This window comes from Protopterus annectens, chromosome 6.part0, assembly GCF_019279795.1.
Source record: "Protopterus annectens isolate FY-2018-M chromosome 6.part0, PAN1.0, whole genome shotgun sequence".
Classification (NCBI taxonomy): domain Eukaryota; kingdom Metazoa; phylum Chordata; order Ceratodontiformes; family Protopteridae; genus Protopterus; species Protopterus annectens.
In genome coordinates, this window is record NC_056737.1 from 1,309,750,214 (window position 1) to 1,309,822,302 (window position 72,089).

Below are 72,089 nucleotides of genomic sequence, written 5' to 3' on the forward strand. Positions count from 1 at the left end.
AGGACCAGATAACATCCCGGCAGAGGCCCTTAAAGCAGACTTGAATACATCAGTGGAGATGTTGTACCCACTCTTTGAAAGAATCTGGGCAGAGGAAACTGTTCCTTCAGAATGGAAAGAGAGCCATCTCATTAAGCTTCCCAAGAAAGGGGACCTTAGCAAATGCGACAACTACAGAGGCATCAATCTTCTATCAGTTCCAGGAAAAGTTTTCAACCGTATCCTTTTGGAAAGGATAAAGGACACCACTGACAAAAGCTGAGAGAAGAGCAGGCAGGCTTCCGCAAAAATAGATCGTGTACTGATCAAATTGCAATGCTCAGAATAATTGTGGAACAGTCAGTTGAATGGAACTCACCATTGTATATCAACTTTGTTGACTTTGAAAAGGCGTTTGATAGCGTGGACAGAGAGACACTGTGGAGCCTTCTGAAGCACTATGGTATACCAACGAAAATAGTAAATTTGATAAAGAACTCATACAATGGTCTATCATGCAGGGTTATACATGGAGGGCAGCTCTCTGAAAGCTTTCAAGTAAAAACTGGGGTCAGGCAAGGATGTTACTGTCACCATTCCTCTTCCTGTTAGTTATCGATTGGATTATGAAGAAATCTACTGCAGGACAGAAAAATGGGATCCAATGGACCCTATGGAGTCAGCTGGAAGATCTGGACTATGCTGATGACCTCGCCCTCATCTCTCACAGCCAGCAGCAAATGCAAAACAAGACAAATTTGGTGGCAGTTACAGCACTAGAGGTGGGTCTTAACATTAACAATCTGAAGACAAAGATCCTTAAATTAAACTCCACAAATACTAACCCTATCACTCTGCAAGGGAAGCCACTGAAGGAAGTGCAGTCCTTTACCTACCTTGGCAGCATAATTGACAAGCAGGGCGGATCAGAAGCTGATGTCAGGGCAAGGATAGGAAAAGCAAGAGCAGCCTTCATACAGTTAAATATGGTCTGGAAAACAAGAGAACTATCCTTGATCAACACGATAAGGCTGTTTAACTCTAACGTGAAGTCAGTACTGCTGTATGGGGCAGAGACCTGGGGGTTAAACAAGACCACCACTAAAAAACTTCAGACATTTACAAATAGCTGTCTCAGGAAGATTCTACGGATTCGATGGCCAGACACTATTAGTAACGCCACCCTTTTGGAAAGGACCAACCAACTTTCAATTGGGGAAGAAGTTAAGAGGAGGAGGTGGAGATGGATTGGGCATACTCTTCGCAAACCAGCAAACAACATTACAAGACAGGCGTTGCGCTGGAATCCTCAGGGGAAGAGAGGAAGAGGCCACCCACGAAACACCTGGAGGCGAGACTTTGAGGCAGATGCTAAGCTTAGAGGCTACACATGGAACCAAATAGAACAGCTGGCCCAGGACAAGATTCGGTGGAGAGCTGTAGTTGGTGGCCCATACCCTGTCAAGGGTGATGGGCATAAGTAAGTAAGTAATATATATATATATATATATATATATATATATATATATATATATATATATATATATATATATATATATATATATATATATATATATATCCTTGTTTCCCGCCTTTTCTGAGCTAGAATAGTCCTGAGTTAAGGTTTTGCTGAACTTTGGGCTTTAGTGCAAGTTCCTGTGTTGCCCATATCTTTACTTGGATAGGAGGAAGCTTCTCTGTTCACCAGTGAGAGTGGGGAGCTTTGAGCAGCCTATCTGTCCCTGGAGGAGTGGTCTCAGCCCAGAAACTAGTTGTTTATTGGCTGTTTTGGGCTAATTCCTAGCTCTTTCAAGTCCCCTGCTTTAAAACCTGCTTTAGAGCGGTTTTGTGCGATTTTGCGCAGTGTCACGCAAAGTAGCGCAGCACAGCGCCGTTTAAGCAGTTTTAAACAATTCCCAGCTCCACAAAGTCTGCTCTTCAATTTTTCCCTTAGAACTAGTCAAACTCTTAAAGTAAGCACTCAACCTTCATTCTACAGCCCAGCACTTGCTCAAATTTCTCAGTAAGCACTAACAAGTTTTAGCACTACACCCCCTGATACAATCCAGAAGTACAAGGTTCCCTATTCTTCCATTCCAGTCAGTCGCCAAACTGGAGGCCGAGCTCTTTCAATCTAAGACTGGCACACTCAGTCAGGAGGAGAAGGAAACCACTCACACCACAAAACCAGTCTCACATATACCAAACGCACCAGCAAACAAGACACATAAACTCACAAAAATTACTCGGAGGGTCTAAATAAAAATCTGCCAAAGCAGCAGAGACCTCCAAAGCAGACACCCAAGCAACTGCCACCCCACAACAACTTACACGTATCACATACTTCACAAAGTCAGTGTGCCACACAGTCACAGCCCCTAAGGCTAAATAACACACTAAATACACTAGTAATTGGAGACTCTATAGTCAGGCACACTGATGTCCCACTCACCAGACTGAACAAGGAGAAGGTCACTGTAAGCTGCCTGTCAGGAGCCAGGATCCACCACATAACACAGGCACTCAGGTCACTCCACAGCAGGTACAAATATGACTCTGTCATTGTCCATGTTGGTGTGAATGACCTGAGACGTACCTCCCTGGACTACATGAAAAGTGACATAGAGGAGCTCTCTGATCATGTAGCCCAAGCCGGTATGACCCCGACCCTGAGTAGCATATTGCCCTCACCAAGAATGATGCTGCAGTAGAAAGACAAAATGATCAATTTTAACAATTGACTAAGCTATTTGTGTCATTCAAAGGGGATCCAGTGTCTGTCAGCCTGGGGTGACATGCTAGACAAGCCACTTTGGTTCACCAGGGATGGCTTGCACCTGTCACCTTTGGGCTTTCGAATACTGGCTAATGCTCTTGCCACCCCCATAGTGCCTTTTTTAGGCAAAACCCAAAAGACAAACCCACCTCCATTGACAATACCAGAAACAAAAAACTAAGGGTAATGCTACTCAACGCCAGAAGTCTTAACCTCAAGATGTATGCACTCGAGGCACTCCTAAGTATGGAGAAAATTGATATCTGTGCAGTAACAGAAACCTGGTTCAAGGCTCCAGAGAGCACCCCAGCACTACCAGGATTCAACTCATATCATTTTTTTTGGCCCCAGAACTCGTACCACACTACTAAAGGTGGGGGAGTATCCATTTTCATCAAGGATACCCACACCTCCAGGTTAGTGGCATTGCACGAGGCAGCAGAAACCATCCACATGCATTTAACAGTAGGCAAAACTGCTTTTCTGTTCATAGCCTGCTACAGATCACCCACCTTGCCTCAGGAACCCCACTTGGCATTCCTGAGAACACTAGAGAATATTAAGGTCTCACCAAACACAATGATATTGGGGGATTTCAACTACCCAAACATTGACTGGGAAAACTACTCAAGTCCCAACTCTTTTTCCTAACAGTTCCTGGAGTTTATAAACTCAAATGCCATGGAACAACTGGTCACCACTCTCACAAGAGGGGACAACATATTGGACTTGGTCATCACCAACATGGGGGCTCAATGTTCCACACCAGAGGTAAGCCCCTCGTTGGTAAGATCAGACCATAAACTTATCACAATGGACATCCACATCCTGACCCCACCCCCAGAAAAGGAAACCACTGTGAAAATTTTCTCAAAAGCAAACTTCACACTTCTCAAGACAGAGGTGGAAACTTTTAAAGCCCCCGGGCTAATGGAAAATGGTACCTGAACCGCAGAATCCTTTACAAATGCATTCTATGAGCACCTACAGGAATGCATGGATCATGCCATCCCAAGTAAAACAAAGACTCACTCCTCCAAGAACAGGAGGCCAGTCTGGTGTACCCCAGCCATAAACAAGCTATACAACAGAAGGAGGAAGCTATTACATGACAAGGCAAAATCCCATAAAGGGAAGGCATCCTTGATCAGTACCAGTAAGAAACTTCGATCCCTCATAAAATCATCAAAGGCCAGCTTCGAAAGAATGATCGCCAAAGACTCTAAAGGTAATCACAAGGCGTTCTTTAGCTATGACAAAAATCTGGGTGGCAGCTCTCAGATCTGCTCTGAGCTGGTGCATAATGGCACAAAATACACTGAACCAACAGACATTGCCAACATCCTGGCAGACAGGTTCAGTGCAAACCCCCCCCCCCTTCCCCCCCAAAAGGGCCTGTGTCTATCCCAGAAGAATGCAGTCCCCCAGACATCACAGACACACAAGTGAAAGCAGCCCTCTACACAGTAAAAAACACAGCATCAATGGTACCAGATGGTATCCTGGGCTGCGTCTTACACGAGCTCCAAAGCGAACTAAACCCTCACATGAATTCACTGTTCCAACTCAGCCTTACCACAGGTTATGTACCCAATGAATGGCATACAGCAACAGTGATCCCGCTCCACAAAGGTGGCGCCAAAATGGATCCAGGAAACTATCGCCCTATAAGCCTGACTAGCCTGGTCTGCAAGGCTATGGAGCGCATCATCATGGATCTCATTAACAAAGACATTGGGAACCTCCAAACAGTGGACCCTACCCAATTCGGCTTTGTTAAGGGCAGATCTTGCCTCTTAAACCTAGTAGATTTCTTTGAAACAGTTACCAAAGCCTTAGATGAGGGAAAGGTAGTCCACACAGCCTACCTAGACCTCGCTAAGGCCTTCGACACAATACCCCACTCAGGTATCATAAATAAGCTTACCAGCTTAAAAATCAACCCATACATCACAAGATGGGTTGCAAACTGGCTCAGGGATAGAACTCACATGGTCAGAGTTGCGGGTGCCATGTCCGACTCTAAACCAGTCACAAGTGGCATCCCACAGAGATCAGTCCTGGGACCACTCTTGTTAGGTATTTACTTCTCTGAGGTACCGGCAAACATGAGAAGGCCGTGGCTGACCAAGTTCGCAGATGACTGCAAACTTGGAGCCATAATCGACTCTCCAGCTGATACAAGCATCCTCCAGAAAGGCCTTATGGAGATTGATACCTGCTGTCAGAACCATGGCCTCAAGTTAAATGCAAAAAAATGTATAGTCATCCCCTTTGAGAAAAACAAAGAGCCCACAAACTACCATATAGGAGGAAATCCACTAATTATGGAAGAAATAATCATGGATCTGGGGACCCAAGTAGATAGTAACCTCTCCTTTGACAATCATATTGCCAAAGTGGTTAGAAAGACCTTCTATATAGCCCACCTAATCACAAAAGGGTTCACATCTAGATCAAATAAGGTCATTGCGCCCCTCTACTCATCACTTATCAGGCCCATAATTGAGTAGAATGCCCCATTTGTGATGTACTTTACCAGACACCTGCAACAGCTGGAGAGACCTCAAAAATACCTCACCAAGAGGATCATGGGCCTTAAACAGTTGCCCTATGCAGCTCGACTAAAGAAACTCCAGCTCTACTCAGTTGCTTATCGCCTGCTCAGAGGTGATCTCTGCCTGACATACAAGGCCATGTCCAACCCGGAATTGTTCGACATGCTCCACCTCAAGAAAACCAAATCCACTAGAGCTACATGCTCCAGGGATTTAAACCTTAACACAACAATAAATAGGACATGCTGGAGGGATAGATTCATATCCCAAAGGCTTCCCGCACTCTGGAATAGAATCCCAGTCCATATTAGGCAGAGCCCCTCACGGACCCTCTTCAAGAGAAATCTTGACGAGTGGATGGGTAATCGTAAATTTGCTACTGGGATCACTTCTATGGCCCTGCTGGACAGAGGCTCAGGAATCTAGTCTAAAAGGGAGGCGAAAGCAAAAAAATTCTGGCTAGGCTTATAAATGCCCTAGGGCAGATAGCCTAGTACCTACCTATGAACATAAAAAACCTATGAATACACAATCGGCTATATGCCCTTTAAGAAATAGCTCTAACTGAAACTTGTCTGAGCTATCCCCCCACCCCCATGTCTATTGCCCCACTCTCTTGTATAACTATGAATTATCTACAGGTACAGATATAAAACATGTATCACAAGCAGTAGCAGCCAAATTATATTTTTTGTCTACAAGACAATATAATGTTGCCATATGTAAGCCTGCCTAGAATCTCCTCCTGGGACACACACGCAGCCTCCCAGCCTCATTAGCACCAGCATCAATCACATGGTGTGAAGGCTCTCCTGAGCTGTTGGGATTTCTGACAGTGGCCAGGAACTCCTCATTTGGTGTCAGTAGTGGCTCGGTAGCAGGACCACCACATGTAGCCACCTATTTTCAGGCAGCTGTAGCCTCCCTCCTCTGTGCCAGTGAAATCATGTCAGTGGCCCAATGCCGCAACTGATCAAAATTGCAGCCACAACCACCAACTGCATTGACATTGGTGACTACCTGGTTCCACATGTCCTTTCTGGTTGTCATATTTCCCCAGCCTCTCTCAAGTAGGAAGACTCCATGGCACCTCAGTGCTTAGATGATGACCTCATTCTCAGCCTCGCTAAAAGGGAGGGTTTGAGGATTTGCTAACTTGGGTACCATAATCCTATGTGACATAGACAGCGAAGGAAAAAATCCATTAATAGCAGATAACTAATGTAGTTTTTTCCAAAAAACAAATTGTGCTATGTACCCATTGTCAACATAAAGCACTTGACAAACATTTCTCATCTAGTACAACAGAATAGTACGTAGGCCCCTCCACCCTCCCACACAAACAAAAAGGTTTGCACAAATACAGGAACAACACAAAAGTAAGGTTTTATGTTTTGCAACAAATAATCTGAGACTGTGTACCCACAGTCAACATAAAGAACCTTAAACACACTTCTCATTTAGGACAACATAATGGTAGGTTGCAGCCCCCAGCCTCCAACACAAATGTAAAGGTCAGGACAAGCATCCTCATTCTGTCAACATTCTTATACTGATAAAACAGTTATGTCATTGATGACTGGTTGATTAGTAGATGACAGTTAGCATTGGTAAATAATCAAGAATGCAAATTAGGAGTGCCAGTCAGTTTTCAAACTGAGCTCAACACTGCTGTGAATGTTGCCCTAGGACATCTGAAAAGCCGAACATCACTGTTGTCCACATGTACAACCCCTTGCATTGCATAAAAAACATATTACAGATCTCTGCAATCCCAGCTGAAATTGTAAATGCAAATGGGAAGAGCATGTTTGTGTTGTAAGCATAATCTGCATATCTCACAAATATAAAGCCCTGCAGAAACTGCCTATGCCAACAGTGAAGTATAAAAAGTGCATGCAGATCAACCTTCATATTTCTACTGGCTATAGAAATACATTTCTAAAAGGTTACGCTGTAAATGTTCTTGAATAATAGAACCATACCGTAGCAAAATAAGTGCTTCTCTGCAGAGAAATCTATTTCAAAGAAATACAAATTTTCTGTTTTGTCTGAAACAAGTCTCCTCAACTTCATATTCCCCAGCTACCCAATTACTTTTTTATAGTGTAGATTCAACCCTCGGAGCACTGTGAAGATGCTAATGAGGTGTGAATTCATTTGTATTGCTGAAAACAAAACTTTTGATTGACTTCATGTAGCACACATAATCATAGTGCAGCCTTCACACCATTGTTAGGTGCCAGTGGCTTGCAACTGTGAATGATTAGTATGAATGAAGGAAAATACAACAGCAGTTCAAATACCCTTCCCTGCAGTGGGTATGTCAGTGAGGATACAGTTACAAAGTGTGGAACTAACTTTTGTGAGCTTTTAAATAATATCAAACTCCACACATGTATAATTTTTTTGGCCACAATACCACAAGTGTCCTGCCTTTGCTGAAAACTGTTGTTCACTGTTACATATTTCTATTACACCTTGAAAGGGAAATAATAGGGAATGCACTAGAGATTGCATGCCTGATATTACAACAAAGAAAATGGAAGAATGACCAGAGTACAAAGAGAAGCCAGAGCTGCATTTTAGCAAACATAAATAAATGTGTGATGACACACTGTTTATAATGGATATGAAATGTGAATTGCTTGTATGCAAATGAATGGATTGGTGTTGCAAATCTGTTTCTAAGGCAAAGAGAGGTAACCCACTGCAACTGTGCTATGTAAGTGCAATAGTCTGATGGTTCAAATCCAGAGCTGTCTAATTGTTTAACCTTTGTTTTATTTTTTCTTTCCTTTATTTGTTTTACAAATTTTCCATGTATGCAGGATGTGGTATAGCACAAACATGGCTAATTGCTTAAAAAACTGAAAATTTAATTTCAGTCACCTTACAGAGTGCAAGCACACTTAATGGCATTGTTTGGTGGTCAGCATCATGAATGGTAATGACTGCAGGGATGGCACCTATTAGCCGACTGTCTCTGTGGCACAAGGTGTAAATATGTTGAGCTAAAAAAGACAGAATAGAAGTAAAGCAGGATTTGAGTCCCACTGTAGATATTTTTAGTGAGGAGGCATCACAATGAGTACTTACACAAGTAATATGTGTTCACTATTACCTTTTACATTTGCACATTGCCTACCTATGTGCAAACATGGTTCCCCACCTAAGGGAAAAAGTAATAAATATAATTTGGCTCACCTTCCTTCTTGCAAACAGACTCAACTGTGATGCGCAGCAATCAGCACTCCAGACAGTACTGAGTGTGGAAAATATATCTACTGCCTAGATTTCCCTGTGGCACCAGGTATACGTGCATTGAGTTTTTAGACATAACACAAGTGAGCCACAGATCAAATCCAACACACGCTCCACTTTTTAGTAAGGGTGCCCCACTGTAATTTTTTTCAAAACTTTCATTATAAAGGTAATACTACATGCCAATAGCTAACAAGCCTCATACATCTAAAATACCCAGTATAGAAAAAGCAGTCCAAAGTCTACTTATTGTTACGGCTTGGACACACATACATTTTAAGGTATCATATATATTATATATGTAACTGGTTACTGTAAAACAAAATGTATTGTGAGGCATTTATCATAACTCCAAAACTCTACTACTAATGTCATGCAAGTCTATCCATTTCAAGTATATTGTCAGATATAAGTCCTGCATCACACCTGAGAAGGCATAAGCCATGACAGGCTTAATTGAAGTATAGCACCAGTCACTCTTTAAGCTGTATTTCTGTAACGACCGTGGCTGGCAAACACTTCTTCTGTGGTAATGAGTAGTAATCACCTATGCAGAAATGTATGCATTCTCTTTTACACGGGTTTGAATCCCACATTGTACAAATTACTTATAACAGCGTGTAATTCCCCACACAATATCTTTCCAGTCATCCCATTGATCCCTCCAAAATAATGGCTTAAAAGCCAAGTCATTTAGCATTTCAGTGATGAACAGTGGACAGAGTGTGATGAGGTATAGCAGCACACATGGCATAAATCAATAACAAATGTCACATCAGCAGCAGCGTTTCATAAACTCCCTTCCTCTTTCTTTGGCAGTGTTTCCCTTTGCTTAACATCATGCAGATGTGGTTGGCATGGTTGTGAGTGTGCACTGTTGGTAAAATGCAATATCCCAAATTGGTGGAAACCATTGCAACTGTTGTTAAAGGTCCTTTGTAGATGTGGCGGGAAATGGGAAGGATGGGAATAAATTCAGGGCACAAAGGTGAGGTGTGGAGAAGTCAAACATATGTATTGTACTCCTCATGAAGCTCTACAGCTGTAGGCTGCTACAGCAGGACTATACCAGGTCTCCGTACAAGGCTGTGGCTTGGAACAACCTAGCCAAGCTGTCTCTAGTGCAACTGGCATTCCACACACTGGAGATCAGTGGAGGCACCACTTCATTGACCTGAAAAGACACAAGCAAGCACAGCTCGATCAGTGGCTGGATGAGTTTTGAACTGCTGACCCTCCCCCCCAAGTTGTGTAAATATACAGATCAAGCAACTTGAAATTATATGGAATGGTGTACATAGCCAAGACTAGTATGCATAATGCTTTCATGTCTCTTCTTTCATTCTCTATTTTATAGCTGCAGATGAAATCCTGGTGAACAGGGAGGCACATGGTGAGAGGTTGGAGTGACTCAGAAAGACAAGGTATATATCTGCAGCATAACTAACCCTGACTGTACTAACCATATTGTGACTCCACAGATCAGTATCAACTTCAACATGCATATCTTAGTTGTAACAACAAGCAAGCATGCTTTCTTCTGTAGTTCTTGGTAATTGTATTATGCAAGTGTCATAGTGTATTCAGATTATGTGGGTCCCAAAGGATACTATTATGTATTTCTTGGCATTTAGTTTTAGTCCGTATCTCTGACACCAGTTGTCTGTCTGTGTCAGCCTCTTCTGGAGAAGATTTGTGTCAGTATGAGATTTAACAACAGCTCTTAATTTGCAATCATCTGCAAATTTAGTCTGCCAGAGAACAGTGACATTGGCTTTGACTTCTGAGAAGTAAATGCCAACAAGGAGCAGTCAGAGGACTGATCTCTGAAGGACTCCACTTGTGACTGGCCTCTTTGTAGAGATGGACTCCCCAATTCAAACTTCCTGAGTCCTGTCTGTGAGCTAGTTGGCTATCCACTGGGTGACATATGGGTTTTTACCTAACCTCTTGAGTATGGCAACAAGTGGGTATTGTGTCAAATGGCTTGGCCAGGTCAAGATAGACATTGTGAATAATTTTTCCCTCATCCATTGCTTTGGTGACCTTCTCAAAGAAGTCCATCAGCTTGAGTAGGCATGATCTGCCCTTGATGAAACAAAACTGGGTTGAGTCCAGTGTCTGGAGCTTTACTATATCTCTATTGATCATCTCCATGATAATTATTTCCATGGTTTTACATATATAAGACTAGTGAGACTTATGGATCTGTAGTTTCCAGGGTCTGTAGATGGCCCACTTTTATGTAGAGGGATGACTGTTGCCTTTCTCCATTCATGAGGCATGAAGCCTGTTTGGAGGCTACAGTTAAATAGTAATTACAGAGGCTCTGATAGGTCATATTTCATGCTATTTAGAATGCATTGTTGGATATTGTCTGGGTCCATTGATGCAGTGTTCTTGGTCTTTGAGAGAGCATTAAGGACCTGTTCCCTAGTGACAGTAGGTGGACTTCTATTTGATTATATTTCCTGAGGGAAGATCGAGGGGAGAAAGGGATAAAGCTGGAGCTAAATTTATCAGCCAGGAGGTTTGCTATATCTTCTAGCTCAGTTATGTGGCTCCATTTACAATGAGCTCTGTACACAATTGTGTATTGCCTTTGAAGTTGCAGATATAGCTAAAGAATGCTTTATGGTTGTCCTTGGCCTGGGAGGCCACACTTACCTCAAATTTGGCTTTGGTAGACTTTATCCTCTGAGTTGTTTGCTTAGTTTGATGAGAGTGCTTTTATCTTTCTGGGTGCTGCACCTCCTAATTTTTGCCATGATATTCTTCCTCCTGTTATACAGCCTATTGATTTTGTGATTTCACCAGGGTGGCTTGTTTGTTGAGTTTGTTCTGTACTTCTTCCTGGTGGTAACAGCTGCCTCTATGCAGCTATTAGCAAACTTGTACAGGGTTTTTTGTGAACAGTTCTGCAGAGGCAACAGTGTTCTCTGGGTTTATGGGGGCTTGAAATTTTGCCAGGTTCTCACTTAATAGCAGGAGGTTAGCCTTAGAATAGTTCCTGATCATTCCAGGTGTATCTGGGGGTCCAGGTTTTATTTTTACATCAAAGGAGACTATTTTGTGGTCTGACCTTACCAGAGAAGGCATTACAGTAGGGGGTGTGCATCAGTCTCCATATTAGTGAGGACCAGATCCAGTATGGTTGCATCCCCAGTTGATGTATTGACTATCTGGTCCAGGGAGTTGTATTTACAAAAGCTAGGAATCTCTGTGATTGTACGTTTGGTATTGTAGAGGATTCCCAGTTAATTGTGGGATAATTAAAGTCGCCCATGTATAGGGTATTGGTTTGGCTGTTTATAATAAGTTTCAACAAGTATAATTTTTACATTTTTACTGCCGCAATATTGGCTTGAATGCCACGTTGTTAAGTTAATCTGTGGTATCTTTAAAAGCATATATGGAATATGTGCATATTCCAAGGATTACTTGTAACAATTCTCAGTCATTCTTGGGACTCTGAAAGATCTATAGCTGCTATAATAAGGAAAGGAAATTTATTGTGCTAAAGCATGCGTGTGATATTTTATTGTTCTAATATTCTATTTTCTTTTTTGTCTCACCCCACCCCTTATCTCTCTCGCTCTTTTTTTTGTGGATTACCTGAAATCACACTTTTCTGATGTCATACCTTTCTGCCAACAAACCATATGCATTTCAACACAGAGAGGTGGACCAAGAGCTGCAACTTGGTCTGTCAACTCTCCATCAGCTGCTGCAGCAACACCCAACATTCTGGGACACACTGACTGCCTCCACACCCCCTGACCTACCTGGCCCATTCACATCAAGTTGCATTGCTCTGGCTGGTGGTGCAGTGGTAATCTTTGGGACTACTGGAGGAGGCAGTGATTATGTAACCTGCCAGGAGCGGCCAGGGATGGTTCATGATCTAATAGACGCTGTCCTTGGTGCCCTCATCAGTTGCCTGTAGAGGCTGCTCATTAAATTACAAAAGAAGCTCCCACATCAAGCAGTCTCACATGAAACTGAGGAAGGGGACAGTGATGACAGTTCTGAGGGAGAAGACTAGATTCTCAACATTCACATACTTGATGGGCATGTGCCACTGATGTCCCCTACCTATTCCCAATCATGATGTCCGCCAACCTTTTGTGTCCATCACCATACCTGTGTCTGTCTTGTTTTCCCTCCTTGTCTGAACCTGCGTCCTCACCTAACCTACCTACCTGGCCCTCACTTTCCTATGTCCCTTCTCAAAATTCTTCTCTTTTTAAAATGAAAAAAATGGGCACTTCTCCCTCCAAAAATAAAAAAAGAATTCTAATACATAGCTGTCCACTTTGTATATGCATCTTCTTAATGCAGTTGATTTGATCAAATTGGCTACACAACATCATTGTGTTGTTGTCACCCATCTGTGTTGTGGTGACTGTCCAAATTCATCAAATTGTGTCTACATGTGACCTTACTGTGTTTAAGAATTGGATAGCTGTGGTTCTTTCCTAATTCCCACCTGCAAACTCCTTTATTGCCTCCTCTTTGTTCTTCCCTGTGCTTACCCCACCCCCAGTTCACCACTTTCCTATCAACCCCATTTTCACACAATTAGACTGGTGAAATAATAGAATCCCACACAACACACATGACCAGAAATGTCCTATAAAAAAGCCTTCACTTTTTGTCCTCTGCATTTGTGTAGAGTTTGGCACCATGTACCAATGATCAGCGGCGGCAGTGAATGACTGTTAATTTCCTGTGGCAAAACCTGGTGAGTTTTTGACATCAGCTGTCACTCGTCTGGTCAGGATAAAACAGACAAACATTTGTGGGGTCAGTTCAAACAGCTTTATTACACACAAACACATCAGGAAGAAGGCTTTGTAAATTAAACTTAAATAAACTTATAAACAGACTGACTACCACACTCATACATGTTAACACTCTGGCTATTCTCTCAAAATGGCACTTCTGCCTGCACATGCTCACTATTTATATGCACATGTTTATATCTGGAAATGCTTCTTAAAGGTACATACAGTCATATGCTCTGATCTACATCAGCCACACTAGTCCAGTTATCTTCATGCAAAGGTGCTTAACATGCTGTGCTATAGGAATCCAAAGTTAAGTTGGAGTAAAGGCACTACTTTAAAACAGCTACTCTGACAGTTCTGTACACTTCTGGACGTAACAAAGTGCCACTTCTTATGTGGAGTGTCGACATAAGTCACTTGACTGAAGACTTTTTTGTCCATAGCATTAAAGAATGTATATATGCAGCTGTTAGGAATGTTACATATGTTTATTTCTTCTAATGGTCAAAATAAATTGTGTTACTCTATAAGAAAAGCTGATTTGATTTTTAGAAAAAAAATGCCTTACTTATATACTCATCACTGATGCATAGAAGCATAAAATCTCACATGTCTCAAAAACAGAGCTTTGAATATGTTTTGAAGACTTGGTATTATTTTGATAACAAAAGGTTGTGTTTTGAAGCATGACCTGTAAACAAAGATATATAGTGTCTGGAGGAAAAGATTGGTTATTATGAGCTCAGGGAGGCTGACAGCTCTTCTATAGTAGAGGACTTGAGTGCTATAGTTTATTTCCAAAGTTATTTTTTTTAAGAGTTTGCTCACCATAAGACCAAGTTGTACAGCTAATTATTGAAAAAATAAGAAGGAACTGACAGACCAATGCCAGTCTTCTGAGCTCTCCATTTGGACAAGGGCACTCTAGGGTTTTCATTGATCCAAATGAATATTTCATGGTTATTATACCGTTTTAGATGCAAGATTTTGGGGAGACAGGATGCTTACATTTTTACATTGTATCACTCCAATCATAAAACATTTCATAATGCTATCTCTTATTCTTAAAAGAAACATCTAGAGTTTGAGCAGGATTGGTTTTCCTTATGGTAATTATGAAGTTTAAAACATACTGTGATGTGCAGTTCCAAGCCATGCCTCAAGGTAACCTTTGCATGCCAAATGAGTACTGTAATCATGCCTAAAGAGCTATACATAAGAAAATAAAGACAGGGACTCTAATTTGTTAAAGAAATGATACATGAACACTATGAAATTTGGTGTCAGCATTTAAACTCAGGCATTCTAGCAGCATTTTGAAATTTTGAGCAATTAGACATTATTTCAAAATGTGACTAATTAAATGATTGATAATCAGACATACCAGCAACAATTTTAAAGGGTGACTTGTGGAAATCATGAAATCTATCATGTGTTAATAATCAAATGCAGGAATCAATGCAATTAAATTCAAACCGTGCTGTGCAGATAGTGTGAGATAAAGGGAAAGAAGTGGATGAGTAGTTGCAAATTAAACTTAAAATTTGATTAGGTGAAAAAGATGAGATTATGCGTTTTGACATACCGTACATCAAATATTTGTATTAAGAGGGTTTTGACTGGTGTTCATGGCTAAATTACTAATGTTAAGGATATAAAATCACTTTTCATACATAGTAGTCAGTAGAAGGGAAGCCATCCTGGGAATATGGGAATAGTCAGGGTGAGTGCTAATAGGAAGAATTAAGATAGCAGGGAAAGGGTTAAAACCAGTTTTTTCTCCAAGATAAAAAGTCACTTCAGAAAAACACTCCTAATCTAACCCATGACACACATACACCTGCACAGATTAAATTGGTGTGTCTTAATCTATGCAATTACTTTATTTACATTTTATTATCTTTTGTTTTATTATCATCTTATTAGAGCATCCATCAGCATTTGAAAGGATCTGTTTCTCTGAATATTTCCAACCGATGAAGGAATTAAACTTAGAGATGTACATCGTTACCTTAGATTTTGACAAGATGTAAAAGTCAGTGAAATAATTAAAAAAGTGTCAAAATGTCTTCATCTCATTTTGCTTAGAATATCAACATAACATCTGCAAGTAAGGCCACTGCATAATTACAAATGCCAAAACAGCACTGAGTTTAGCCATCTCAGTTTTTTCACAGTATTTCAGGATACACTAGACAGAGAAGAAGTAATAGTGGGAGTGTGCTGGATTTTGTAAGGTAAAAAGTACCGGGAAACCTACCATCTACCTTAACTCAGGGGAAAATGCAAACACTGCAAAAAGTAATCATGAGCCATATGTGAAAAATGACACCAAATATCATTAATAACCAACATATCTGTATTATTCTCAAACTTTGTCTCAGCACATAGAATAAAGATTTGTAATCAGGACAGTTATTATAATGCTTTTATAGAAAGTAAAGCTTTTAATGTTTTATTTAGCTTCCTAGTCAGGGATATGTCTAGAATGTTCTGTGCAGAAAAGTGTTGGCAATCTTTTAGCTACAGATGAGGCAAATAATGAATGTCCTGTTTTTAGAGAAAAAAATCCATGTCAAGCTTTAAGGGTGAGCTCTCTGCCTGCTTAAGAATTATTGACATGTATTCATCTGTCCAGGTCAACTGTTGCCTGTTAATATAATTTTAGGCGTTGAGAGTGGTATGAAATATTTTAGAAATGTTTATATAATTTCGTTTGAAGACCATCTGTATCACGTACTATAACAAATAATACAAACTGTAATGTAAAATAAGAATTTGACTTTGTTATTATTTATCCAACTAAACACTGGTGTTCAAGAAAGGAAGACAATGGGAAGCTGATGGTAATGGAGACTTGTTTCTGGATTACATTATATTCTTGGAGTGCTGAGCAGTATTAATATACAAACCTCCAACTGAATGTTCTAAATATGAATTATTGGTTTTTCAGTGATATTTCATCTGCCGAAATCAAATTATGAGAGACTTGCCTTCAGACAGGTAAGGATCTAGCGGCCTTAGTGTCTCAAACTACTTCAGATTATAGCATTTCAAGCAAAACCTCTGCATCTGTTTAAGAATTTTCTTTTCTTTTAATCAATGTTTTCTGCTGATTGCTTTTTTCTTTCTTTTTGGTTACTTTCTTTTTCTTTCTTTTGAGCAACTCCTGCAGAAACTAATGCTTTTCTTCATAGGTTCATAGGTTGGTACTAGGCTATCAGCCCTAGGGCCTATACAAGCCTAGCCATAACAATTCCCTGGCTATTTCTTCCCACAGTATTTACTTTCCTGGACCCCTGTCTAGCAGGGCGACTGACGTGATCCCTGGGGTGAATTTCCTTTCTCCCATCCAATCGTCAAGGTTCCTCTTGAAGAGGTCCAAAGAGGCACTCTGCTTGACATGTATGGGCAATCTATTCCAGAGTCTGGGGAGTCTCTGGGTCAGGAACCTATCCCTCCAGCATGTTTTGTTTATTGTGATGACAAGGTTTAGATCCCTGGAGCGTGTAGCTCTGAGGGATTGGGATTTCTTTAAGTGTAGCATGTCCAACAGCTCTGGGTTTGACATGGCCTTGTATGTTAAGCAGAGATCGCCTCTGAGTAGATGATATGCGACAGAGTATAGCTAGAGTTTTTTAAGGCGGTCAGCATAGGGCATCTGCTTTAGGCCTGTGATTCTTTTAGTGAGGTATTTCTGAGGCCTTTCCAGTTGTTGCAGATGTCTTGAGAGGTACATACCAAATGGGGCGTTGTATTCTATAATGGGTCTAATGAGGGATGAGTACAGTGGGACAATGACCTCCTTTTTCTGGATGAAAAGCCCTTCGTGATGAGGTGTGCCACATAGAAGGATTTCCTGACTGTTGTGGCGATGTGGTTATCGAAGGTGAGACCACTGTCCACCTGTGTCCCTAAGTCTCTTATCACACTTTCTGTGTTTAGTGTACTGCCACCTATATGGTAATTCATGGATACATGTTTTTCCCAAAGGGATAACAATACATTTCTTGGCATTGAGCTTGAGCCCATGGCTCTGGCACCAAGCATCTGTTTCTGTAAGGCCCTTTTGTAGAGTATCCACATCATTTGGGGATTCAATAATGGCTCCCAGTTTGCAGTCATCTGCAAACTTTGTTAGCCAGAGTCCCTTAGTGTTGACCTGTACTTCAGAGAAGTAGATGCCAAACAAGAGCGGCCCCAGGACTGAACCCTGAGGTACTCCACTTGTCACTTGTCTGGAGCTGGATTTGGAGTCAGCTACTTTTACAGTGTGGGTTCTATCAGTAAGCCATTTAGCAACCCATTGGGTGACATAGGGATTAATGCCCAACTTAGTAAGTTTATCTATGATTCCAGAGTGGGGGATGGTGTCAAAGGCCTTGGCAAGGTCTAGATAGGCTGTGTGGACCACCTTACCCTTGTCCATGGCTCTGGAGACTGATTCAAAGAAGTCAATCAGGTTCAGGAGACAAGATCGGCCCTTCACAAACCCATAGGTTCATAGGTTCATAGGTGGGTTCAAAGCTATTGGCTCTAGGGCCTATATAAGCCTAACCAAAAAGGTACCCTGGCTTTCGCCACCCAAGAAAAATTATTTTCCTGTGCCTTTGTCAAGCAGAGTCAAAGAGGTGATCCCCGGAGTGAATTTCCTATTTCCCATCCAATCATCAAGATTTTTCTTGAAGAGTGCTAATGAGGAGCTTTGTTTGATACATATAGGTAGTTTGTTCCATAGTATAGGAAGTCTCTGGGACAGGAATCTATCCCTCCAGCATGTTCTGTTTGTTGTGATGACAAGGTTTAGGTGCCTAGAGCATGTAGCTCAGAGGGATTGGGATTTCTTTAAGTGGAGCATGTCCAACAGCTCTGGGTTTGACATAGCTTTGTATGTTAGGCAGAGATTCCCTCTGAGTAGGCGATATGTGACGGAGTAAAGCTGGAGTTTTTTGAGAAGGTCTGCATAGGGCATCTGTTTGAGGCCAGTAATCGTCTTTGTGAGGTATTTCTGCAGCCTTTCCAGTTGTTGTAGATGTATTTTGAGGTACATACCAAAAGGGGCGTTATACTCTATAATGGCTCAAATAAGTGACGAGTAGAGGGGAACAATAACCTCTTTTTTCCTGGATGAGAAACCTTTTGTGATGAGGTGTGCCACGTAGAAGGATTTCCTGACTACTATGGCGATGTGATTATCAAAGGAGAGACCACTGCCATCTGTGTCCCAAGGTCTCTTATCACACTTTCAGTGTTAAGTAGACTACCACCTATGTGGTAGCTCATGGGTACAGAGTTTTTACCAAAGGGGATGACAATGCACTTTTTGGAATTGAGCTTGAGGCCATGGTTTTGACACCAGGCATCTGTCTCAGTGAGGCCCTTTTGTAGGATGTCCACATCATTAGGAGTTTTGATTATGGCTCTTAGTTTGCAGTCATCTGCGAACTTCATTAGCCAAAGACCTTCTGTGTTAGCCTGTACTTCAGAAAAGTAGATACCAAACAGGAAAGGACCCAGGACTGAAACCTGTGGTACTCCACTTGTCACTGGTCTGAAGTCGGATTTTGAGTCTGCTACTTTCACTGTGTGGGTTCTGTCAGTGACCAGTTGGCAACCCATCTTGTAACATAGGGATTTATACCTAGTTTAGTGAATTTATCTATAATTCCAGAGTGGGGGATGGTGTCAAAAGCCTCGGCGAGATCTTGATAGGCTGTGTGAACCACCTTACCCTCGTCTATGGCTTTGGTGACTGCTTCAAAGAAGTCTATCAGGTTTAGGAGACATGATCTACCTTTTATAAACCTGAACTGAGTGGGGTCCAGAGTTTGGAGATTACCAATGTCTTTGTTTATAAATTCCATGATGATACGTTCCATGGTCTTGCAGACCAGGCTTGTTAGGCTAATAGGGTGGTAGTTCCCAGGGTCTGTGGTGGCTCCCACTTTGTGGAGCGGGATAACCATCTCTGTGCGCCATTCAGTGGACACAAAGCCTGAGGTAAGGCTATGATTGAACATGGTGCTAAGGTGGGGTGCCAGTTCATTCCGTAGTTCGTGTAGAACGCAGCCTGGGATGTTGTCTGGTCCCATGGATGCTATGTTCTTGGCTTTGGAGAGTTTGGTTTTTACCTGTGCAGCCGTGATTACAGGAACTTTGCATTCTTCTGATATAGAGATGGGCCCTTTAGGGGATTAGAGAGGGGGGTAAAGTTAGCACTGAACCTATCTGCTAGGATGTTGGCAATATCAGTTGATTCTGTATATTTAGTGCCATTATGCTCTAACTCAGAGCAGATCTAAGTGTTGCCATTGTGATTCTTGACATAGCTATAGAATGCTTTGTGGTTGTCTTTAGAATCTGTGGCAATTTTGTTTTCGTAACTAGCTTTGGAGGATTTTATGAGGGATCTCAGCTTCTTACTGAGGCTGACCAGGGAGTTCCTCCAGTCATGGGATTTTACTCTTTTTTGCAACAGTTTCTTTCTTCTGTTGTAGAGTTTGTTTATGGCAGCGGACCACCAGATTGGCTTCCTTTTTTTGAGGATAGCATCTTGGTTCTGTTAGGGATAGCACAATCCATGCACTCTTGTAAGTGCTTATAAAGTGCATTTGTGTAGGATTCAGCAGTCATACAGCTATTGTTCATCTGCATGGGTGTCGTGAAGTTTGCCACTTCTGTCTTATGAAGCGTGAAGTTAGCTTTGGAGAAATTTTTTACGGTGGTTTCCCTAATAGGGGGTGGGGGCAGGATGTGAATGTCTAGGGTGATTAGCTTGTGGTTGGATCTGACCAATGTGGAATTGACCTCTAGGGTTGAACACCGGTCACCCATGTTGGTAATGACCAGGTCTAGGATATTGCTGCCCCTGGTGGGGGTGTGGATAAGTTAATCCAAGGCGTTGGAATTTATGAACTCCAGAAAACGTTGAGCAAAAGAGTTGGTACATGAGTAGTTTTCCCAGTTAATGGTGGGGTAGTTGAAATCACCCATTATTAGGGTGTTGGGTTGTACCCTAATATTTTCCAGTGTATCAAGAAATGAGGATAGGGAATCCTGGGGCCTGGTGAGGGATCTGTAGCAAGTTACAATTTGGATTGCAGTCTTGCCCAAAGTTAGTTACACTTGGATAATCTCGGATGCATTATGCTGAGCAACTAGCCTGGAGGTGTGGATATCCTTAATGAATACGGACACACCTCCTCCTTTAGTGTTTCGATCCAGGTTAGGTGGCCTAAAGGTGTGGTATGAATTATAGCCTGGTAATGCAGGGGTGCTCTCTGGAGCCTTGAACCATGTCTCTGTCACTGCTAAGATATCGATGTTCTCCATTTTAAGGAGTGCCTCGAGTGAATGCCTTTTGAGATTTAGAATTCTAGCATTGAGTAGCATTACCCTCAGATTTTGCTTGCTTGTACCTGTTATGGTGGTAAATTTGTCATTTGAACCTTGCCTAAAAAAGGCACTATAGGGGTGGCAAGAGCCTTAGCCAGTATCTGGAATCCCAAGGACAGTGAAAGCCATCTCTGGCAAAGCATTGTGGTCTGTGGATCATGTCACCCCAGGCAGACAGATAGTGGATCCCCTTAGAATGATTTAATTTTTTGCCCATTGATGCTTCTTCTCTGTTATCTAAATAAAGATTGTGACTAGCAGAGGTTGGTGCTTTATAATTTCAGTTTAACATTACTGTCTAATTTAACCATAACTGACAGGATGCTTATAAAAATGTAAATTATGACCCTCAGGACCAATCCTTAAGGGGGTGGGGGGCATTTTTGTAACAAAGATATGAATTTTAGGCTAATCATACACTGTTCACAGTAGGTGATTATGATCTCAACAGAAATCAGCAGTTTGCGAAACATAGCCTTAGGTAATATCAGTTCTTACAGCTGTATATATTAATTCCTTCATTGTGTAGTTGCAGTGAGGCCTTGTAATAGTTTACAGTTTCATAGTTTTTAGTACTAAGCTAACTGCCCTTGCTAGCCATTTTAAGCCTAGCCAATTATCCCTTGTGGGACTCAAACCCTGCACTTTGTGTTTGTAAGACAAACACCCTCCCAACCCCAGTTATGAAATAAAATAGTTTGCTTATATGTCTGAACAAAAGAAATGAGAAATGCCATTAAACTATGACAGCTAGCAGCCTTAGCCTGTTGTCTGGAACAGCAATGCATTAATAATGCCAAAGTCTGAATATCTTTTTTCAACAGAGACATTATAGTAAATCTGGAAACTGTTTCATGGGCACTTTAGTAATGTTGTGATGCTTGATAAATAACAGAATCCACCATATACAATCTGGGTATTCTGCACAAATGATGAAAAACAAATATGCACATTGAAGTGGGAAGGCCAAGGTGTCAAATTCAGTTTGATGCCCTTAATGACCTTCACCTGTATCGATGTAAGAGGATAAATATATTATAGCTGTCGCAGCCCTACAGAAGTTTCAAAGACACAAGTGCACTACCGGATATAGCTATGCTAGTTTGCAGACAAGATAATGATTGGTGATCAGTTATCAAAGATCTAAGGCATCTAAAGCCACCGATAATGCAACTGACATCATCAGTTAAAGCATCAGAAACTCAATGCTTACTTTCTTTGGCGTAATTAAAAATTGCTGAAATTTATGCATACAAGATGCAGACCAAAGATAGAGGTTACTGTCCACTGATCATTTTATTGTTTGTAAATATGTAGGATATTTGCATTCTGCAGTTTTAGTGTTTTGGTTTGGTTTTCTAACTCTGTTACTAAACTTTAGTTTACACAAGCTTGCATGTTATTCTGTGCAATATAGTATAGTACACGATCATGCGTGTGAGATGTCTGACACATTTACTAACTGTAAACAACAGGATCAATCAGTCACACTTCGAAATGTGGACAAGCAGAGGATATCAATTACTAAAACAGTTGTTCATTGGTTCATAGGTGTGTTCTAGGTTATCAACCACTGGTGCGTTTTAAGCCCAGCTATGCTTACCTAATCTCTGACAAATTCTGGCACCCTTAGCCCATCAGGTTCCTGTATGTGCAGTCAGCTTTCATCAAAACACTGGCTGGGCTAAAAACACGAAATGTTATGAGGTAGACAAATATTAATTTGATGTTTTAAATGATATATATAGTATTTAAACTGATCTGACTAAGCTCTGACAAGGACTAAAATCTTCATCTTTTGTTTTTACTTATTAATCTGTGGGCTAAACAAGCAATGCCACCTTAAATCCTGTTTTCTTCTTTTTAATAAGAATGCAAGGTGATCTGTGACATGGCTCTTATATTAGTATTTATGACAACAGTCTATTTTAGCAAGTTGCATACCAACATCTTTCCTGTACAACTAGTGTTCCCTTTTTCTTGGTTTGTTCTTCCTTAAAGAATGTGTTTACTACCCTTAAGGCTGTACAATTACATTTCCTTGGTACTAAGTTTAGTTGTCTAAATATTATGTTGTTTCTTTTTACATAATATATGTATATCTATTTATCTATATACATACATTCACAGATATAGATATATTTATATAGATATATATTATGTAAACAGAAACAGCATTTGAAGCAAAGAACATGCAGGCATGGGTAATATTGCTATATGTTCATAGGTAGTGCCTAGACATGTAGTCCAGGAGACCGCTAAGGAGCCTGGCTCAAATTCCCAGTTGTCCTAAAGCAGTGTCTGATTAAGGGGCTTGACCAATGTCACACAGTAGACAAATGAAGGAAAGGTTCAAACCCTGTATTTGTGGCACAGGAAACAGCTCATTATAAGGTCATTACTTTGGTCATTTGTGGTAACTGCTAGACTGTATTGATACCTGGGTTGCTATTGTTGCAACACTTTCTTAGCACATTGATATCAGTACGTTGTCATTTTCTTTGACTGACTTGCTGAGAAAGAAAAATCCCAGTGTAGCAGCAGTCTAAGTTTTCTGCAGTTAGATGTCCCACATTTTCCTGACTTACTGCAACTGCACAGTTGACAGAATATTAGTCAGGGTGCAGGACAGGGTCAAAGAGGTGTGGGTCTACCTTCCCAGGGTAGGGACAAAGAGGTTTTGGCTTACCATCCCAGGATGGGGCAAACAGGTGTGGGCTTACCATCTCAGGGCAGAGTCAAAGAGATGTGGGCTTACCATCGCAGGACAGGGGCAAAAAAGTGTGGGCTTACCTCCCAAGGAAAATTTATTATTTGTATGTTTTCAGCTTTGTCACTGCCAGCAGTTGTTGACCAGCTGGGTGTCTTTAAAGTATGTTGATGAGCTATTGTCAGGGAAATATATTCAACATATATTGCCAACTGATATTGCCAACATCCTGACAGATAGGTTCAGTGCTAACTTTACCCCCATCTCACCCCGTAAAGGGCCCATATCTATACAGGAAGAATGCAGAGTCCCTGTAATCACATCTATGCAGGTAAAACCTGCACTGTCTAAAACCAAAAACACAGCATCCATGAGACTGGACAACATCCTAGGCTGCGTTTTACATGAACTTCAGAATGAACAGGCTCCCCACCTAAGCACCATGTTCAATCGTAGTCTTACGTCAGGCTTTGTGCCCACTGAATGGCACACAGCAACAGTTATCCCACTCCACAAAGGGGGAGCCATGACTGATCCTGGGAACTATCACCCTATTAGCCTGACGAGCCTGGTTTGCAAGGCCATGGAACTCATAAACAAAGACATTGGTAACCTCCAATCTCTGGACCCCACTCAGTTTGGGTTTGTGAAAGGCAGATCATGCTTTCTAAACCTCATCGACTTCTTTGAGGCAGTCACCAAAGCCATAGACAAGGGTAAGGTGGTTCACACAGCCTATTTTGACCTCACCAAGGCTTTCGACACCTTCCCCCATTCTGGAATTATAGCTAAACTCACTAAACTAGGTATAAATCCCTATGTCACAAGATGTGTTGCCAACTGGCTCACTGACAGAACCCACACTGTAAAAGTTGCAGACTCCAAATCTGACTTCAAACCAGTGACAAGTGGAGTACCACAGGGTTCTGTCCTGGGACCTCTCCTGTTTGGTATCTACTTCTCTGAAGTACAGGCTAACACAGAAGGCCTGTGGCTAATGAGGTTCACAGATGACTGCAAACTAGGAGCCATAGTCGAGTACCCAAATGATGTGGACATCCTACAGAAGGGCCTCACTGAGACAGATGCCTGGTATCATAGGCCTTGCCTCAAGCTCATTGCCAAAAAGTGCATTGTCATCCCCTTTGGTAAAAACGCTGTACCCATGAACTATCACATAAATGGCAGTCTACTTAATGCCAAATGTGTGATAAAAGACCTTGGGACACAGGTGGACAGTAGTCTCTCCTTTGATAATCACATCACCACAGTAGTCAGGAAATCCTTATATGTGGCATACCTCATCACAAAAGGGTTCTCATCCAGGAAAAAAGAGGTCATTGTTCCCCTCTACTCGGCACACATTAGACCCATTATAGAGTACAATGTCCCTTTTGGAATGTACCTTACAAGACATCTGCAGCAGCTGAAAAGGCCACAGACATACCTCACAAATAGGATTACTGGCCTCAAACAGATGCCATACACTGACCGTCTCAAAAACCTCCAGCTTTACTCTGTAGCATATCGCCTACTCTGAGATCTCTGCCTAATATATATAAAGCTATGTTAAACCCAGAACTGTTGGACAAGCTACACCTAAAGAAATCCCAATCCCTCCGAGCTACACGCTCTAGGGACCTAAACCTTGTCACCATAATAAACAGGGCATGCTAGAGAGATAGATTCCTGTCCCAGAGACTTGCTATACTCTGGAACATGCTACCCATCTATGTCAAGCAAAGTTCCTCATTAGCACTCTTCAAGAAAAATCTTGATTAGTGGATGGGAAATAGGAAATACACCCCAGGGATCACTTCTGTGGCTCTGCTCGACAGGGGCACAGGAAGTTAACTTTCTTGGGTGGCATAAGCCAGGGAACATTGTTGGCTAGGCTTACTTAGGCCCTTGGGCCGATAGCCTAATACCTACCTATGAACCTATAGATAGTCCAGTTACTATTAACTAGGTAAGTTTGTAGTTTTTAACAACATTAGGTGGGGGGCTGCACCCCCCACACCCCCTACTTATATATTCTAACTCCAGGGTCGCACTACAGTGGGGAAAAGAGCATATACACTGCCTGTACTATTTTCGGTGAAATGAGTTTTTGGCAAAATGAGCTTTCTGTGAAATTAGTTTTCAGTCATTTGGTCTCAGTGAAATGAGTTTCGGTCAAATGAGCATTCAGCGATCTGATATGAATCCATATACACACACACACACACACATTTTATCTGAATGCCTTGAAAAAATAAAACAGTCTAGAATAGAAAAGAATTAACTATTTCTAGAAGCCATGTTACATTGCAGTTGGATGCACATAATTAACTTATTCATTGATTTCAAGATACAGCAAATAGAATATGTAATGGCCAGTGTAGTGGTCCTTTCAGTGTGAACATGAAGGTCCATACTGGTGCTATCAAACCACTGAGATCAGTGATCTATACTGTCCAGTTAACTACTGACCAGCATCTTTAGGACTTTAAGCCAGCAATGAAAGAGGCTGCAGTAAAGATGATAAACTCACAGCCTGGTGCCATCAGCTTAGAAAGATGTCTGTCAACAGACCCTGAATGAAAACTGAACTCTTACTAGCTTACTATTGCAAAAGGGGTGTTTGGGAACACCGTACTTTGTCCTGGCCTCCCTTCATCCAATATGTTGAGTGGCAGGTGACCTTGCAATCAAGGGTTTGACACATACATCATTCAGACTGTGATGATGGTCAGAGTGGGACAGGAAAGGGAGAGAGGATTACATGAGATAAAGCTGAAAGTGCAGCCCAGGCAAGCCTATATTTTAAGCATAACCGAATAAAGAAAATACTCAGTTTTAATTTTCGTAGGCAAATGTGAGGATTTTTTCTTCAGCTCACCATTCATTGCAAATGATGTAGTGAAAAATAGTGAGCTAAAAATCCTAAAAACTCAAAAAAATATTTTTTGCAAGATGGGTGAGCCCCCTTCCCCAAATTATTTATATCAACTCCACATTTGTACTACAGTGAAGAAAAGGGGAACATCTCCCCAAAAATGCAATGCTACCCTGCACAAAACAACACATTTCAGTGAAACTCAATGTAAAATTAAATTCAATCAGTAAAGCTGCTCAAAGAATACTGTAGTGCAAACACGTAGGCAAGCCATTTGTTTCACCTACAATAAGAAATGCTTGGCAGCATTGCTGGTACAGACCTTGTAGGAGTATCTGTGTGGCACTGGAAGAGGTGAGGCCTAGTCATTTCAGTGGAGATAAGCACCTGTCTCATAGCAGGACTGCTTGTAGAAGTACTGAATATGTAATTTGGGCAAATGGAGCAAAGCTATAGGAACGGATCTTGCTGTCTTGGGTAAAATAAATCATTTTGTGACTCTAGTCCCTCCCCTCCCATCAGCCTATTTCCCATGATATAAGACTGCCACTTTATACATACATGTGTGTGTGTGTGTGTGTGTGTGTGTGTGTGTGTGTGTGTGTGTGTGTGTGTGTGTGTGTGTGTGTGTGTGTGTGTGTGTGTGTGTGTGTGTGTGTGTGTGTGTGTGTGTGTGTGTGTGTGTACATGTATATGTACATGTGTATGTATATGCATATGTATATGTATACATGTGTAATGTATATGTGTGCATGTATATCAATATTTAAATCTATATCTATATATACATATAAATACACCCTGAGTAGTGTAGCTGAACCTGATTACCTGATTAAGGGGACTGTTACTTGTCACACTAATAACTAGGCTAATGCTGTTCTGAAAGATGACATATGATATAAAATGTCCAAGTTTGTTTGATAAGTTGTGAAGCACAAATTAGAGCTGTCTTTGGTGGATCAATGTAATGAAATTATTTATGTTGGTGGGGTAGTTAGCTGTATTTGGCTACCCAACTAATGGCAAAAAGTGGAGTGAGTGCATACAGAACATGAGATCATCCATCTCTAACCAGAGACTTCCCAGACTCTGGAATAGACTGCCCATACATGTCAAGCAGAGTGCTTCTTTGGCCCTCTTCAAAAGGAACCTTGACAATAGGAAGGGAGAAAGGAAATTCACTCCGGGGATCATGTCAATCGCCCTGCTAGACAGGGGTCCAGGGAAGTAAACAGTGTGGGAAGAAATAGCCAGGAAATTGTTATGGCTAGGCTTGTATAGGCCCTAGGTCCAATAGCATAGTACCAACCTATGAACGTATGAACCTAATCTAGTCCACCAGATGGACTGAATAACACGAATTGCTGGTATAGTCATGTTGCTTGATCATGAGGTGAACAGCATTACATGTGCCTGTTGGGAATGCACTGGGACAGTATTACCAAAGTCACTAGATATTTCTGGTGGTGCACTTCTAGCATACTGATGGAATCAATATACCTCTTTTACAGGTAAGTCCAAGAAACAAAAAACACAGCATATAGAAAAAAGGTATGTGTGACCAAAACATGGAAAAGCCAGATACCACAGCCAGTGATGCTTATGGTGGAGGATACCCTTCCACGTAGTAGTATTAACTCAAGGACACCCCCCTTCCTTTTCACTTGGAATGGAAGACTGACCATTCCTGGTAGTTCAACACATGATATATGAGCTTCACCTTCTTATATAACAGTTTAGAGCAGAGAAAATACTAGGAAATGGCTTGATGAGGACCTTGGCACTATGATTACCACTTGCTTTCTGACCTAGGTGTTATGCTTGACATAAATTAGTGGGCCTGCAGGTCAGTGACCCAGGCACTGACAGATGCCACAAATGTAATAAAAATGATTAGCATACTGAGTGACATATTTGATGACACATGTGAGGCCCTGCCATACTTGAATACAGCTATAAATCACAGTAACAGGAAGCACACCTACCTTTAAGGTATTTAGTGACCACTTTACAGCTTATCCCCTTGATCACAAAGTACCATGGCTCTGCCAGCCATGACCATCACCATACTCGTGACCACTACTCATCTGTCTACGCTGTGGGTATGTCCAGCATTTTAGGTTCCCCCAGGTCACAGAGTACTACTTCATCACCGTCAGCTGCTAGTAATGAGGCTGCAGTGGTTTGATGGGGCCACCTTAGGAACATAGCCTCCTTGATAGCCTTCCCCATCATATGGCAAAGCACTCACTATCCCACAGCTTCACATCATCTTTCCCCATGGCTGTTGCTTGCAGTGTCTACAAAAGGAATGGATGATGCCATGGCTGAGGTCATCCACAAGCTACAATCCGCCTTGTACCTAAAATCCATGTTAGATCCATGTTAGCTCAGTGATCCACTGTCTGCTTCAGCCTAGTCTCTCTGCAACATTATTGTGCAACTGCCTAGAACATCTGGCCACTTTTCCCTCTCTGGAAGCTCACCCCCCTCACCACAAAATCTTCTGTGGTCCTCCATTTACCCAGTAACACTTCTTCCCTATATTCTAGTCCTTCACTCCTCCACCTATGTAGCCATTGTTTCTCCTTGTCTGTGTACCCCCCCTCCACCTGTGCAAATGATGACACCTGTACTCTACCCACCCCTCTGTAAGGTATGGATTAGTAGTGTCTGATGTACACTATTGACAATCAGTGCACTGTACTGTACTGCACTGCATAGCCTTTGGTAAGAATTGCACACTTCAGTTTTAATCTTACTTGTCTCTGTTCTCATCTGTACTTGTCAGTTAGATGCCATCACTTCATCAGTGTTACGATGTCCTGTGTCCACCTCAGTCTCACTGGCTGGTCTTCCCTGCAGCTTTTTTTTTCCTGATGTTTCCTTATCTGGCATCTCTTCTGTTGCAGGCTGTAGGCTGTCTTGACCCTCCAAAGCTAACTCTGTGCTCTAGCTGCTTACAAACCACCATGTTGTGCAGCATTCCACTACACATGTTTTACAGGTCTCCACAGTATAATGCAGCACTCCAAAAGATGAACATTGGTAATGGAAGTGAGCCTTTAGTAGTCACATGCTTAGTGATGTTATGGACTTGTGACAGTGAGGAAATGAAACATCTCAGCCATGCCCCTGGGTTATGTATCAGAGTTATGATCCATGGCTTCAGGTTACTGGTGAAATTGACAATAAGTTGTTCCTGTGAGAAATCACTGCTCATAAATACCTAGTATAGGCTGGATGTATGTTAGATATAGGAATGGTGGCCTACAAACACTTCAATAATGCCCTGTGCTTTGCACACAGTCTAGCAATTTATCAAGTAAAATCCTTCCATCGGAAATATCCATAGCTGTGTGGACCAGACCAGGCCATGTTGGTGATACAGGTGCAGGCAATGGCTCCAAGAACTTCAGAGAAATGTATTATTTCACTGAATGCCTAGATGATGTTGTTTTTCTCATCTGCTGTCCATGGGAACCACGTATACTCCTCCACTTGTTACAGCATAACATTAAATAACTAGTGTAGTATTCATGAGGCAGATGCCTCTGAAACAGCCATCGTTGTAACCTGATGAGAAAATCACCTCAGTAAAAATTTGTTAATGCTACAGATGCTTATTGTGTACACTAAGTGGTATTTCATACATCTCAGAGGATTCCAAAGTGCCTTGTTGTGCCATTTATAGAAATTTCTGAATATGGGGACATGATGTTTATCATTCTTTGCATTCACAGTTGCCCTCATTTGTATAATGTCACTCATTTATATATTTCTATATAGTCATTTTCATATGATGCTAATAGTGCCATTTTTCTGTATAGCACTAGATCGCACTGTGCATTTTCTAGATGGGCCCCATCATCGGTGACTCTGATCCTTATGTTATTTAGGTTCATAGGTTCATAGGTTCATACTAGGCTATCTGCCCTAGGGCATTTATAAGCCTAGCCAGAATGTGTTTGGCTTTCGCCACCCATTTTAAATTAATTTTGCTATGCCCTTTTTTTGAGGTTAGTATACTGTGTCTCTGTCTAACAGTGACACAGAAGTCATACCCGGGGTAAACCTACGATCTCTCATCCACTCATCAAGATTCCTCTTGAAGAGAGTCAATGAGGGACTCTGCCTAACCTGGACTGGGATTTTATTCCAGAGTGAAGGGAGCCTCTGGGTTATGAATCTGTCCCTCCAGCATGCCCTATTTATTTCAGTGCTGAGGTTCAAGTCTCTCAAGTGTGTAGCTCGATAGGATTTGGATTTTCTGAGGTGCAGCATGTCCATTAATTCCAGGTTGGACATGGCTTTATACGTCAGGCACAGATCGCCTCTGAACAGGCGGTATGCCACTGAGTAGAGCTGGAGTTTCTTTAACCGGGCAGCATATGGCATCTGTTTGAGCCCTTTGATCCTCTTGGTGAGGTACTTTTGGGGTCTTTCCAGTTGCTGCAGGTGTCTGGTAAGGTACATCCCAAAAGGGGCATTGTACTCAATTATGGGCCTGATGAGGGATGAGTAAAGAGGCACGATGACCTCCCTGATCTAGATGTGAATCCCTTCATGATTAGGTGGGCTATATAAAATGTTTTTCTAACCACTTTGGCCACGTGGTTGTCAAATGAGAGATTGCTATCAACTTGGGCCCCCAGGTCCCTAATTACTTCTTCTGTACTTAATGGATTACCACCTATGTGGTAATTTGTGGGCACTTTGTTTTTGCCAAAGGGGATGACTATACACTTTTGGCGTTTAGCTTGAGGCCATGGCTCTGGCACCAGTTGTCTGTTTCTATAAGGCCTTTTTGAGGATGCTTGTGTCAGCTGGAGAGTCGATTATGGCGCCCAGTTTGCTGTCATCTGCGAACTTGGTCAGCCACAGTCCTTCTGTGTTGGCCTGTACCTCCGAGAAATATATACTGAACAAGAGAGGTCCCAGGACTGAGCCTTGTGGAACGCCACTTGTAACTGGTTTGGAGTCTGACATGGCTCCAGCAATTCTAACCATGTGGGTTCTGTCCTTGAGCCAGTTTGCAACCCATCTAGTGACATAGGGGTTTATATTTAAGCTGGTGAGCTTATCTATAATGCCCGAGTGGGGTATTGTATCGAAGGCTTTGCGAGGTCCAGGTAGGCTGTGTGGACCACCTTCCCCTCGTCAATGGCCTTGGTGACTGTTTCAAAGAAATCAACCAGTTTTAAGAGGCAGGATCTGCCCTTAACAAAGCCGAACTGGGTAGGATCCAGTGTCTGTAGGTCCCCAATATCTTTATTTATGAGGTCCATGATTATCCTTTCCATAGCTTTGCAGACCAAGCTAGTCAGGCTTATGGGCGATAGTTTCCAGGATCCGTTGAGGCACCACCTTTGTGGAGAGGGACCACAGTTGCTGTACGCCACTCTTTGGGTACATATCCTGTAGTAAGGCTGAGATTGAACAGTAGTTTTATGTTTGGGTTTAGCTCTTCTTGGAGTTCATGTAGGATGCAGCCCGGGACACCGTCTGGTCCCATTGATGCTGTGTTTTTTGCTTTGGGGAGGGCGGCTCTTACCTGAGCATCCGAGATGTCAGGGGGGCAGCACTCTGCTGGAATAGATATTTGCCCTTTTGGTGGGGAGGGGGGGGGAGAAGTTTGCGCTGAACCTGTCAGCTAGGATGTTGGCAATGTCTGTGGGTTCGGTGTATTTTTTGTCATTTTGGACTAATTCTGAGCATATCTGGGAATTACCACCCAGGTTCCTAACATAACTAAAGAAAGCCTTGTGATTATCCTTAGTGTCCTGTGCAATTTTTCTCTCGAAGCTGGCCTTAGATGATTTTATGAGTGCCCGTAGTTTTTTGCTAATACTGATCAGAGATGCCTTCCCTTTTTGGAATTTTGCTCTGTCATTTAGTAGCTTCCTCCTTCTATTGTATAGCTTGTTTATGGCTGGGGTCCACCAGACAGGACGTCTGCCTTTGGAGGATTGGGTCTTGGTTTTATTTGGGATCGCATGATCCATGCATTCCTGAAGGTGTTCATAGAATGCGTTTATAAAGGATTCTGCGGTCTGGGCCGTATTTTCCACAGGCCCGGGGGCTTTGAAGGATTCCACCTCAGTTTTGAGGAGTGTGAAATTTGCTTTAGAGAAGTTTTTCACTGTGGTTTTCTGGGCAGGGGGTGGTGTCGGGATGTGAACATCCAGTGAGATTAGTTTATGGTCTGATCTTACCAGTGAGGGATACACTTCTGGTCTGTCCCCATGTTGGTGATGATCAGGTCCAGTATTTTTTCCCCTCTTGTGGGAGTGGTAACAAGTTGTTCCATAGCATTTGAGTTTATAAATTCTAGGAACCTTTGGGCTAGGGTGTTGGAGCTAGAGTAATGCTCCCAGTCTATGTTTGGGTAGTTGAAGTCACCCAATATAATGGTGTTTGGAGAGACCTTCATATTTTCCAGTGTTCTCATGAAGGCCGAGTGGGGTTCCTGGGTTAGGGAGGGTGGTCTGTAGCAGGCTATAAACTGGAAGGCAGTTTTACCCACTGTTAGTTGCACATGGATAGTCTCTGATGCTTCGTGCTGTGCCACCAACCTGGAGGTCTGGGTATCTTTGACGAATATTGATACTCCCCCTCCTTTTGTGGGTCGGTCCAAGTTTTGGGGCCGAAAAGCATGGTATGAGGTATAACCTGGTAGTGCTGGGGTGCTCTCGGGAGCCTTGAACCAGGTTTCTGTTACTGCACAGATATCGATTTTCTCCATGCTAAGGAGAGTTTCGAGTGCGTGCATCTTGAGGTTTAGACTTCTGGCGTTGAGTAGCATTACTCTTAGTTTCTTATCCCTTGTGATAACTATGGAGGTGGGTTTGTCTTTTGAGCCTTGCCTAAAAAAGGCACTATGGGGGTAGCAAGAGCCTTTGCCAATATCCGAAAGCCCAGGGGTGACAGGTGCAGGCCATCCCTAGCGAAGCATCGTGGCTTGTCGAGCATGTCAACCCAGGCTGACAGGCATTGGATCCCCTTTGAATGACACCAATAATTAAGCCAATTGTTGAAAGTGATCATCTTGTCTTCATATTGTGGCATCATTCTTGGTGAGGGTAAGATGCTACTCAAGGTCAGGGTCATACCGGCCTGGGCCACATGCTCAGAGAGCTCCTCTATGTCTCTTTTCATGTAGTCCAGGGAGGTACGTCTCAGGTCATTCACACCAGCATGGACAATGACTGAGTCATATTTGTACTTGCCTTGGAGTGACCTGAGTGCTTGTGTTATGTGGCGGATCCTAGCGCCCGACAGGCAGCTCACCATGACCTTCTCCTTGTTCAGCCTGGTGAGCGGACGTCAGTGTGCCTGATGATAGAGTCACCTATTACAAGTGTATCAGGTGTGTTGTTTAGCCTTAAGGGCTGTGACTGTTCGGCACACTGGCTTTGTGAGCTATGTGTTGCACGTGTTTTGTTTTGGGGTAGCGGTTGCTTGGGTGTCTGCTTTGGAGGTCTCTGCTGCTTAGGCAGATTTTTATTTTGAGCCTCTGAGTATGTTTTTGTGTGTTTATGTGTTTGGTCTGCTGTCGTGGTAGGTCTATGTGAGACTGGAATTGTACTGAGTGTGGTTTCCTTCTCCTCCTGACTGGTTACGCCAGTACTGAGTTGAGAGAGCTTAGCCTCCAGTTTGGCTATATGGATGCATCTCTCACATGTGTTGGAATTTATTAGGAGGAGGAGACAAGTACACAAACACAAGGCATTATATAGTTATGTCAATAATCTAAATGGCAATGCACAGATCTGCTCTGAGCTACAACAAAATGGCATTAAATATATTGGTCACAAGGATATTGCCAATATCCTGGAAGATCGATTTAGTGCCAACTTCACCCCCGCCCCTCACCCCCTAAAGAGCCCATCTAAATACCAAAAGATTGTCAAGTTCTGGTAATCACGGCCACACAGATAGAAACCGCACTCACCAAAGCTAAGAATACAGCATCCATGGGACCAGATGACATCCCGGGCTGTGTACTACATGAACTACAAAATGAACTGGCACCTCACCTAAGTGTCATGTTTAATCATAACCTCACCTCAGGCTTCATGCCCACTGAGTGGCGCACAGCTACAGTTATCCCACTCTACAAGGGGGGATCAACCTTGGATCCCGGGAACTACCGTCCCATCAGTCTGACGAGCCTGATCTGCAAGGGCAATGAACGCATTATCATGGAACTTATAAACAAAGACATTGGCAACCTTCAAACACTGGTCCTCACCCAGTTTGGGTTCATGAAGGTCTGAGCTTGTCTTCTGAACCTGATTGACTTCTTCGAATCAGTCTCCAGAGTGTGGAGGAGGGTAAGGTGGTCCACACAGCCTATCTGGACCTCGCCAAGGCCTTTGACACCATCACCCACTCTGGAATCATTGATAAACTTAGTAAGCTGGGCATAAATCCCTATGTCACTCGATCGGTTGCCAACTGGCTTACTGACAAAACCCAGACTGTAAAAGTAGCCAACTCCAAATCCAGCTCCAGAAAAGTGACAAGTGGAGTACCTCAGGGTTCAGTCCTGGGACCGCCCTTGTTTGGCATCTACTACTCTGAAGTACAGGACAACACTAAGAGACACTGGCTAACAAAGTTCGAGATGACTGCAAACTGGGAGCCATTATTGAATCCCCAAATTATGTGGATATTCTACAAAAGGGCCTTACAGAAACAAATGCTTGGTGCCAGAGCCATGGGCTCAAGCTTAATGCCAAGAAATGTATAGTTATCCCCTTTGGGAAAAAGCATGTACCCATGAATTACCATATAGGTTGCAATACACTAAACACCGAAAGTGTGATGAGATACTTAGGGACACAGGTGGACAGTGGTCTCACCTTCAATAACCACATCGCCACAACAGTCAGGAAATCCTTCTATGTGGCACACCTCATCACTAAGGGCTTTTCATCCAGAAAAAAGGAGGTAATTGTCCCACTGTACTCATCCCTCATTAGACCCATTATAGAGTACAACGCCCCGTTTGGTATGTACCTCACAAGACATCTGCAACAGCTGGAAAGGCCACAGAAATACCTCACTAAAAGAATCACAGGCCTAAAGCAGATGCCTTATGCTGACCATCTAAAAAAACTCCAGCTATACTCTGTGGCATATCGTCTACTCAGAAGCGATCTGTGCTTAACATACAAGGCCACGTCAAACCCTGAGCTGTTGGATATGCTCCACTTAAAGAAATCCCAATCCCTCAGAGCCACATGCTCCAGGGATCTAAACTTTGTCATCACAATGAACAAAACATGCTGGAGGAATAGGTTCCTGACCCAGAGACTCCCCATACTCTGGAATAGACTGCCCATACATGTCAAGCAGAGCACCTCCTTGGCCCTCTTCAAAAGGAACCTTGACGATTGGATGGGAGATAGGAAATTCACCCCGGGGATCACATCAGTCACCCTGCTAGACAGGGGTCCAGGGAAGTAAATATTGTGGGAAGCAATATCTGGGGAATTGTTTGGCTGTATAGGCCACAGGGCTGATAGCCTAGTACCAACCTATGAACCTATGAACTTATAATGCAATATGCTATTTGTTTATGAATCACAAAAGCAGCTTGCTACATGCACCATACTGATCCCGTATCACCACCTAAGAAATGAAGAAGCTATTAAGATATAGAATGGAATTTTTTTAAGGAGAAATTTCTTTTTAATCCTGATCCCCATGACCACCAGTCAATCCTCCCACTCAATCTTCTGCCCAACTTTGTCTTTTTATTTACTAGTTTTTTGTCTACCTATCAGGTATCTAAGTCTATCAACCATTTTCAGAAAAGGCCAGGGCCAAGAGGCTGTACAAATGCCATCTGTAAATTTTATTTTCTGTAGTTTTGCATTTAGAACATATAACTTGTTTTAAAAGTTGTTAAACTTCAACACATACACATTTATGTTTACACATAAATGTTGCTTTAAGTGTGCAGTCATGTTCGTGACTGAATGGAAGTGACAGATTTGAATCAGTACATAGTATGCATTACACAATTTTTAACTTATCATTCACTGAGATTTGCTGTAGATCAGCCTAGGAGCATGACAAATAAGCTATCTTATGCTCTGTCAAAACACAGTCAGTTCTCATGAGAATGGAGTTTTTCTATAGCCATATTTACATGGTTAAGATTGTACATCTTTTTTATTATTCACTGTAATTTCAGTAACACGGGTTTATTAAGAAAGAATATTTAAGCCTGTAGCCCATTCATTCCTATGGAGGACAGGCTCAAGCAATTATCACTGCCATCATTCAATAGGAACAGGGTGTTTTCTTCATAAGCCCAATCTCTCCCCAGTGCACATGCCCAGTGAAGCCCAAAGAGTGCATGTGCAGTGAGTGTAGGCTGAGAAGTGTGTTTATTACTTTTATGAGTGATAGCTCTTTAATCAACCCTGCCTCACTGAAAGTGCAACTTTTGATATACCAGTTTCCATCAGAAATTATATGCAGAAATTGTACCATAGACACTTGCCTCCAATCTTAACTTACAGAGATGGAAACAAACACCACATAGTCCACTTTCTTCCCAACCAGCTTCTCTAGTTCTTGAAATGCTAATTAAATTCAGAGCATCTGGAAACCTCTGAATATTGCTTGGGATTTTAATGCAGTTACAATATTAGAGGATTATGCTTCCAGGAAAGTATGAACACTTGGGCTGGTACTCAGAGGCAGCTAGTAGAGCTAATTAATGGCTATGCAAGGGGTATGAGGATTCAATGGCAATATGTAATGAATGTCTTCTAAGCTGTGAGCAACCCCATGAAGCAAACACCTAAATATTAGCACTGCACAACAACACAAACCATACAGCCCTCTTCTATGAAAAGCATCTTATATTAATTGGTTAAATCTTTTAAAAAGACTTTTAAGGACCCACATACTATAGAGTTAAGATCTCTGCATATGAAGGGAAAGATAGTGTACATATATTTTTCTGGTAAGAATAATGTCACGTCATGCTCTCAGATAGAAATGCTTTACCAACCCGATTTGTAGGAAATGCTCTTCTCATTAAGAATGTGGTAACCCCCCCCATCATATCACACCTCTTAGGCCTGTAATATTTTCCAAGGACAACTCCACATCTTTTTGGAAATTCCTAAACTTTTAACACAGTAAATTCCTAGACATTGAGTGGCTGCTGTCTCAGGTTTCAAAATATTGAAAAGTACACAGCTTAAAATATGAAACTGGATGGTTTTAAACCTGTTATACATTGCAGGCTCAACATTCTTCTAGATGCCATGGAAAATATGAAGATGGCATTGTGCTTCAGTAATGTAATGATTTCCCATGCCCTGCTTGAAAGTGGATCAGGCAGGTAGAATACAAAAAATGGGTTATTTTCTTACAGCCTAGGAACTAAGAGATACAACAATTTAAAACTTAAGATGTTGTGCAATATCGTAAGCACAAGTATTACTTCATTGACTGCTAAAGTATAAAAAATCTGGCAACTAGAGTTAATCTCCGAAAATCACTTCAGGCTATTCCTTATTACACAGAAGGTATCAAATTTGATCTAACCTATTTTTTTCCTTTCAGAAATACTTTAGCAAGGTATTAATTTCACTTTCCTCCTGCTACTTTTTAATAGTTTAGTATTTTTATAGAGTTTAGTTACTAATACTTCACTGGCCTGGTAACTTCTTCAGGAGTTTCTCTATTTTCTACCCTTTGCCTGCATGGATAGGTCGGGCTCCCCATGGCCATAAAGTGGATTAAGTAGTTAATTGGAGAATTAAACAAATGTAGAATGAATGAGTTAATTAATTAATTAACTCATTCATATTCCTTCAATGATCAAGGAGCTAACATCAGGGCCAAACAGCTTTCTAAAAAATGTTACAGAATGATGATATGCAATGTTTTTTGTACTTGCCAAAAATAAAAGCATTATTTAATTTCATTGTACTATAATTATTGCAACTCGGAGAGCCCACAACATTTGGCTTTATAATTTTCTTTCAGATTTTATTTCTTTGCTTCCACTTCATTGCCTAGAGTAGTAGAGATATTTCTTTTAAAGTTTTTTTCACTGTCAGCTTAAATAGTGAAGATATTGCCTGAGCATTTCTACTCAAGCTCCTTGAACATAAGGGACAAGAAAATTAATCATCTAATTTCCAAAATTAATTGTCAGGTTTCTGTCTAGACATATTAGATTAATATTTAAAAGCAGCAAAAGATATAGCTGTTGATAAAATATTGATAAGACCCACTAGAGATTGTTTCCTCAACTAGATAATATTATTTGACTCCAGCTAAATAATTAGGAACTGCTTTGCAAGCTTGGAAGCCATCTTATTTTGTGCATACGGACATATGCTATTGCTAGACTGGAATCTATCTTATTTTGTGCATACAGACATATGCAGTTCCAAGACTGGAAAAAAAACTAAATAAATTATTTCATGTGTTCATTAACACACCCGAAAGACATGCTTTTACATGTGTTGGAAAGATGTATTTAAGGCTTATCTGCTGACCTTCATGAGCAATCACTGTCGGTCACTAAACATTAGAACAATTTAATAAATTACCGACAATTCAAAGGGTCATGGAGACAGGAAGTCTCTAAACTGTAAGATTATGTACTTCAGCAGATCACGGTCTGCAATAGATTCATCAAATCCCTTTTTGATTTTAGTTGTGAGTTTTCTTTAGCATTTTAACTTTGAAGATAGAATAGCATCTTGGAAATTATACATAATAAGAAACTAGTCCTTATAGTGTGCCACTGTACTTGCTTTCTAGTACAACTTTGTTGCAGTCTTAAATTTGATATTTTACATGGTACCTTAGTATTGTCCTGTGATTTAAAACATGTAAACCCAGCAAATGAAATCTAAAAAAATATAAAGAGCATGATCTTCAAAACTTAAGTGTACATCTTAACATTTGTCTGATAAGGCCATCCATTTGGTTTCTTAACCAGTTAAGAAACACAAGACACAAGTATCTGTGCATGGTGACATCTGCTTTTTGATGTGATTGTCTAGTGATTTGTTTAGTCACATATTAGTCAAGAATAGCTTGTGGGAATCAAACCTATGTCTTGAAAATATTTCATAAGATTTCTGAAACTAAATGAACATTTTAGATACTGATTTATGAATGGTATTTTAATGTACAAAAGACGTTCTAAATAAGACTATACCATACTATAAAAAATATTATAAAGGACAACTGGAAATTTTTAAAGTGCAGTACTGAAGTGGGTCAAAAGGTGGGGGATGTTCCTGTTTTTGTGCAGAAAAAAGGTAAAAGTTTCAAAAACTTATTTCAGAGTAAGTTAAACAGTAAAGTTTTGAAATGTAATAACCCAGGAATGTACAAATGCTTAATATGCAATTTATGTGATTTGTTGTTGACTGAGGTCAAGGACATCAAAGTGGTCACTACATGGGTGCATATAAAGGGCAGATACACTTGCAAATCAAGATTTGTAGTGCATTTCATTGTCTGCATGTCATGTACTACATTTTATGTGGGGTGAACAACAAGAGAATTAAATAAAAGAATGTATGAGCACAAGCATGCTGTAAGTGTGTAATATGACCAAAATGCTTTAAGTAAGCATTATATGGGTAACAAATGCAAAATAAATTTCAAGTTTTGTGTTTTGGATGAGGTTTTGGATGCTGATAAGAAATTTGATGCAGAAAAAGAGTTGAGCTGGAAAGAATATGAATGGCAAGTGAAATTGAATGCTTGTCATCCACCTGGTTTGAATGATAGGAAGGAGTTTACTGCTTTCCTTAAAAGGAAAAAATGATGTCATGTGACATCAAATCGTGTATTTAATGAGTTATTTTGTAACACATTATACAGTCTGAAGAAGTACTTGGGGGATGAAAGCGCTTACTGTGGATGTGTTTAATTAAAAGTTTTTATCATTATTTCTGGCTTTGGTTCGGTTTAATTTTATTTTCATCATTTGTTCCGGATTGTTGTTTGTTTTTGTTTTTTTTTTTACTATACCATATTGTTTATTCCTGATTTGAAAAGGAAAGTAAAAATACTGACCTTTTTTATTTATTCTTAATCATGTATGTTCTTTATTTTTACATATTTTGTTATCCCATCTGTGCAGCATGATAACCACCCACAGTGCAGTGACTGTTCTTGTTTTTTGTTTTTTGTAATATAAGGCATCCTATGTCTGTGTATAACCTGCCATAAATGCATGTAATGACAGAGTCCTGTATGCATCCTTCCAGCTTCCTGTTTCTCTATATATATTTGTCTCACTCTCTCTCGTTCCCTTATTCCTGCTATTGAACCTAGACTTGGGTTCTGTTCAGTCATCCTATGCATTTTGTCTCTAAATGCCCCCTTACTTCTGCATTCTTCGAGTATCAAGATATACATCTTCTGAGCTTCTGTAATGTTTCTAGCATCTTTTGCAACACTAGCACCTTACTTTTTTAGTCATTACTTTCAAAATTCAGCAATATTTATTTATTTCATACTGTATATCCTACAGACTCTGCCTCATTCCAGTTTCCTGAGATATATATATATATATATATATATATATATATGTATATATATATATATATATATATATATATATATATATATATATATATATAGGCCTACTTCATAGCATTAAAATTTCATAACATTGATTTTCATAACATTGAGACCATAACATCTAAAATTCAAAACACTGAAAACCCAAAACATTGAAAACTCAGAACATTAAAAGTGTGCTTCATAACATTGAAAACTATATTGCACAAGTAAATAATATCACCTCCACCTACAACAACACCTAATTAACAAACACACTTTCTACTATGTATCTGCAGGGGGGCAAGCCCCTCTGTACCCCCCATGTGGGGGGCTCTGCACCCACACCTCACGTAAATTAAACATTCCAACTCCAAGATTACACTACAGTGGAAAAAGGTTAATTTCCTAACCAGCATTAATGTAGTAGAAAGTGTGTTTGTTAGTTGGGTAGTGTTGTAGGTGGAGCGGATGTTATTTACATATGCATCGTAGATTTCAATGTTATGAAGCACACTTTCAATGTTCTGAGTTTTCAATGTTTTGGGATTTCCAGTTTCATTCCAGTTTCCTGATATATATATATATATATATATATATATATATATATATATATATATATATATATATGTCCCCTTCCTAACATTTAAATTTCATAACGTTGAATTTCATAATATTGAGAAATAATATTGTGCTAGAATATAGTAAGTGTTGGTGTCTTTTGTTTTTGTTTTTTTTTTGATATTATGAGAGTCAGTATTTTGAGTTTGCAGTATTTTGAGCTTTCGAGATTTTGAACTCAGTTTTTTGAAATTCGAGATTTTGAGCTTTTGAGATTTAGAAGCGGATCCATATATAAATATATACGGGTCTACTTCAGAAGACTGAAAAATCAAAAGACTGAAAGTTCAAAATACAGAATGATGGAACTTGCCCCTTCTCCACTGTTGTGTGATCTTGGAGTTTGTAAATATAGTTAGCAGGGGGTGTGGGGGGCACAGCCCCCTATGAGGGGTGCAGGGGGGCTTGACACCTGCATTAAAAATGAGTTCAGTATTTTGAATTTTCATTCTTTTGGGATTCACTGTTTTGGTATGTCAGTCTTCTGTAGTAGACCCATATATATATATATATATATATATATATATATATATATATATATATATATATATATGGGTCTACTTCTTTTGACCTAACTTTCATTTGCCTGACCCCATTTGACTGAAATTTCATTTGCCTGACACTTCATTTGCCCGACACTTCATTTCACTGACAAGTATTATTAGCAAGAAAATGGAATATGCCCCCTTCCCCACTGTAGTGCGACCCTGGAGTTAGAATATATAGTTAGGGGGGATGTAATATTGCTTAGTAAAAGAAAAGAAAGTGGGGGGCTTCACCCCTCCCCGTTGTGGCTGTGCCCCAACTATATATTCTAACTCCAGGGTCGCACTACAGTGGGGAAGGGGGCATATTCCATTTTCTTGCTAATAATACTTGTCAGTGAAATGAAGTGTCGGGCAAATGAAGTGTCAGGCAAATGAAATTTCAATCATTTGGTCTCAGGCAAATGGGTGTCAGTCAAATGGGAGTTAGGTCAAAAGAAGTAGACCTATATATATATATATATATATATATATATATATATATATATATATATATGCTCTCATAATTAGTATTTGTTTCTTTCCATTCTATTCATTCTATTTATTATTCTTTGGTTGCTATCCAAGCCAAATAAATAGATTTCAGATTTATTTTTTTACCAGAAATCCTTCCATTCTTTTTACTATTGTCTTCTATACTCCTATATCCCTTTTGCCTTTTAACTTTCTTACTTTAGGTACATTAGTTTTGCCTGCTGTGCTATATTTCAGTGTTTAGCTGTGTCAATAAACAAATCTCTGAATTATCTTCAGATGTTTATTCCAGGTGAGATGAAGTATCTTTCAGTGAGTTATCCATCATTTTTCATCTCCCCAATCCTCCATCTGTTTCCTTTTATATCCTTCTTCTAACTCTCATCTCTTTCTTGTTGTCTTCATCATTAACTCTTCTTAGCTTTTTGCTGTTTCTTTATATGGGCTATTCTGCCTCATCAAACCATACAATTTCAAGGTTCAGTTTCTAATACAGAATGGCATGAAACCCTTTAACTGAAATATGGAAATGATCAATGCACATGTTCACACCAATTTCACTAGGAAACGAACATATAGCTCTTATTTCAAGATGTTGTTGCATGGGATAAATCACCTGGTTTCTCAAAAACAACTTACTTCCATCTTCTCACTCAATAGTCACTCAAACTTGACAAACTTATGATCATTCAAAAAATAATCACTTTTTCACCAGTGCTGAGTTTTGTAGTGCACACAAAGTATTCTGAGCATGCAAACCTCTCTGCAATACGTACTAGACAAAATCATAACACCCAAATACAACCTTGAGCAAACATGCTTAAACAAATTAAAATCATGAATTAATAGTTACTTCTAAAACACCTGTAGAGCAAGGTGTTCTTCTCTTTCTTTTCCATTTCCACTCCCAATATTTTATTAAAAACAACTTTGTTAAACACAATATAAGTGCAATATTTATAGAAAATAGACTTATAAATCCAGAGATCAAGCATGGATTGTTTTCAAATAAATAAGTTGTTTTCCTGTGGGTAATTCAGCCATATGCTTTTCTTTAAACTTTATTTTGATAATGTAGTCTTCCTGAATCAATGATGCTGAATCCATCCATCCATCCATCCATCCATCCATCCATCCATCCTCAACCCCTTTTCCCATTTTACACATGGAGTTGGGGTGTCACTTCACCAGTGACAATCATCTCAAACCAAGGTTTACACTTCTGGGTGGCTAGCCCTGCCATGGTACTGGTGCTGAATATCTCATTTTATTAGATATTGCAGGCCCCTAAGGCATTAAGAACTTGTCCTAGTCATCCTTTTGATAATACAGATGCTTTGTAAATGTTTAAGCATTTTTAATAATGTTATCAGTTAAAATAATGTATATTTAACATAATTTAAAAGTATTTCTTCATTTAACATTATTAAATTATCACTTAAGACATAGGTACATGTATATTAACAGAACAGAAGACTTACTATCTCATACATGATTCTTGAACTGCTCTACAATGGCTAACACAAGCAAATTATAATAAAAAGCATCTTCTCCTACCCAGAGTCTACCTCCATTCTCACTCACCCTTTCCCCCACTCATCTCTCCCTTAATGCTAACTACAGTTTACTCCCCATTCTCACTCACCTTTTCCTCCACTCACCCCTCCCTTAATGATAACTACATTTTACATCCCATTATCACTCACTCTTTCCTCCACTCACCCCCCCTTATTCTAATTGTGTACTCTAGTCCCTCTTCATCTCACTTATCCCTCCTATCCCATATTTTTCACTAATTAAACACCAAACAAAAGTCAAAGTGTCGAGCTGCTTTTATGTTTAGCTACCCATTGTGCAGCAAGCAAAGAGCATATGGGAATACAAATGTAAAAAAGAATAAAAGCTGCCATTGCAGACTAGTAAGAATACAACTTCTACCTGTGGTGTACTCTTACTGATATTTTTATTAGAGAAACTTTCCAGTCCTGGAATAGGGTGTAAGCTTGCTCCATTCACTCTCACTGTGCTTGGGATCACTCTGCTCCCCTACCCTACCCCCATTCCCCCACACCCCCACTTTCATTACATTTATACTCTCTACACCACACCTCTTCCTCCCCTCTGGCCAATTAGCTATCCCCAATCAATTAACAACTTGTCTCCACTGTCTCCTCTCTTTCCACACTTTCCTCACCCCAGTCACATTACACAAATCCCCTCCCATATCAATTGACCTCACTTCCTTTTCCTTGTTACCTCTTTTACATTAGTATCCCCTCCTTATCCCTGGAACCTCCTACTAGAACAACATACTCCTGTTATTTACCTCTTTTCTTGTTTCTCAAACACTACTCTTCATATCAACATGATACATCTTTATCTCTCTTCCTCCCTCCTCCTTTTCCTTTCCTTATCAATTTCTTACCACATTCCACTTTACTATCAAATACCATCTCTAACTCTCCCCATCACGCACATCACCAACACCCTCCCTAACTTACAGCTTATCTCTCCATCCCTCTATCATACCTCACCTACACACCTTTTCAAGATTAATATATTTCCAATCACCACCCATATTCCCATACCAAAACATAGAAGTTCTGCTTCGTTAACCCCACCCCCCCACTTACATTATTTCTTTCCTGGAAACACTTCTCCTAGGAGGGGGCATCCACCCCAACACAGGACCACCAGCTTCTGCCATTCTCAATTTTACATCTCACTCCTCTTCTCCCCAGACCTCCCTACCCTCCATCCTTCCTCTAAATCATTACATACCCTCTCCTTAAATATACAAAGCCTAGTAAACAAAATCACAGAACTTCATTCCTGGATTGACAACATCTCCCCCCTGTCTTAACCCTATCTGAAAACTGGCTGAAACCCCATATCTCAAACACAGAAATCTTACCTTCAGGGTATAACATCTACCACTCTGACAGAACCAATAAGAGAGGTGGAGCTTTTGCCATCCTTTGTACTGAACAGCTCATTCTCCCTCCATTCTCAATTTCTATATCCAACTTTAAGCCTGCAGAACTTCTTATCATCAGTTGTCATCTAAATCCACATAAAAAATTTGCCATAGCCTCCATCTACATACCTCCCGGAAATAATATCCCCATCCTTGAGAACATTCTTTCCTTGTTTGCTAATAATATTCCATATGAAACCATTCTTCTTGGTGACATTAACATTGATTAGGCCAAACGTTTTACTTAATCTCCTAGTCATAGTCTCAACCTTCACAGCTTCCATCAACTTATATCCTCCTCTACTTGTTCTAACAAAACTCCACCTCTGGTCCTACCCTGGATTGTATTCCCACCTCAAATCCCAACCTTTATCAGAACCATGGCTCTCTTCCTAACTCTCTTAATGACCACTCTCTGCCCTTTTTCCATAGATTCTCCAAACATACTTCTAAAGACCACCTCTATAGATACTGTTGTAAACTCAACCAATTCAACCGACACTCTAAATTCCACTTTGTCTAATGTAAAATGGTCCTTCCTACAACACCTCCCTTTCAACGAGGCTTTGACATATTTTAATAAAATATTCCTAGACATACTTAACTCCATGGCACCTATCAGAAAAATCAGAATAATATCTAACTCAGCCCCCTTGCTCACAAAATATACCCACTCCATTATACATAAAAGAGACAGTATCTGGAAAGCATGGGTCAAAAATAAGTCTCCTATTCTATCTCAAAGATATAAGGAGCTCAGAAACCTGTCCAAAAAACTTGTTAACAACTACAAGAAAACTTTCTTCTGTTCCAGCCAACGTAACTCACATAAAAATCCAAAATATTCAGGGAATTCCCAGCAATCCTCCAACTCCCAACCCCTTCCCACAGAATACTGCTACTGAAACTGCCACTCTCCTTAGCAACTATTTTTTCAAAACAATCCAAAAACTTACACAAAATAGTAATACCTCCTTTTCCCCTCCTTTAGTCCCCAACATAATTCCTCTCGATACACAAAATAGTAATATTTCCACTAACCCCCCTTCACCCCCAAACATGACACCCTAGAAATACCTTCTCTTTCAAACTTGTCTCTACCTCCTTCATCAAATCCCTCCTTTCCAAACTCAAACCTTGCTCCCCCTCTGCTGATAAACTGCTTGCATTCTTTCTCAAAATTGCTGCAGAATCCATTGACTACCCTGTCTCCATACTCATAAATCATTTCATTACTGAAGCCTGTGTCCATGATTTATGGAAATCCTTCTAAACTATTCATCTTCATAAGGGCAGAACCTCTACTGATCCACCTAACTATAGACTCATTGCCATCCTGTAACCCATTCCCAAAATTCTGGAAAAGTGTATTCACACCCAGCTACTCAAACACCTGCTTGATAATAACCTGCTAACATCTACCCAACATGGCTTTAGACCCCACCACAGCACTTCCACTGCACTACTTTCCTTCACTCATACAGTAGCTGAGGCCCAGGACAACAACATGTTAGTCTCCTGTTTATTTCTTGATCTCTCTAAAGTTTCAACACTGTCTCTCACTCTAAACTTCTACCTAACCTTTCCAACCTCCAGCTCTCTACTTCCTCCTTAAACTGGTTCTCAAATTACCTCACCATTAGGCAACAATCCATTCAATGGCAAACTGTCTTCTCCCCCTTCCAACCTGTCAACACTGGTGTTCCACAAGGATCTATCTTAGGTCCCCTCTTGTTCAATATTTTCATTAACAATCTGCATTCTGCCTGTAACCTCACAACACTTCTCCAATATGCTGACAATTCTACTCTTATTACCACTGCACATAGCATCCCTGATCTCTTATCTCTAACTCAAAACTCCTTTTCTTCTGTCTAAACATGGCTCTCTGACAATCAACTTGTACTTAATTCTTTAAAAACTAAACTCCTTCTCTTCCTTCCTAAAACACTGGCACATCACAAATCCTCCTTTTCCATCATCTCCATCAACAATACAATAATTAAACCCGAACCCCATATCAAGCTACTAGGCATCATTATTGATGTTGAATTAAAATATGACATACACATCCAACATTGTATAATGAAACCACACCTGAAACTTGGTCTACTCTATCATAATCAGAAATTCCTTACACCTTCCTCCAAAATATTGCTATCCCAGCCTCTCCTACTACCTTGTCTTATGTATGCAGCCCCTATTCTACAAATACTCAAGCTACTCTCCAAACGTGAACAAACATAATAAAATTGCCAGATTTGCCACTAGTCTCCCTTACAATTCCCATCACTGTCTCACCCTTAAAGCACTCCAATGGCCCGAATTCTCTAACCAGCTATTACTTTAGCAACTACACATTGCCCATTCAATCCTGAATGACCCCTCTTCCTGCCCCTCCATCTCTAACCTAGTATGTTATTAACCCCCAGTCATCCCCTTCGCACAACTGACAAACTTCTCCTTGATATCTACAAACCTAGCAAGAATGTTGGAAAATCACTCTATATGTATTCTGTAGCCCATGCCTGGAACACACTTCCCCTTAATATAAGACAGATCTCCCAAAAATACCTGTTTAAGCATGAACTTAAAACTAATTACTAAGGACTTAGTCCTGCCCGTGTCTAACCCCCACATGACAACATTATCATTTACTTATCCTAGACTCATGTAATCTATACCCCCCTTATCCTTGACTCATGTAATCTATACCACCCCCTTATCCTCGACTCATGTAATCTATACCCCCCTTTCTTTCTCTTCTCTCTGTCGTGTAATTCATTGTTTTCTGGATTTTATATTCAAAATATGTTCCTGGATTTAAAACACCACCATGCCAATGTCAAATACATTAAGTTCATCTCATATCTTGTACTAATTCTGTAATCTTATTGTTACTTTTATTTTTATCTCATCTACAGTATGTAATGATGTCAGCTGTTGCTAATATTCCTCATGTTATGTCTTCTGTACAACTGTTCATTTTTGTTGTGTTTCTAATTTTTACAAGATTGTGAGATAACTGGAGCTTTTCTCCTTGGGTGTCCACTGAAAATGGGCCAGTGACCCAGATGAACTAACCTGGTTAACAAATGTTAAATAAATAAATAAATAAAATATGCCTCATCTTACAATATTTCTATCAATCTCTCTCTCTCAACTTCTCTTTTCACTCTAAATACTTTATTTTCCCCCAATCAGCTCTAACGTTATAGAGTATCCTAGCACATTATACAGGTACTGCACACATCAAAATAGCCTTGTACTATGTATGCTTTATTCCTAGACAGTTTTAAACTGAATCATTTATTGCCCAATTACTGTATATACCAAAGCTGTGTTCATACACTATACTGTTTATTTCTTAGCCGATGTTAAATTGCACTGATATCTACTATATATTTCTCTGAAGTCATTATTGTTTAATGTTTGAAGCTTTTCTCCTCAGGCATCCACTGATAATATACAATAATCTAGTCAAGCTTTCCCAGTAAACACATGTCAGATAAATAAATTAATAAATACAACAAATAACATGTTTCCTTTCATTTTAACAATTAGTATTCAGTCCAACATTTTATAAATTGTTGAAGTCCTGCCTCCTCGTAAACTTCAGTCCTCCTCCTGGATAATATTTTGCATGTATTGGTTTACAAATTCCATTTATTTCTATTTAATTTAATATTTCTCTTTTCTGAAGGTCCCACCTCCAGTTCTTTTATCTTTACAATATTCAGTGCTTCAGTTACAGATGGTTTAGATTTTGATTTCCATTTCCTAGTAACTGCTTTTTTGGCTGCCAAAAAAGCCTTTCTTCATAGGTTCATAGATTAGTACTAAGCTAACTGCCCTTGTGAGCCATTTTAAGCCTAGCCAATTATCCCTTGTGAGACTCAAACCCTGCTCCTTGTGCTTGCAAGGCAAACACCTTAAACATCAGGCCACCCTCCCAACCCCTTCAGTTTTGAAGGCACTAATTAAAAATACAGTCAACACATAAACACCCTCACTTAGATGTAATAACAATAGAAATTCTCACTTTAATATTATTTCAAACAATTCACTTTACTTTACAACATGATTTATTCATTGTCTCTCAATAATAAGGTCACATGTAAACTAACACTTATTTTGTCTTATCACCAACAAGACTTGACTGTTCTAGATGTGAGCAAAGCTCATTTTTTATTTACCCTTTGATCAGTGGAAGACATATAATGATCTTTCAGTTAATAACAGCATTATTTTTCTTTTGTTTTATATCATATAACACATGTAACCCAGCACCCCCCAAAAAAAGAAATAGTCAAAACCTATATAAGCCTATTCATGAGAAGTTCCATCAGTGTGGCACCTGCAAATAATCATGTGCACTTCTGTGTAACGACAATGAACTAGCCAACCCATTCACAGTCAGACTTCCTTCTTAAATAAATATCTCCAGCATGAAACATTCAACAAATGCAAACAGAATAGCTATTTTTCTTGGATCGTTGGATCATAGGATCATACAAGATTACTAGACTATTGACACAGAAGTCATTTTAAGCCTAATCATTTAAACTCAATGTAATAAGTAGAGGTCAAAACCCAAGATTGCATTTAGTGATGACTGCCCTTGTTCAGAAGGGTTGAAGGCACTTTCCCTGGTAAGAATTTATGATGCCCCATCCACTCATTGAGGTTCCTCTTGAACAGTGTCATAGAGGTCCTCTGTTTCACATGAATTGGTTCCAAAGACGTGGCAGTCACTGGGAGATAAATCTGTCCCTCCAACATGTCCTATTTAAGTCACAGGCCATATTTAAGTTCTTGGAATGGGTAGCCCTAGACCCATTTGATTTATGGATATGCAGTAAGTTCATTAGGTTTGGGTCTTGGATTGCTCTGTAGGCCAGACATAAGTCTCCTCTAAGACGTCTGTACGACACAGGGTATAGTGTCAGGTCTTTTAGTCGGCCTGTGTAAGGCACATACTGGAGGCCCTTGATCTTCTTTGTTAGAAACCTCTGAAGCTTCTCTTATTGTTGTAGGTGCTTAGTACGTTACATACCGAATGGGGCATTATACTCAATTATGGGCCAGATAAGTGCCGATTATAGGGGGGGGGTTATATCTCTTGAAGTGATGCCTTTACTTATCAAGTGAGCTACACAGAAAGCTTTCTTTACAATGGTAGACACGTGGTGGTTGAAGTTAAGGTCACGGTCAACCTGTGATCCCAGGTCCCTTACCACTTCATGGGTACTTAGGGTATTGTTATTGATTTGACAGTGTGAAGGGACATTGTTTGCGCTGAAGGGAATGAGGATGAATTTCTTTGCATTTTCAGTGTCAGATTGTGACTAATACAGCAGTCGTTGGTCTGTGTGAGACCATCCTGGAGTATACTGACATAATTTGGGGATTCAATGATTGTACCTAGCTTGCAGTCATCTGCAATCATGGTCAAACACAACCCTTTAGTTTTGACCTGTACTTCTGAGAAGTATATACCAAACAGTGTGGGGCCCAGCATTCACCCCTGTGGCACCCTGCTGGTAACAGGTTTGCTGGTTGATGTGGAGTCACCCACTTTGATAGTGTGTGTCCAGTTTGTGAGCCAGTTGGCAACCCATCTTACAATGAAGGGGTTCACATTCAGCTTACTATGTTTATCGGTTGTGCCTGAATGTGGGATTGTGTCAAAACCCTTTGAAAAGTTGAGGTATGCTTTGTGCACAGATTTGCCCTCATCAATGGCCTTGGTCACACTTTCAAAGAAATCCACCAGATTTGACAGACAGGATCTGCCCTTCATGAAGCTGAATTGGGTAGGATCCAGGATTTGAAGGTCACCTATGTCTTTATTTATGAGGTCCATAATGATGCATTCCATGTCCTTACAGATGAGGCTGGTCAGAATTATGGGTCTGTAATTACCTAGATCAGTTGTTAGGCCACCTTTGTGGTGGGAAATAACTCTAGCTGTTCTCCATTCCACAGGAGCAAAGCCTGTGGTTAGTCTATGATTAAAAAGGGTACTTAGTGGTGGTACTAGTTCATGTTTTAGCCTGTTTAGAAGATAGCCTGAGATGTAATCTGGTCCCAATGGTGCCGTGTTCTTTGTCCTGGACAGGACTTTGAGGACCTGCTCTTCAGATACGGAAGTTTGGGGGAGGGTTTGTTGTAAGTTAGGAAGGGGTAAGGGAGTGAAATTTTCACCAAACCTATCCACTAGCAGGTTCACTGTCTCTGTGGGTTCAGTGTGTGTGATACCTTTGGCAACCAGTTCTGCACATGCTTGGGTCCTACCCTTTAGGTTACATACATAGCTGTAAAATGCCTTATGGTTATCCTTGGCAGTACTTGCTAGGTTTCCATCAAAGGAGCTGTTGGAGGACTTGACAAGTTGTCTTATTTGCCCGCTGGGTGCTTTTCTATTGCTGGGGCCTTGCCTTTGTTTTCTTGTACAGCAACTTTTTGCATTTATTGTAGAGTTCTTTGATGATGGATTTCCACCATGGCAGCTTGTTTTTACTTGGGGCTTTGGCTTTGATTCTTTCTGCTACAGCAGAGTTTATAATCTTATGCAAGTGATTGTACAGGGCTTTAATGTAAGCTTTAGCACAGTTACCACTTCAAGCTTGGGGTGGGGCTTGAAATGCATTTATACCTTTACCTAGGAGGGTATAGTTTCCCTTGGTGAAGTTTTTTAGTCTTATTTCAGCATTTGTGAGTTCTTGTGTTAGTGTCAGTTTGATGGTGACTGATTTGTGGTCAGTTTTAACTAATGAGGGTCCAGCAGTTGCAGCAGTGCACCTGTTTGACATGTTGGTGAGGACCATATCTAGAAAGTTTGTTCCTCTTGTCTGGGTATGGACAATTTGCTCCAGGACATTTGAATTCACAAAGTCATGGAAGTTTTGCGCTAGCAAGTTTGGGCTAGAGTAGGTTTCAGAGTTGATGGTGAGAGAATGGTGAGATAATTGAAATCCCCTTTAACCAGTGTGTTAGGTAAAATTTGGATTATCTTAGTTTGGTTATGTATGCTTCATGGGTGTCGTGACTCATGGAGGGGGATCTATAAGTGGCTAGAACTTGAATGGGGGTCTTTTCCACTATATCCTGGACCTGGAGTAACTCCATGGAGTTGTTCAGTCTAACTAGATGTGATGAGAATTTATCTTTAATATAGATTGAAACACCGCCTCCTTTGGTTTTCACACATTCATTTTGCAGTCCAAAGGTGTGGAAGACATTGTAGCCTTGCAGAGCCAGGGTACTCTCTGAGGCCTTAAACCAGGTTTCTGTGACTGCACAAACATCTACTTCTTCTAGTGACAGAAGTGCTTCCAGGGAGTGCAGTTTTTGGTTTAAGCTCCTAGCATTTAGCAGCATGACCCTTATTTTGTTCTGATTGTTAAATTTCATGTTGATAGTGTTGTTTTCTAGACCTTGTCAAAAAAAAAGCACTATGGGGGAGGCAAGATCCTTTGCCAGCAGCCAAAAGCCTAGATGTGTCAGGTGCAAACCATCTCTGGCAAGGCAGCGAGGTTTGTTGACCATGGCTTCCCAGACATACAGGAACTGGATCCCCTTGGAATGACACCAACAATGAAGACAATTATTGAAATCAATCATTTTTTTTATACTGTGGCATCATTCTAAGTGAGGGTAGTATGCTGCTCAAGGCTAGGGACATACCTGCCTGGGGCATATACTCCAAGAGCTCGACCATGTCTCTCTTCATATAATCCAGTGAGGTACATCTCAGGTCATTCACACCAATATAAACTATGACAGATTCATAACGGTACTTGTTGCTGAGAGACATAAGTGCATGCTTGATTTGGTGAATGTTGGCACCGGAGAGGCATCTGACCTTGAGTTTCTCCTTGTCCAACCGGGTGAGTGGGACATCCATGTGTCTCACTATTGAGTCCCCTATGACAAGAAAGCTTGGCTTTTGAGTGTTACACCTTACAGCTTGGTGGGTGAGACTCTGGTGTTGCTATGTGTCATGGGTGATGTGGAGACTGTGTCAGCTGTAGCAGGCTTGTGTTTTGGAGGTCTCTGGTGTTTCGGTAAGTTTTTCAAGAGAACCTTCACATATGTGGATTTACGTGTTTGATGAGTACTATGTTTATAAGTAGTGGTAGTTTGTGAATAGGTAGTAGTGAGTGAGTTGACAACCTTCTCCATGTTACTTTCAAGTGAGAGACCATGGATTCTAGATTCTAGACTCTTGGTGTAAATACATCTCTTGCACTCTGTACTAGACTGTGTTATTAGAGGAGGGTTGTCTGTGTACATGAGGCAGTTGCTACACTGCCTCAAGGTACCCAATTCAACAAGGTTGTCAGGAGAAACAAGGGTAGTCCAACTGTCCATAATGCTAGACTGTTGTCACTAGGGATGGCTTTTCAGAAATGATCACGGAGGAAGACTTATTACATCAGTTTTCCCATTTAGCCATCATGCAGTCTTCTATTAGTCTCTTAGAAATGTGAAGCCCATCATTATGTCTGATACCAAGAATCTCATTTAAAGATTAACACTCTTTCAGGCCTCTTTAGACATACTTCCAACCAGTCTACTTTACAGATTTAGAGATGGAGAATAGAGATAGCAAGGAGACCACCCAAAGTAAATTTCTCATGGTGGTATTCATAGTCATTACATGAATGCTTTAAGGCTATTTATGCTGTCTGCAAATGAGCACAGTAAAGCTGCAATTCATAGAGGCCACTTACCCTAACATGTATTGTAACATGTGATTAACAAGAATAAACCTAAGCAAAAGTCGTTATGAGATGTAAACTCAGGAATGATTTAAAACAGTGTATGTAATAAAGCATTCTTTTGCCTATTTACAATTCATATTGAAACTTTCCAGCTTTCCTGCACCATTTGCAGATACTTTATATAAAGGGAAATCCCACCTATGCTATCTACTTTACAATCTGCAAAGATGTTGTCACTTGCTCCTAGCTTTGATATTTCCCATTGTGATCTGTGTCTAACAGAGCTCACCGGCCAAGAAAGCAGAAATATGGACAGAGGATAACTCATTATAATTTTGTTAATTAGGGGAGATACTTGATAGGGTTAGAGTGGACAGGGATATTATAAAGATCTTAGTGAGTATATATGACCCCCCCAGAGGGGTACTGGAGGAATGCATGGGCTTACTATCCCTGTGGATACTAAGGTATGTATAGCTCTTATTAGACTTGCCATGGGGGCCTTCCAGAGACAGAGTTGGGACATATTAGGTATCTCACAGGTGTCTGCCTCAAGGATACTGCAACAGTTCTTGGGTGTACTCTTGGCATGAATGGATCAGTAATTTCCCAGTGTAACCTCAGGACTAAACCATAACTTTGCATGCATCTTATGGAGTGGCACATTTCCCTGAGGTACTCAGTACACTAGGCTGCACCCATGTTGCAGTTACAGCCCCTTCCTGTCCACAGATTAAGTGGTACCATGATAGGAAGGACTACCATTCCATTAATTAGCAGATAGTGTGTGATGCATGAGGGTGCATTAAAAATGTCTCTGCCCTGCATCCTAGAAGTGAACATGGTTCCCGTATTTGCCACTCTGTTTCCCTCTACTCTCTCTTACTGGAATGCCCAGTGGTCATCTTGTAAATTGATTTTTTTTTCTTTTTTTTCTATTGCATTTAAGTAGTTATTCCTGGCAAAATGTATTGTTGAATATTAAACCACTTATTTTTCTTTTATCTCCCCCTCTTCTGTTTCTTTCTCTCTCTCTTTTATTTTGTTTTTGTTTTTATTTCAGGCTCCACTGGAGCCATGTCTCATAATACCAATAAAAATCCAAATGGAACTGCAGAAGAGACCTCTAACACATTTACCTCAGATCTGTATTGTCATTGAGAGGGTCTTGGCCTCCTGAAGAGTAGCTTTACATGCCTGGATGAGTCTGAGGGTGCCCTTATCAATATGACCCAGCTACTGAATGCTTATTGCTTATTGCATTCTTCACAATATGATCAGGCACCAGTCTGATGGTGAAGTGACCCATATCGTCAATGTAGTTCCCAGTTCCAGTCCTACTATGACTAAGGATGACCAGCCAACAGCAGTAGTAAGGGGCCCCACGTAACAGCCTTGTGCATGGCATACAGCTGCACAGGTAAAGAGAGGTGGCATCTAGTCCAGAACTGAGGACTATGACATTCTAGTTAGTGTTTCCTTTCTTGTACAAACACATAGAGTATAATCATTGCATGCAGTAGTATCTGTGGGTTATGCTTTGTGGTGCATGATTTACTTTCACTGTTCGTCAGGCATTCCTTGTCATCTTTAAATAACTTTATTTATTTCAGAATGGTTACTTATATTATTGTTTGTAAAAATCATGCCTGAGTGCTGACTGACACCTGTTCAGTGATGTCATAAGGCATCATATAAGGGTACAATAAGATCTAGTGGTGGTTTCCCTAATTATGCACATACTGAATGTCCTCAAATGGTTCAGCTAGCAAAAACATCTAATTCAGTATTTAGCAAGAGTTTATACCTTGCATCTGAATGAAAATGTGTCATATTTTATTTTTATATTCTGCAATGTTTTCTTGGTTTAAGCTGTGTATTGATTAATGTAGGTGCAGTATGTGTTTACATGGCAGGATACTCATGTTAATCTGTAATTTTCTCATTAGTGTTAGCATGAAAACTTGTTTATTACTGAGATTAAGTTGAAGGTAATTGCTAGTTTTAAGAATCCAGAATTTTCAGTTTATTGTGCTTATGTTTACTAGCTGTAAGAATGGTATTGCCTGGTGCACTGATGTTACTGACTGCAATCATATGTTATGACATACAGACTTCTTTCCACAGTTCCATGAGGTTTAAGCCATAGCATTACAGCAATGAAATGCATACAGTTAAAAAGTGCCTTAAATCCCCAACCCCTTTTTAAATAACTTATTTTCTTTTGAGTTAAACAATGACCCGTGTTTGTGAAGTTTAAATTGTAAGAAACAGAAATGTCACACTTCATTTCCAGTAGATCAAAGTCATATGTGTCATACACATCTTCTAAAGACAGACTCTCATAAGAGCTGGATGCAGAGTTGGTCTGATCTTGTGACATACTTGATGCAGGAGATCCTGCAGATACTGATCTCAAAGTGCTGCGAGACCATGATCAGGACCTCGAATGAAAGGTTCTGCTAAGTGTAGATGAACTCTGATGTTGCTTACATGCTATTCGTTGTGCTTGTTCCTCCCAACTAATTACAGTACTTTCTTGAGAAGCACTTGTAGTCTCATGTGATCTACCCATACCTCTCAACCTAGAAACATCAAAAATCTGTACAAGGCCCATGAAAAATAGGTACAAATCTGTACATTGATTAATGTAAAATTTGCATACATAATTATGTAACCCCGCCCACTCCAATGGAATTGTGGGATACCAATTTTCAAACGCAAACTGAAGAACAGATAACCAAACTATGGCACCAGAGTCACCCTGCAGCCATTCCAGTGTCTCATTACCTGGCAATTTCACCCCATTTACCATAAACACTAATATGTGCATACTGCTTTACTTCTGCAATGATTATTTGGATTTTATTTTTACATTTTATAGCACAATGCACAAACACTAGTAGATATCTACTAAACAAAGCAACACTGCCTCACAATGAAAATTGACTTGGCATTAAAACTTCTCTGCCCTTGAAACTCACATTCATTGAAAACAGCATTGAAACCCACACCACATCCAAAGAAAATGCATCTGGCCAGTGGTGGATAAAGATTACCTTTGGGCTGTTTTCAAATCATAAGCTCCTTGCACACAAAACAAGAAACATACATGCATTCTTTGATACACCTTCCTGACTTTATTAAATTATATTCCTTGTATAATGCAGCACACTTGTTAGACTTAAGTTAGAGTGCATTTTAAATTTATTGTTTGAACATTTTTCCAGTAGGCAATGAAACAAAATGCATAAACCAATAATGACAAAACTGCACAGTTCAGAACATTTCTATCATAAAAGTCTACTCAAACTTCTACAATCCACCAGTATCATTACATATGCACAATCTCTGCTGAAGTAAAAGTCATCTAAATAATTCTACATTAAAGAAATCTGTAACTAATGAAGAGGTTGCTGCCAGCAAACCACTTTATAATATATATTTCATTGTTTCATCTACATATAAAGTGCCTGTTGCCCTTGAGGAATATATTGCCTATGTTACATTAATAAAATGATAAGCTAGTAATATTGTTATAGTATCCTTAACCCTGCCATTTCCCATACACTCAGAGCAGCCGTGATTCAAGTGCAAAGAAAAAGCAATGCAAGGGAACTAAATCAAATGCAAAGAGAAAGCAATGCACGGAAAGTAAATTAAGCCCAAAGTACAACAACATAAGCTAAGCAAGCTTCGTGCTGGATGCTGTTTCTCACACTCACAGAGTAATAAGCATGCTTCTCACATTGCAATACCATTTCTCTTGCACATAAGAATGTTTCTCCAAGTTTCTCTCTGCTGCTGTAAACACACTCCTAAAGCAAGTTTCTCTCCTTAACACTGCCGTTTCCCATGCACACACACACACACACACACACACACACACACACACACACACACACACACACACACCACAGCCATGACTCCAGCCCAAAGAGAAAGCAATGAAAGTAAATTGAGCCCCAAGTACAACATAAGCTAAGTAAGCTTCCTACTGGATGCTGCTTGCACATAAGGCTGTTTCTCCAAGTTTCTCTCTGCTGCTGTAAAAACACTCCTAAAGCTAGTTTCTCTACTTAAGACTGCTGTACTGTTTCCCATACACACACACACACACACACACACACACACACACACACACACACACACACACACACACACACACACACACACACACACACACACACACACACACATACACACACACATACAAAAGCTACTAATTCCGAAGACGGTACCTTCTGTCTGGCTCGCTCTGCAGTTAAAAGTGCATGGCTAATCCTCCTGCAACAGACACGTGGCTTTCAGGAGTTGAAGAAATCCTGCCTCAACAGCTTAGAAAATAAATCCTACCCAAACGGCTGTAAATGCGGCTTAAGATATCCTGTGTTGTGCACCCGAATGTAAATACATGCGGCTTAAGATATCCTGTGTTGTCAGTCTTTCAAACAGATCCACGGCATGCTGATGGAGCAATGTCATCACACACGTGATGACATCAGCTCCAAAAGCGCGAAAATAAAAAAAAATAGATTGAAAAATTGGAAATAATGGGGTGCCACTTGGGAATCGTGACACCCCATTATTGGGACCCCAAACCTTGGTAAAAAATTAGTAATTCAGGACAGTTGAGAGGTAAGGATCTACCCCCACATCTCCACCCTCTTCCCCTTCCAAGGCTGACTTCTACTTGAGTCTGGTAAGTCCTAACTAGTGAATGAAAGGATGCAGCCACAGATGCTGGGTGAGACCCTATACTTTGCATAAGCGTGATTATTCCTGGTCTCTGCTATTTCCAAGTAGTGCTGAAATTCGTCATCTATGCCCTGGAGTATTCAGACCATTTTCTGCTGAATCTCTGTGGCAATGCTTTGAATCCTAACAATATTATGACACAGTTGCTAATACTTTACATGCCTCTTGTAGTAGCTGTAATAAATTTCTGCTCCTGGATCCCCTTTGAAAAGGTGGCACTATGGACACTGACAACTGTGAATGTCTACCATCATTTTGAAAGAGTTTGCCTGGCTTTGGAGGTACTCGTGTAGATACAAGTGTGAGTGTAATGTCAGCATGTGCTTAACTCTGTGATGCACTATCACAGCCTACTGCTAGGCCACACAGATCTTAAAGTAGATTATTACTAGACTAACTGCCATTGTGGGCCTTTTATGCCTAGCCAACTACTCCATGTGAAAATCAAACTCTGCACCTTGTGCTTTCAGATAAACATCTTAACTATTATGCCAGCCTCCCACTCTATCACCTCCTGCAGAATTACTAGCATGTTGTGTGGGGTGTGAGATCATGTCATTAAACTTGAGGACTGCATGCCACCTTCCTCAGGCTGCCTCGTAAATATATTTAATCATCATCATTATCACCATCTTCAGCAGCCATTTTGTTTCAGATATCTTCCACACTTATTGCTGTAGTGGAATTGTTTGCTTTGTTTGCTGACCCTGTAAAAGATGAATTGAAAACACTGCTAATAAAGAAATAGCATACACTACTGTATGCTTCTTAAGTAGGTGTGGGGGACACTTGCCATGCACACTGGCTTCATTGGTATTCTCTGTCGATGGGGAAGGTTTACCTGTTAATAATAATTATCTGTTTACTGTAATCATTCCATGTCAGCATTCAGTTCTCTGTAAAAAAATAACTTACTGTTTTTAAACCGGCCTTCCTAAGTAGATGAGTGTTGGAGATGCAAACATTAGTGATAACCGGCATCCACACCATCTCTGATAATTTCAGCACCATCATCTTCAGTGTCATTGTGATACCCATGGAAAGTGAGGATTTATTACTCATCTGATGTTAATGGGATAATTGTTGGATTACCCCCCAAGTACTGTTACGGGCAATTGCACTCTACCACAACCTTGCTTTCAGCACATCTTACCATATAATTTGTCCACTCCTTGTACTGTGTTAATGCATGGTTTCATCCATTGACTGCATTAATGTCTAGGACAACTTGATCCCAGGCTTCTGTCTTCTCAGCTTGTTGGGGTCCCCCATTACCATGATTTTTATCATATGTCCTAAAGGCTGCCATGCACATACACTTTTTCTCCTGGATGAAGTCATTCTTTCTCTGCCCTGATCCTTTGTTCCGTATCACTACTGCACATGAAAAAATATGCCGCAGTCATTCAAAAAAGGTTTGATGTAATCACCAGTAAAATAACACAACAATAAAAGCATGCTTGCTATCTTCATAAAAAAAGTTAAGTGACACAAACCCTGTTAACCCGCTCAAGCCTAAAATGCCTTTTTATATACTTCCAGTTCTCAGCCATAGCTCCTTATGGCATCCAGAAATTTTTGAGGTCAGGCTTCTTTAACTAAGTGACTTACCAGCTATTAACAGGCAGTATTAGAAAGGGCAAGTAGTTACTAATAAAATGACACCAAGATTGTTAGTCTAGGATGTCCTTGCAGTGGAGAAATTAATTTTTGCTTGCTACTTATTATTCATGTTTCATTTTTATGATAATATTTCCATAACTGACAGACCTACATGCTATTGAGGTGTGTGGTGTGAAACAGGAATGTGGGAGACAGGAAAATTCACTGAAAATATTGCAAGTTGTTTCCTATTAATTATGAAAATAAGCTATATATCCAAATGTACTTAATATTTCAAAAGTGAAACCTTAGATGTTGTTGAAGAAAACTGTCTTGGATATTTGTACTGTAAGTTGTACATCTTGAGAGATAGCCAGTATTTGTTTTGCTAATTATAAAATTAAGCATGTGGTTTCATATTTATCTAAATATCTAATAAACATGCACTTATAGAGGAATTTCTTGTTGTCATGTGAAAGCTTATGTCAGGTTAATAAAAATGTTCTAACAGTACATGTCTAGGTTGTACAGTTTTCAAGATATGCACATTTGTTTGTGAAAGTTACAAAAAATATAATGTAGGGTTTGTGTACATATAATATATTACAGTATTTATGGAAAAGACTATAAATGCACTGACTATTATCACTGCAAAGAATTCTTTTTCATAATTTTTATTGTTCAAAAAATATTTACATTTGTTAATATTATGCATTTTTAAGTGTATTTTTCATAAAATTTTCTGGAATGCAAGATGTCTGTAGGTTGCTAGAGGTGTGACATTCCATAATATGTAGGTGTCAGTGAGTTAATATGTACAAATATATTGTATGTGGGGGGGGGGTTGGCATAATGGTTAAGATGTTTACATCATAGACACAGGGTACAGGGTTTGATTCTCACCCTTGAAAGGAAAATTGGTTACGTATAAAATGGTCCACAAGGGCAGAAAACCTAATACATACCTATCTATGAACATGCAAAATCTCAGTTCAGCCAAGTAAAGTTGTGCTATAGTAATTCTGCAAAATCATAAATACAGTACAGCAGTCAATTTGTTAACCAATTTGTCCTTCCCTATCTACTGCCACTGTCTTGTATTCATAATACTGTCATTTTTAGTTAATCAGTGACACAAAAAATAACTCTACAACTGAAGACAAAATTATGTTCATAGGTTCATAGGTGTTTACTAGGCTGATTACAAGGGCCTTTTTAAGCCTAGCCATGTATCCCAAATCTCTGACAAGTTCTCATACCCTTGATAAATGTAAGCATGAGCCTGGGAGATGAACCATTTACAGGTTGCCTGTGTCCATTAGAGACATAAGTGCCAAACCAGGGATGAATTTCCGGTTTCCCATCCAATTGTCCAAGTTGCACTTAAATTGGGTTAGGGAGGAACTCTGCTTCACATGGATGTGGAGCCTGTTTCATAGATGGGGTAGTCTCTGGGATAAATACCTATCTCTCCAGCATCTCCAATTTATATCACAGGCAAGGTTTAAGTCTTTAGAATGGTTAATTCTGGTGCTGTTTGTTTTGTGGATATGCAGGTGGTCCATCAGAGTGGGGTCTGACAATGCCCTGTATGCCAGGCATATATCTCCCCTCAGAAGCCTGTAGGAGACAGGATACAGGGATGGGGCCTTTAGGCGGTCTGCATAGGTCATTTTTACTTATGCCCTGTACTTTTTTAAATTGTAACCTCTATGGACATTCCAGTTGTTGGATATGCCTGGTTAGGTACATAACAAAGAGAGCATTATACTCAATGATAAGTCTGATGAATGCTGAATGCAGTGGAACGATGGCTTCCTTGGACTTAGATGCTATTCCTTTCTTTATAAGTTGCTCAACATAGAATGATTTCCTCAGTATTGTAGACATCTGATGGTCAAAGGCTAGATTACTATGTGTGTCCCTATGTCCCTCACTACTTTGTCAGCTCTAAGGGGTGTGTTGTCAATATAATAGTTACCAGGAATGGATGACTTCCCAAAGGATACTATTATGCATTTCTTGGCATTTAATTTTAGTCCATGGCTCTGTCACCAGTTGTTTGTCTGTGTTAGCCCCTCCTGGAGAACATTTGTGTCAGTGTGAGATTCAATGACAGTTCCTAATTTTCAATCATCTGCAAATTTAGTCAGCCAGAGACCACTGACATTGGTCTTGATGTCTGAGAAGTAAATGCAAAAAAGGAGTAGTCCAAGGATTGATTCCTGAGGGACTCCACTTGCGACTGGCCTCTTTGTAGAGGTAGACTCCCCAATTCCAACTTCTTGGGTCCTGTCTGTGAGCCAGTTGGCTATCCATTGGGTGACATATGGGTTTGTACCTAACCTCTTGAGTTTGTCAACAATGCCTGAGTGGGTATTGTGTCAAATGCCTTGGCCAGTTCAAGGTAGGCAGTGTGAATGATTTTGCCATCATCCATTGCTTTGGTTACCTTCTCAAAGAAGTCCACTAGGTTGAGTAGGGATGATCTGCCCTTGACAAACCCAACATGGGTTGGGTCCAGTGTTTGGAGGTTTACTATATCTCTATTGATCATCTCCATGATAATTCTTTCCATGGCTTTATATATAAGTCTAGTGAGACTTATGGGTCTGTAGTTGAGCCAACAAAACATCCTTGCCCCTTCAGTCCTTCACAGTCACATTGTTGTATTTCTACAATGGATGCACAATTATTCCATGATATCAAAGTAAATGATTTTCTCACTGATCACTAATCATTCTCCATTTAGAAATGACGACTTTTAGGGAGCGTGGCCAAGGATGAGCCTTGAGTAGCAGCACTATCTCTCAGCTGTGCCTTATCATATCTTTTATTGACAGGACATTTTGAAAATCACTATCTAAATTGCAACTATTTTTGCTTAGTTTGACTCTTCTAACAGTCTATTTAGATAGCATCTTAATAGGTTCATAGGTTCATAGGTTCATACTAGGCTATCTGCCCGAGGGCATTTACAAGCCTAGCCCATCGTTTTGTGGCTTACGCCACCCCTTTAGTATGGGGAACTATACCCATTATTTTGCTGTGCCTCTGTCGAGCAGTGACACTGAGGTAATCCCTGGGGTATATCTGCGATCTCCCATCCATTGGTCAAGATTTCTCTTGAACAAGGCCAGCGAGGTGCTCTGCCTCACATGTACCGGGATTTTGTTCCACAGCATAGGGAGTCTTTGGGTGATGAATCTATCCCTCCAGCACGTCCTATTAATAGCCGTGTCGAGGTTTAAGTCTCCCGCCTTGTGGCTCTGATGGATCTAGATTTTTGAGGTGAAGCATATTCATCAAATCTGGGTTTGACATGGCCTTGTATGTTAGGCAAAGGTCACCTCTGAGCAAGCGTGGCGACTGAATAGAGCTGGAGTTCTTTCAGTCGGGCAGCATAGGACAGATTTTGAGACCCTTTATCCTTTTGGTGAGGAACTTTTGTGGCCTCTCCAGCTGCTGCAAGTGTCGGGTCAGATACATTCGAATGGGGCATTGTACTCAATCATTGGTCTGATGAGTGATGAGTAAAGGGAGACTATGACCTCCCTTGATCTAGATGAGAATCCCTTCATGATAAGGTGAGCAATGTAGAAGGTCTTCCTGACTACTTTAGCTACATGGGTGTCGAACGACAGACTACTATCAACCTGGGTCCCCAGGTCCCTGATAACTTCTTCTGTGCTCAGTGGATTGCCACCTATTTGGTAGCTAGGGGTAATCTTGTTTTTCCCGAAGGGTATGACTATGCATTTTTTGGTATTTAACTTTAGGCCGTGGCTCTGGCACCAGTTATCCGTTCCTGTGAGACCCTTCTGAAGGATATCTGTGTCAGATGTGTTTTCTACTATGGCGCCCAGTTTGCAGTCATCTGCAAACTTTGTCAGCCATAACCCTCCTATGTTTGCTTGTACTTCGGATTGCTGCTGTGGTGGTTTGGTAGGCCTGGGAGATGTTTGGTTTTTGTGAAGCATTTATAGCTTCACATATTGTGGGGGTTGTCTCTAGCAGCTCACGAGCCATTTAAAAATTGAATTTGTTGTCAAACCTTTCTGTTTCCTGCTGGAACATCTAGTGACTTGTTTTGAATCATAGACTCGACAAACTCCTTCCAGGATTGCTTGAGCGTTTCCTGTTGCTATGCTGTTGCTATGTGATGTCATTGGTGACTCATTGAAGCTATGGAAGGTCTTACCTCTCAAACATCACCCTAACCAGCTGGAAGTGGAGTGAAGGGGTCTAGTCGCTTTGCGTACAATTTAACATGTGCTCATAATTTGGTTGCTAGTGTGAGTTGAGTGGAGATTTGTTCATCAGTGGATAAGTTCATAGATTCCAATCCCATGTTAAGACAGCAATATCTGAACCTTGGCACCAGAATAAAGTTCAGAGTGCTGTAGTGAGAGATGTACCTTCCCTATGATATTAAATGCACTAATACTTTTACCTGTTGTAACACTGTGGTAAATCTACATGGAAATCATAAACCCGGAGCAGTACTTGAAAAGCAGACTTCCCAGTTGTCTTGGTCAGCATTCCCCATGCCATAACAGAATTTTTAGGCCTTGAGTAGAGCTAGATTTGTATACTAGCTGACAAACCACATTCTACGGGAGTAGTACATTTGACCAAATGTGATCTAGATGAATTTTAGAAACCGAAAACCCATTGAAAATATGGAGGGAAGGTGACAGTCACCAATGTTTGTGGGGCTGTGAAGTCACTTTCCCCAGAGCGTATCAGTCCTAGGGATGATAATAAAAGCTACTTTATCATTTTGTGTTGCATAGGGCTAAAAATGTTATTCCTGTAATTTGCCACGTCACTAGCAGTCAAAACACTGTATGTAAAATGCACTTCCATGTGTACCATAAAAGGCGGTATATAAATAAGGTACTTCACATTAATTCTTCTACACCATATTTCTCACATAATGCTCTTAAGAACTCATCTCATGACTAACATGTGCAACACATGTGAAATATCTTTTTTCTAAATTATAGAAATATTGTGACCTGAATATAAAAGCTGTTGGCTGCCATTGCTATTCCATGATCTCCAGAAATCTGTACTACACATTTTAGGTCAAATGCTTTTAAACTGCCCAAGCAACAACACTGTAGTCATCAATCATGTTATGTACTGTCAACCTTTAAATTTAGACTCTATTGTTTCATGCAGGGAACTTTATATATTGCCTATTGTGGAGGAGAGAATGATCGCATAACTGTACCCTATCTGTTTAATCAAACAGTGAAAGTCTGCAACACAGTTCATTCATTCATTCTCCATTTATCCACTAAATTCAGTTCAGGGTCATGGAGAAAATAGAGCTTCTGCCAGCATTTACTGGGCACAAGGTAGAGGAATTAATCCAAATGGGGTGCCAACCCATTACAGTGACCCCCAAGTCCCAACGAAATACATATTAAATACAGCATCTTACAGAAGCACATTTCTAAACTGGAAGAGAGACATTATGTAGGATGCCATTTAAATGTGGGACCTTCATTACAATATCTAAGATATCCATACAATAACTCCTTCTGCTTAACCATTTGATAGTTACAATGGGAAAAATGTAAGGATGCTTTTGTTGCAATTTGGAAAGGTAATCTTATTTCCCAGAAGCATATGTACTTCTTAAAAAAAATGCTGCAGGCAAAAAGCAGCTAGTAAATGACTAATAGCAAGTTGCCCAATTATATATTAATTTGCCAGCAAGTGTTATCATTAGACTCAAACTTGGGCAAATAAAGTGTATTTGTAATGCAATGCATAAAGCACTAATGATGTAAATCCATTTTAAAATAAAATGTTTGGAGCACAATATGCTAAAAGCTTTCACTTAAGTTAAACGAAGATTAATGGGCTGTCGAACAAAGTGCTAAACTGCATCTCACTGTGTGGTGGTAAATTACAGATACATACAGCAATATTTTTATCTCTCCCCTCTGACCTATTTGCCAAATGCAGTACATCAACAGTATGAATAACAGTGGGCTCAGAACCTCACCCTGATACATACCCACTTCCACTGCAAACCTCTCTGAGAGTCCAAACACTGTTCATATTGGAATGAATGGGTCTTTGTACCTAGTCTGCACTAATTCTATCAATGTTTCTCGGACTCAGATCAGATTGCTGTGTGGAGAAAATAGTTAAAGTGTCCCATAAGGAAAGGTGTGAACCATGGATTCTGGGGGGACTGGGGGGGTGAGGGTGAGGGGCTGTTATTAAGGAAGTGCAGGACAGCTGATGCAAAGTAATAAGAAATAACACTACTACCAGAGTATGATATATCAGCCACATCAATACCTATAACATTACAGAAAACTATCAATATAATCACACACAGTTTCATTATTATTTTATTGCATTACAATACTGTTGAACCAAGTTAAAACATTACTTCTGACTTGTGTATCTATTTGGTTTTGAAAGTATTATTATAAACTCATATTTACTATGTTTGTTTTTATTGAAAGCATATAAATGTAATTAATAGTCATTAGTATACTTCAGTTGATTTTATCCATCCTGGTTATGCAAAATAGTCTTATTTTAATATATGGCTAAAATCAGCTCAATGATTTATTGTATTATACATAGCAATATTTCATGTTATTATTCATACTTACTTAATATTACTGAATATTTTAATGATTTTATCATTATTCCTTTTTAGATGTGTTTATTTATGTATATAAGAAATATAAAATCACTTAAAGCCATACTTTTAATTGTATTCAGCTTGCAAATAGGCAGTTCCTGATTAAAACTTGCTGCTAGTTAGACAGATAATTTGAGTGATTGATGTCACTCTAATTAGGAGTTTATAACTCCAGAAAGGTTTTGGGTGTTTTTTTTTTTTGTTAATATTTTTTGTTACAATTTTTTGTTAACATTATTTATGATGTTCACTACAACTTGCATAGATGAAAGTTATTTGAATATAAATCAGCTTGGGTGGCATGAACTACCCAGCCTAATCCAGTATAACCAACTGATTATGGCCTATAAAATCCTCTATAATCTGGACAATACTCCTGCACTTAAAAATATTATCACCCCCTATAACAATCCTAGACCGCTTTGATCCTCTAACAAACTACTAATTCAGACTAGCAAAATTAATAACACAGCCGGTGACTTTCTCTTTGCAAACTCTGTAAGTAGACCCTGGAACTATATTCCAGCTGATATTACCTTACTTTCTACCTTAGGTTAATTTAAAACTAGACTCAAATAACATTTGGCACTTAACTGGCTATGTCAATGTATCAAGCCTGGCTAACTCTCTCTAGAATGTGTAAAAATATGTTAACCAGTTTACTGTGTAATTTAATTTAATCCTGACTTACGCTTGGGATTAACTCTAACCTGTGGAACTTGTTTAACTTGCTTACTTATGTAATCACTGTAAATAGTCTGTTTGTAATATGTAATGCTGGCATTATGTAATGCTGTATCTGCTTACCCTTGGAGTTTTTCTCCCCGGGCCTCTGCTGAAAATGGACATGTATCCAGTCGGACTATCCCGGTCAACAAATGTAAAATAAAATAAAAATAAAATATACCTTTGATTATACCTCTTCTTCATATTTTAAGTTTAACAAACAGTTGTATTCCTTACATTAGACCTTTATACACTAATAGACAAAAATAAAATAAAAAATATAGACACCAAGTATTATTAGACATAGTAACTACTTTATGACTTCTTTACTTTGCCTTTCACTTAATGTCAATGGTCTAAATAATCCTAATAACAGAAGATAAATAAATAAATACCTCAAATTACAAAACTCCAAAATAATATTTTTACAAGAAACCCGTTTGAGATCAGAAGATAACTTTAAATTAGACTCTAAATCTTTTTCTATTCTAGTTAGTTCAGAACACTCTCAAAAAAGGGGAGTTGCAATATTATGGAATAATAAACTACCTAAACCAAAAATATTAGATACATAGCAAGATAATAAAGGCATGATATATTTAGTTATTATAGAATTTAATAATAAAATTTTCACCTTATTTAATATTTACTGGATTCCTGGCTTTGGATTCAAATCAGCACAGCAACACACAGACCATATGTTACACTTTTCTAAGGGTAATATACTAGCTGGTGATTTTAATTGTATTTTTGATAGCAAAGACTCTACATTTATCGGTAAAAGAAAAATTTTGTCAATGGCTAGACTATTGAAATAATTTTCTGATTCTGTTCTGCTGAAAGATGTAAATAATTATGCAAACCCCAAATCACTTTTCTATACATTCTATTCACATAGACATAATTCATATTCAAGAATAGACATAGTTTTTATTTCTAATAACTTAGTGGACTCTTTAACTAGTACAAAGGTGATCACATGCCCCCTATCTGACCATAACTCCATAACCTTTGACATACATATTCACACAACCTCTAACATACAGATGAAAAGGATCCCAGCATATATTACTAAACTGAATGATTTTAAAGCCTTCCTTTCTGAAGAAGTACAGAACTTCATAGAACTTAATACATCTGAAATTTTCATCTGGGATGCAATGAAGTCCTACTTATATGGTAGGATAACTGATTGGTACAAAAAAAAGATTTATGTGGGATAGAGAATTAAAATAAATACAATCTAACCTTGACAAACTGAATTCTGACCTTTTAAAAAACAGAGAAGACAAAGATAAAAAAAAATAGATGCCTTAAACAAAAAGTATCTTGAAATATTAAATCATAAAACTATGATTAGCTTAGAGAAATTCAAACTTATTACTTTTTCATCTAATCCTAGATCCATGAGTATTCTAGGCAATAAAACTAAAAGATTAAATAAATTTAACCATAGTAATGAACTTTTTTCACCACAGAAGAAGAAAATGGTCTCAGGTTTACATAATATATTAAACGAATTTAGAGAATTTTCTCTTAACCTAATCAAGTGTACTGAATTAACAAATTCTAAAAAAGACATACAGACATTAATTAATAAAAATTTAAAGAAAAAATTAACAGAAGAGCAAGCTAATTTACTCGATAGGCAAATTACCCTTAAAGACATCCAACTGCAAATTAATCAACTTAAACAAAACAAGGCCTCAGGCAATGATGGCATTATCCCAGAAATTTATAAAATGTTACCTAATAAAGCCCTCACAATTTTACATGCCGTCTTTAACATAGTGCAAACTAAAAACTTCACCCCACCATCGTGGAAATATACTTCTATATCCCCTATTCTAAAACAGGATAAAGACCCTACCAAATGTAGCTCATATAGACCTATTTCCCTAGTAAATACAGACTACAAAATGTTTATGTCTATATATGCTAATAGACTTAAAACATTTCTTCCTAATCTAGTAGAGGCAGACCAAACAGGCTTCATAATAAATAGAACATCTTATGACAACATTAAGAGAATATTAACCTTAATTGAATCAGTAAAGATCTTAAAAAATAATTTAATTATAATTAGCTTAGACATAAATTGTGCCTTTGATACAATTAATTGGGATTATTTATTCATCCTTTTAGGGGAATTTAATTTTTCAAAACATTTTATAACCCTTATGACTCAGTTATACAATGGTTGTCAAGCATACATCATAATAGGCCTTAACATCTCTCAATTTATACCAGTAGTTAAACGTACTAAACAAGGTTGCCCAATGTCCCCCCTTATATTCATTTTAATCATGGAACCTTGGGCAAACATGATAAGGGATAACAATAATATTATAGGATATGAATCGGGTTTTAATGAAACATCAAAAATACAAATGTTTGCGGATGACATATTGATTACATTGGGTGGTAAAACCCATCTTTGTTGGAATTATTTAACAACATGGATATTTTCCCAAACAACTCAGGCCTTAAATTCAATCATAATAAAACACAATTCCTTTTAGTAGGTCAAACAAAATGTAATATACATGACACCTTCAAGAAATATATACCACAATCTCAACAAATAACATATTTAGGTATAATTATTACTAACAACATAAACAACATTATAAATCTGAACTTTAATAAAAGTATTGCAACCATAGATAATTTAATAAACAGATGGTCAAAAATAAAATTCTCAATGGATGAGAAATTATCAGTTATAAAGATGGTATTACTCCCTAAAATGCTGTATATCATTCAGTCCCTTTCTATACCCCCACCATATTTAGTAACCAAAACGTTTAATACAATGATTAAAAAATTCCTTTGGCATCAAATTAAATCTAGAATTGCCCTTTCAACCCATATATATAGCTGGGATAATGGAGGTATAACCCCTCCAAACTTAGAACTGTATTCAATTTCTTCAGTAATCAAATAAATTACTTATTTAGTAGACAGTAAATATTCAGCAAAATGGAAAGATTATATACTATCTTTATCCCAATCTCCAAGAAATACCATTGATACTCATATGTTATACATAATGAGTAATAGATTTATTTGGAGATTGAAAGAATATGTTTCTTATCACCACACCCAAACATTTAAATCCAACTACATAACTCTAATTTTAAGGTATTTTAAGAATTTCACCCTTAGGCGTAAAGAATATGAAAGTTGGATATTTCTTATTTTCCCCATTGCCTATACTCATGGGATCATGTTTACTACAGGTTATCAAAAATGTCACTATTCAAACAAAAGCATCTGATAGCATGGCACCAAATGATGAGCAAACATGAATTAAAAGCACAGAATACTCTTATAGAAGAGAATAATCTTGACTCATTACTATGGCTAGATCTACAAGAAGCTAGGAAATACATCAAGGACAAACTCAACCTAATCCCCCCTACAACTAAAACCTTTATCACTAGATCAATACAGTTTTTCTCTCTTTTTACTCAGCAGAACAATTCACCAAAATTAGTATTTCACATGAATATATAAAACAATATAATCAGACTTAGACACGTATACAGATAATTATTGGAAATTTTTCACCACCACTAATAGCACCGATCCTTCAGAGATAGACAAATTAAATATTCTTCAATCTGCTGGTAAAACTACATCTTCACATAAATGGAGAATATTCACTTGGAGATTTTTAAACAGATCATTTCATACACCACATAATATCAATAAGATAACTAAAGAAAATGTTTTATGTTGGAGATGTATGAAAGAAATCAATGCAGACTGGACAGATATATTTCATGAATGCTCACTATTAAAGAAATTTTGGGAAGACAGTAACAAATTCTTTCAAGCAATTTTTTACATATAATTTTATAATTAATAAATCACTAGCTTTATTTAACACCCCCATTCCAAACTGTGTAAAACCAAGCAAATATTCAATCTTATAGTCTGTTTTATCTATTGTCAGAAAAGAAATCACAAAAAATTGGAAATCTTCACATATTCCATCTTTTCAAAATTTTAAAGATCTTCTCAAGGATATTTATAAACTTGAAATGTTGACAAT